At 33.1% G+C, this 52,658-nt stretch overlaps 2 protein-coding genes across 10 annotated transcripts; both read right to left on the bottom strand.

The window, feature by feature from the left end:
* Positions 1-939: 939 nt before the first annotated feature.
* On the bottom strand, positions 940-37,060 carry LOC131938206 (transient receptor potential cation channel subfamily M member-like 2). Of its 9 annotated transcripts, none has more exons than XM_059296121.1 (38): positions 36,976-37,060; positions 36,161-36,248; positions 35,618-35,745; positions 35,015-35,097; positions 34,730-34,898; positions 33,873-34,053; positions 32,909-33,060; positions 32,322-32,511; positions 31,721-31,827; positions 31,404-31,501; positions 29,505-29,707; positions 29,030-29,130; positions 28,757-28,891; positions 28,099-28,152; positions 27,755-27,772; positions 26,749-26,908; positions 25,850-25,950; positions 25,638-25,741; positions 24,753-24,978; positions 24,220-24,318; positions 23,645-23,688; positions 23,207-23,309; positions 22,399-22,527; positions 21,795-22,049; positions 20,769-20,943; positions 18,834-18,990; positions 17,599-17,786; positions 16,570-16,705; positions 16,063-16,204; positions 15,274-15,388; positions 14,578-14,610; positions 11,463-11,620; positions 10,186-10,271; positions 9,613-9,810; positions 8,826-8,931; positions 4,202-4,333; positions 2,436-2,549; positions 940-1,246 (listed from the first exon to the last, which is right to left on the bottom strand). In XM_059296121.1, the coding sequence occupies exons 3-38, from the start codon at positions 35,705-35,707 to the stop codon at positions 1,130-1,132; spliced, it is 4,659 nt and encodes a 1,552-aa protein (XP_059152104.1). In that variant the 5' UTR covers positions 35,708-35,745; positions 36,161-36,248; positions 36,976-37,060; the 3' UTR covers positions 940-1,129. The 9 variants fall into 9 exon arrangements, with proteins under 9 accessions (XP_059152104.1, XP_059152103.1, XP_059152107.1 ...); XM_059296120.1 differs by having other exon boundaries at positions 36,990-37,052; XM_059296124.1 differs by having other exon boundaries at positions 35,618-35,766; positions 36,990-37,052.
* Positions 37,061-39,442: 2,382 nt separating this feature from the next.
* LOC131938201 (uncharacterized) lies at positions 39,443-52,169 on the bottom strand. The gene is made up of 11 exons (XM_059296114.1): positions 51,986-52,169; positions 46,511-47,479; positions 45,899-46,092; positions 45,556-45,695; positions 45,155-45,352; positions 44,676-44,820; positions 44,147-44,293; positions 43,640-43,729; positions 41,958-42,051; positions 41,543-41,657; positions 39,443-40,120 (listed from the first exon to the last, which is right to left on the bottom strand). The coding sequence occupies exons 2-11, from the start codon at positions 47,461-47,463 to the stop codon at positions 39,827-39,829; spliced, it is 2,370 nt and encodes a 789-aa protein (XP_059152097.1). The 5' UTR covers positions 47,464-47,479; positions 51,986-52,169; the 3' UTR covers positions 39,443-39,826.
* Positions 52,170-52,658: the final 489 nt, after the last annotated feature.

A 52,658-nucleotide genomic window follows, 5' to 3' on the forward strand; every position in this document is an offset into this window, starting at 1 on the left:
AATAAATGGTTGCAATAATGTTCAAAAATCAATAAGAGCTTCAGACGTGAAGTGTAATAATATTTAAATATATTCTAAACATACTGTAATCTATAACCAATTTTTAAAAATATGTATCATGACTTATTTAAAACAAAGTAATTTTATTTCTTTAATCTTATGTAAGTGCAACAAACTTGTAGGATAGGAGTGTAATAAAGTCATCCATCGCTACTTATCGCTTCCAGTTCTGATCCTTATTAACCAGGATCACTGAAGGATGACTGTAAGTCTCATAGTACATTCACCAAAAATATTTCACATTCTTCTCCAGCATTTACAGGTTGTGTGAGATGTCGCGTTATATTTAGGTATTTGTTACATATCTTTGGTTATAAGTATAAAAGTTAAAAATGTATAGATGTAACAATAATTATGTGGTTTTAGCATATGAGTGTGACTGTAGCAATAGTCATTAGTTTTATCAGAAGGAGATAACAAAGTTTCTCAATTTTATAATAAAGTATAATAATAGTTAGATCTACTGGGTTTAACAAAATATAACAAAAAGTTACTACGTGTAAAAACTATAAAAATTGTAATAACTTGAACAAAAAAAGTGGAACAGTTACTAGGTTTAACAAAAAGGGTAACAAAAGTTACCTTGAGTAACAAAAGTTACTATATTTAACAAAAAGCGTAACAACAGTTAGCAGTGGTAACAAGACTTTAAAGTTTGGATTTTTGGATGCAAGATGCAGGTCTAAATAAGTCTAGGTAAATTAACTAGGTGAAATAGACGTGGTATAATGTCAGAGTAAAGAGTCAATGTGAAATTGCCAGGTGACATGTCCAGGAAAAAGTTATGGTGACATGTCCAGGTAAAAAGTTATGGTGACATGTCCAGGTAAAAAGTTATGGTGACATGTCCAGGTAAAAAGTTATGGTGACATGTCCAGGTAAAAAGTTATGGTGACATGTCCAGGTAAAAAGTTATGGTGACATGTCCAGGTAAAAAGTTATGGTGACATGTCCAGGTAAAAAGTTATGGTGACATGTCCAGGTAAACAGTCTAAGTAAAATGTCCAGGTAAAAAGTCCAGACAAAATATCCAGATAAATGTCCAGCCAAAAGTCCATGTCCAACCAGTTTAGAATGCGGCGCCATGTCTGTCAGCCACCAGCTTGAGAAAGTAGGCGTGTGCTCCGTGCAGGGTCAGACTGCTGGACACTGTCTGCCATGTCACAGCATGGACGGCCTCACGTGCCTGGCAAAACAAAAAATACATTTTTTTTATTCTCGTCTGTTGTATACCTAGACTTTAAGATGTCCCAGGAAATTTTGATCAGACCCATCAACTATGTTTTACAAATTGAATGAAAAACTCACAATTACAATCATCTTGTATATATATATATATATATATATATATATATATATATATATATATATATATATATATATATATATATATATATATATATATATATATATATATATATATATATATATATATATATATATATATATATATATATATATATATATATATATATATATATATGTTACGGTCAAAGCCAATCCGCGCATTGGCCGGCTCTCTTGGCCAAAGCCCGAAGAACTTAGCACTAAGATCGTATTTTGTACATTGGCCGGCCAATGCGCGCACTGGCTGGGACATACTGGCCAAAGTCTGAAGCACTTAAACTTGACAGCATATTTTGTACATTGGCCGGCCAATGCGCGCACTGGCCAATATGTTCTATCTAGACTAAGTTGTGATAGCAATTTCATTATTCTGAGTGCGTTTTCATTGAGAGTAACGTATTGTTTAGCTCTTGTTTGTATAGCATTCTATATGCAAGGCGACATGGATCAAAAGGGCCGTCAGACCATGAGACAGACATAGCAGATGACTGTCAAAAGAAAAAAATGTAAATCCATGTTAGTTTCCATATGTGACAGCCTTCAAATCTACCAAGAAAGGCTCTCGATAAAATAGTTACTGAGGAAGATCTTGAGAACATTGAACAAGTAATGGAGGTTGCCATATATATATGGCCATATATATGTCCATATATATGGCCATATATATATATATATATATATATATATATATATATATATATATATATATATATATATATATATATATATATATATATAGGCCTATATATATATATATATATATATATAGGCCTATATATATATATATATATATATATATATATATAGGCCTATATATATATATATATATATATATATATATATATATATATATATATATATATATATATATATATATATATATATAAAATTTGTAAATCATAGAAGACAAACCCCAACTTCTCCATTCATCACTGCCACAAGCACACAGAGCCACAGCATATATTCACAGCTTCTAACCCTGGTTGGGAAAGAAAACTGCAAACGCTCAGACAAAGCTTGAAACTAACCTTAAGAATGACATGCTGTAAAACTTTTCCATCCTTGTCGTGGTAGTTGACCACCCGTGTCTCAATCCATGCGTTGTCTGTGTTACGTGGGTCATCGGCATAACCCCTGTACACCTGTGGTAAAGGTATGTTCATGTACACAGTGGTAAAGGTATGTTCATGTACACAGTGGTAAAGGTATGTTCATGTACACAGTGGTAAAGGTATGTTCATGTACACAGTGGTAAAGGTATGTTCATGTACACAGTGGTAAAGGTATGTTCATGTACACAGTGGTAAAGGTATGTTCATGTACACAGTGGTAAAGGTATGTTCATGTACACAGTGGTAAAGGTATGTTCATGTACACAGTGGTAAAGGTATGTTCATGTACAGTGGTAAAGGTATGTTCATGTACACAGTGGTAAAGGTATGTTCATGTACACAGTGGTAAAGGTATGTTCATGTACACAGTGGTAAAGGTATGTTCATGTACACAGTGGTAAAGGTATGTTCAAGTACACATATAACACTAGTAGTGGATGCTAGGGGAGTCACTGAGCCCACTCAGCTATAAGTAGTACCTGGCTATTCAGGATTAGTAAAAACCCTAATTATTGAATGGATGATACAATCCATATGAATGCAAAGTCACAGAAACAAGTAAAATTTACTTTATCTGCATTAATAAACATTAGATCAAAAAAGTATACTTGAAGAGCTATAGAAAAAATCTACTATTTATTTTCAAAGAATAGTTAAGTTACATATAAACCTGTCATTTATTAATCTAGTTGAAGTTCCACTTTGACATAATCTTTTGGATATGTTCAGGGTGAGCAGAATAATGAGCAACAAATGGATTAGTAAAAACCCTAATTATTGAATGGATAATACTTTGACATAATCCTTTGTTCAGTGTGAGCAGAATAATAAGCAACACATGGATTAGTAAAAACCCTAATTATTGAATGGATAATACTTTGACATAATCCTTTGTTCAGTGTGAGCAGAATAATAAGCAACACATGGATTAGTAAAAACCCTAATTATTGAATGGATAATACTTTGACATAATCCTTTGTTCAGTGTGAGCAGAATAATAAGCAACAAATGGATTAGTAAAAACCTAATTATTGAATGGATAATACTTTGACATAATCCTTTGTTCAGTGTGAGCAGAATAATAAGCAACACATGGATTAGTAAAAACCCTAATTATTGAATGGATAATACTTTGACATAATCCTTTGTTCAGTGTGAGCAGAATAATAAGCAACACATGGATATTTGGACTCAGAAAAGTGTGCATGGGAATTTTATTTTTTTATTTTGGTTATTTAAAGTATGATCACGTGTAAAATACACCATAATAAAACATATGTCCATGAAATATGACCAAATAAAACTGTAAATGAGTGCATTTGCCCATTTTTCTATATGCACAATTTTCACTTGCACATTTATCTGAAACGCTTTTATATTTTTAGACAACCATGTTAAGTCCGACTATCGTCAGGACACTTGTATTATTCATAGCTTTATATCAATATCTGATATCACAGATTAGGCTATATATTAGGTGTGTTAAATACCGTGTTTCTTCCAGACTTTTTTCTCCGAGGGGGGGGGGGGGGGGGCGGCACTTGATATATTTTCTATATAAATATTCCATTTTGACCGGGGGGGGGGTAGACTTTATTCAAAGAGATGCCTGGAAGGAACTCTGTTTACATAACAGGCTCCTTATCTGGTATGATAAGTGAAAAATCCGGTGACGTTGTTACCTCAACACCACTTTGTGACAGATCTGCTAGTCCCTTCTCTATCTCTTCTTTGTTAACAGGAGAGTTCTCGCTGCTTTCTTTGAAATCTGTCTTCAAAACAGACCATGGGCTCACATCTGGCTCACATATACCCTGGGAACAAATTCATACGTGAGTTAAATTTTTAGAGTCATGTATGGGGGGTGGAGTGGCCTAGCAGTAGAGAGCTAGGCTGCTAACTCGAAAGTCTTGAGTTCGAATCCGGGTTCAAGTCAGTAGAACATCCTTGAGTACACCCAGCTCTGATGGGTTTTTAACTCACATTATGGAAAGCAAATGTCGAGGTTCCTGAAACAGATGAACTCTACTTCATCTGCCCCATGTGACTTGGGCACGAACGGGAAAAGATGACGATGAGGGTGATGATGATGATGATGATGATGATGATAATGATGATGATGATGATGATGATGACGATGATGATGATTAACATGTATGAGACTACATCACACAAGGTGTCATCCAGATATATAGCACAAAAATTACCTATAAAGTGATATAACATTACCATCAATCACAACCGGTCATATTAAGCAATACATGTGGGGAAGTCAGCTTATTTATTCAGCCAGCCATTTTTTTTTGCCATTTTTTTTAATGTAAAAAACAGGAACAAAACAAAAATTGTGTTGGAGGGAATCCCTCCTAACACTAAAATCAAGAAGAAAATGGAAGAAGAAAAAACAAAGACAGCCTTATATAGAGCCTAACACTGTGCTATACAACCACCCTGGTAAAGGATATAATACACTATAACAAAATGAATGACAGAAGGTGGAAAACAGACTGCATCACACACTACACCTACCTTACCCTTAGCCTCACCTCAGACAACCCCTTATCCCAAACTAAGCCACGCCTCAGACAACCCATTATCCCAAACTAAGCCACATCTCAGACAACCCCCTTATCCCAAACCAAGCCACACCTCAGGCAACCCCCTTATCCCAAACCAAGCCACACCTCAGAACCCCACCCCACACTAAACCTACTCCACATCATACCCCACATCACATCTGACAACCCCAACCCCTGACAACCCCAACCCCACGATCCACATCCAACTACTTCCCACACCATAACACACAAACCACACTAACACACTCAAACCATATAACTCACACACACCACATACTTACACAACACGTAGTGGAATTTAGTACAGTATATCGAAGCACTGAACAGAACAGCAGAGTGGGGCACAGTATGGTAGGGTAGTATAGAAAGAGGAAGGTTAAATACATTAGAATAGAATGTAAAACAATGTAGTGTCATAGAGCAGAACAGAGTAGAATAGAACACATTAACATTAATAAATTAACAATCCACCAATAATCTTAGATGTCTGAACTGTGATTGCAATGATAATTTTATTTTTCTATTTTATTGTCATTTTTGGAAACAGTTTCTTTTTTAACACAATCATCTACTTGAAAGTCAACATTATTTCTGCATTTGTTATAGATCTACTTATTAAATAAATTTCCCATTCATTTTATGTAATTTTTAAAAAATTATTAAAGTAAGAGAAATAATATAAGGGAAATAATCAAAGTCATTAATGTAAATCAGAATACTTCATAAATTATATCTTTCTCATTATCTTAAATAAAACATTTTTCTTTCGGAAATTAAACATATAATAATTATCTATAAACAGAGCTTAAAATCTTTTTTGTGGCACTAAACTGAAATATACTATTATAAAATAACTTAAAACATCAAGCCATAAGTAAAGTTTAGATTTTTGGGAATATGTATGTAGGAAAGTAACTTCATTCAATACCTTAGACACAACTAAACCAGGATGATCTCCCCTAACTTTCTCGAATATTCTTATATATAGCGGCACCATAGCCAATGAGGTTTTACCGAGGGGCACTTTCTCTGCCTTCTAATCTTATCAAATCTACTCTGGTATAATATGGTCTTATAGCAGAGATAAAATAAAACCATTTAGCTAAGATCGATAACCTATCCGCACCATCCAATGATGTCATCCTCAAACAGAATGACTTACGCAAATATCGTCAACGTCAACAAAGGGGTTGCGCCCTTGGATGTTCCCCCTGGGTCGAGAGACTTGGGGAGGAGCCACCCCGACTACGGTTCGGGTGGCTTAATGAAATCCTGGGCCCAACCCTTTTCAGCAAATTCAACTACGTACCTGAATCTACCCAGAACTGTACCCAGTCGACACACCGACTATCCAAGTTCGAATCTCCTCAAAAGGCCTCCCCAACCTACGCGGACATGTCTTACGACAACTCATAAGTAATGAACAAATCCTGCTCCTCAACTACGGCAGAGCAGATACTTGGTTCTTCTCCTCTACAGCATTCGACGTCACCACGATGCACAATACACACAAAATACACGGCCCTTACACACTACACTTCACACTACACGAAAAAAATAGAATCAACATAACCCTTAGGTGGGTACCCCCACACTCAACGATCTCACACTCATACAAGCACTACAGCAACAAAGAACCAACCATAACCACAATTCCTCACACCAGTAACAGCAGCTTCTCCATACACACTGACAACCCAACAAACATCCCTCATTACATTCAAATTAATTACAAAAACAAATCCCTCAACATCCTAGTCGCCATAAATGGAAGGAAACAAGCCTGCCAGTTCTGCTCTGCAACCTCGCACTGGACCAATCAATGCCCAGCATCAAATGCACACCTCACAGCATCACAGGATCCAGCTACACCTGCACAGCTGCCATCAACAGAACCTCCTACGCCGGTAAACCCACAAGTCACCCCAATTGCGACTGCGCAGATCTCAACTCAGCACCCTTCAACAAATATCCCTGTGCAGCAACAAACAACAGGACCTCCTAAATCTACGAACATGCAAGCCACCCCCACTACGACTGCACCGATCTCACCCAAAACTCAATTCAGGAAACCAACTAGTCCAGCCAAACCGCCAAGCAAGCCAATAACCCCTAGTACGAGCACAGCGAAAACATCAACCGTTAAACCATCTGCATCAACAACTCTCAAATCGAATTCTCCTCTACCATCCTCGCTCTACCCAGTCAATTTTACGTTTACTTTGAAACCAACTCTCGAACATAACAAGCCCAGCACAGATACAGATATGCCCGAATATACAAGTCCAAAAAGGAAAAAGGAAGACGGCCCCACTGACACAAAACAAACAGCAAAAAATAAAAAAAACTACAAAATCAGTATTCGACGACAAAAAGTGCAGATTTTGCACCCAGCGATGCAAATCAGTTGAGGAAGCTAAAATACACGAACGCCATGAACACTGGGACTTCTTACTTTGTTAAATTTGTATTGACAAGATTCCGCACACAGATTGGACTTGGTACCTAGACATATACGGGCATTATATAAAAAACCATCCTGAAGTAACGATGTACTCCTGTCACTCTTGTAACCTATGCCTCCCTTTAGAAAGTATAAAGGCTCACACAGAGAGCCACCACCCGCCACCCAAATAATACGCTTCGAAGGAACAATGTTTTAATTAAAGCAAACTTAGACGTCTTGTATAAGAAAAATTAAAAAATGTATGACATGTTTAAAATAAAATTAAAATAAAAAAAAAAAACAACTTTCTCGACTATTCTTATATATTAAAAACAGGGGATGGGAACTCAGGGATATAGACATGAATTTTAATCCATTTTCAAAAACTTAAACTTTTTAAAATAGAATAAAATCTCGTAGAAAAAAGAATTGCACACAAGTGAACGCCAAATAAAATGTGCATAATACTATTATTAATAGTGCGGAATATTATATTTATAAATTTACATTAGTTTTTGAGAAATCAGAAATAGCGTAAATTGGTACTTCCGGTCAACAGAAATTACTCAAAATTTTACAGAAGGTAGTGAATTAGATCTTTTACTTACATGTGAAATTTCATTTATCTATCTGAAATAGTATTCAAGTTATAGGCTTTTGAAAAATTGAAAGCAAAAAAAGTACCACTTCCGGTTAACAGAAATCGCTCAAAAGTTGATACGGATCTACGATTTTGATAAAATACTTATAAATGAAATTTGATCAACCTAGCTGTAACGGTACTCAAGTTATCGTCTTTACAGACACACAGACATACGGACAAGATTGCAAAATTATATTTTTTTGCAAAAATTTAGATTTTTTTATTTTTTGCACGATTACAAGACTTTCTCTTTACTTCGTATATATGAGAAAGTAAAAATTGCGTTAAAACTGAATATGGAATATTATACTTAGAATTTATTTTGAAATCACAGCAATGTATTTAATCCTTATATTGTACAAATGTATAGCTTTTACACATATAAAATATTGTAAATTGAAGTATGGGTGGGTAGGCTGTAGTGGGGTCACTTTGTAGGGAAGGGGGTAAAAATCATTTTTAAAAAAAACTTGATATCATTTATGGATGATCCCTTAAGTGGTGTCATCAAGAATTAGAACTTGTTTAAAGACCTATCAAGGTATAACTTAGTTTTTCAGAAAATACACCAATAATATAAGTACACAAAACCAAATACATGAATTAAATGAATAGGGATAAAAACAAATAAAAATTACCCCTGGCAGGGCCCACAAGTTATTGTCCAATCGTTGTACAGCCACAAATTCCAAGACAGGTTTGCCATTGGTCTTGGCACAAGTACCATTTTCTAGGAGCTTCCATCTGAGTTTTTGAAAGGAAAAAAGTTTTCTGGCATCAAAGATTGATATTTATTCCAAACAAAAAGAAATGAATTTAAAAAATTGGAAGTTATTAAACAATTTGTTTATAAGGGGTCATCCATAATTGAAGGCATCCTTTTTTAATGCACTTTACCTCCACACCTTCCCTCCCTCACACATCATCACAAAATGCCAGACCCCCCCCCCCCCCCAAAACAAAATGATGTCACACCTCAGCCTACAAGCCCCATCAAAATAGCAGATTAATTTTTTGTAAACATTGTTTTTTTCTCTAAAATATTGATTAAGATGGTTCAACATAGAGTATTTTAATCAATTTCTATTTCAATTTAATACAAGAGTTTTCTAGAAAAATGATGATGTCTAAAATTCAGTTTCTAACTTTACTTTTTAAAAATTAACTCTCCCCCTCCTCACACATTGTCACAAAATTATGGAACCACCCCCCCCCCCCCCCACACCCCTAAGAGTGTGATGTCATTAATGGACGACCCCTATGGAGAAAAATACTATGGAAAAACAAGTGAAAAAAACGTGAGTTTGTATTTTACATCAGTTCAAAATTATGTTTTCATATTTCCATAAACAGTTGCTCTTCCAAACTTGTATTAAAACTGTGTCCAATTTTAAAGTTTTAAAATCTTAAATGGTTTCAACTGACCTGGTAACCACAGGATCTCCTGCATGATTGGGCCCCCATCTTCCGAGCGACCCCCGACCTTTCAACCCTGTGCGGCCTACAGGGTTCAATGGCAGACCGTCCACAACCTTGTAAGGTTTAAGCAAGCTTTGTCGAGAAACCTTGCACTGTTTGTCGTACTCATTGAAATCTATTTTTACTTTCTTCCTCACCGGCGTCCTGATATCAACAAAAAATTAAATTTCCAGGTTTTATAGAAACATAGGTCTAGTGTTAGCTTAGCCAGTAAATACAATAATTTTGTGTTTGTGTTAGGGATTAGGCCTAGGCTTGTAATTAGGGCTAAAGATAACTTTATCTTAATGTTAAAAATAATAGTAAAAACCAAACTATATTCATTTTTCAATTACTTCTATTTTACTTGATTAATAAAATGCAGTGAAAATAGCTTAGAATGTTAAAATTGATTCATAATTTACCAAACATTCTTAATTTTTTTTTATTGACAGAACCAAGAGCTATGGGCCATTGATTTACTTTCTAAATAAATATAAATTTTAAAAAAGTAAAAATTTTACAATAAAAAAAACTTACGACAATAGATCATCATCAGCAAATGAAGGTTTTCTGAGAATTTCAGAGGAGGTGTAGGCTGGGGGGTTGTAATCTGGGTAGTCAATCTGAGAAAAAGAACTGAACATCACCACATCACAGAACATCACCACATCACAGAACATCACCACAAAACTGAACATCACCACAAAACTGAACATCACCACAAAACTGAACATCATCACAAAACTGAACATCACCACAAAACTGAACATCACCACATCACAGAACATCACCAGATCACCACATCACCACAAAACTGAACATCATCACAAAACTGAACATCACCACAAAACTGAACATCACAAAACTGAACATCACCACAAAACTGAACATTACCACAAAACTGAACATCACCATAGAACTGAACATAATCACTCTTACAAAATATCAGCACATCACAGAACATCAGCACATCACAGAACATCACCATATCACAGAACATCACCACATCACAGAACATCACCACAAAACTGAACATCACCATAGAAGTGAACATTAACACATCACAGAATATCACTATAAAACCGAACATCTGCACCACATCACAGAACTTAACCACAAAACTGAACATCACCACAAAACTGAACATCACCACAAAACTGAATCTAACCACTCTTACAAAACATCAACACATCACAGAACATCACCACATCACAGAACATCACCACAAAACTGAACATCACCACAAAACTGAACATCACCACAAAACTGAACATCACAATAAAACTGAACATCACAATAAAACTGAACATCTGCACCACATCACAGAACATCACCACATCACAGAACATCACCACAAAACTGAACATCACCATAGAAGTGAACATTAACACATCACAGAATATCACTATAAAACTGAACATCTGCACCACATCACAGAACTTAACCACAAAACTGAACATCACCACAAAACTGAACATCACCACAAAACTGAATCTAATCACTCTTACAAAACATCAACACATCACAGAACATCACCACATCACAGAACATCACCACAAAACTGAACATCACCACATCACAGAACATCACAATAAAACTGAACATCTGCACCACATCACAGAACATCACCACAAAAATAAACGTCAGTACTAGGCTCTCACAGTGTCACGACAACGAACAGAACAACACCACAAAACAGAATCACCACTGACTCACAAAACATTACAAATTCCCAAAATATCACACCACAGAACATCACCACAAGAGCATTACCACAATATGTCAAAAGGCAGAAAAACTCCCCCACCCCTCACCTCCCACTGCACCATCTCATCCGGAACTTTCTGCCGCTGTACTGTGGTTGCTGGGTAGGGTGAAGTCCTGGACATGAAGTTGAAGTCTTTTTTCTTCTGCAACAGCTCCTGGACAACTTTCTTGTCATTCTCATCTTGGGCTTGTTTCTTCTTGAGCTCTGGGACAGGCAGAATTTATGGTCAAGTCACAGTATTGGTGGTGTCACACAGAGGGTTAAAAAATTAAACTAAGATTCTTGAAAGTTACCTTTGGTTGTAATAGATGACAAAAAATGCAATCAATTTAAACTAAGAATCTTGAATGAATGCTTATGTTCAAACTGTCATTTAATATCTTGTGAATAATAACTTACATAATGGGCTTAATATGTGATATGGTAAATAATTTAACCTGGAAATGAAGATTCAGAGTTCAAGTCCCAACTTTACCTGTGATTACACCAAGCTGTTATGAGCAGGCTACTTTGAGTGAGTTAAGATAAACACTTGTTGCGACTTACTTGATCTAGATGAGCAAGTCTAGAGAGGATACTGATACAACTTGCTTTCTATACTTGAACTATGAATGGTTGAGGGGCCATCAATATAGGCAGCCACAAGCATATGGCCAGCCACAGGAATATGGCCAGCCACAGGAATATGGCCAGCCACAAGAATATGGCCAGCCACAAGAATATGGCCAGCCACAAGAATATGGCCAGCCACAAGAATATGGCCAGCCACAAGAACATGGCCAGCCACAAGAACATGGCCAGCCACAAGAACATGGCCAGCCACAAGAATATGGCCAGCCACAAGAATATGGCCAGCCACAAGAACATGGCCAGCCACAAGAACATGGCCAGCCACAAGAACATGGCCAGCCACAAGAATATGGCCAGCCACAAGAATATGGCCAGCCACAGGAACATGGCCAGCCACAAGAACATGGCCAGCCACAAGAATATGGCCAGCCACAGGAATATGGCCAGCCACAAGAATATGGCCAGCCACAAGAATGTGGCCAGCCACAAGAATGTGGCCAGCCACAAGAATGTGGCCAGCCACAAGAATGTGGCCAGCCACAAGAATGTGGCCAGCCACCATGACATAGCCAGTCAACATGATTTGGATAGGCTAACTCCAAAGTCGCGAGTTTGATCTTGGTGTGGACTTTAAGTCTGCAGAACATCACAGAGTCCACTCAGCTCTGATGGGTACCTGACTCACATTAGGGAAAGTAAAGGCGGCTGGGCATAGTGCTGACCACACCATCCCTTATAAGCCGAGGTCAAGAAACATGAACTCTACTTTATTTGTTGATATTTTCATTGTAATACATGGTGTTATTGATTGCCTGGAAAGTGGAATTTACTTATTAATAAGTATGCTTATTATTTTAAAAATTCTAACACATTTGTCCAACTAATTCTGTTATCAAGGTATGGCAGGTATTGTGTAGTTTAAATATTAGATTAACATAAATGTGTATGTCTGCGTATTTATGTTATGAGCAAAGCTTAATGCATTACTATTTAAAAACTATAATTTAAACACACATATTAATTTCAAATATTTAAATTTAGATATGGCTAATGTACATAATTTAATTTTACAGTCAACAAAATAAAGTTGGTATTTTATTTTATTCTCAATATAATAAAAACTAGACAATGGGTCTTTTGATTCAATGAAAATTATTTATTGTTAAAGAAGGCTATATGTTTTATCTTAGTAAATTTAGAAATTACAAAGTTAAAGATAAAAATTATTTTTATAAAACATTTACTGTTTTTATGTTTTGGCATTTAAATACTAGCACTGTAATATGGGAAAGCAGATTAATATATTGATACTACGCAAAAATAAACACACATGAATAGTTCTAAATGATTTCATACAGATTTTATTACCAATTTATACTTAAGATAAATATATTTTATTTACAAAAAAAGTTGCTTTTCAAAAACACAAATTAGGTCAGTAAACTTCAATTATAAAAATAATATATGTAGGACAAATAAAAAAAATTACACCATAAAATCATAAACATGCTTAAAATGTGTAAAAGTATTGAAATCGGTTATATAATAAATGTGTAAGGGTTGAATAAGGTTATTTTCACAATGGCAAATTTTGTATAACAAAAACATGACATGCATGCGTCAATAAATAATATTTAATAAATAACGTACCGGTATCATCTTTATTATGCAATGTAACAATAACAAAAATATAATTAGTTAATTATTACAGCGTGTAAATAAAAAATTCTATACTTACAAAATGAAGTAGAAATGTGCTGTGGTGAGATTAGTTAAATACCATAGACAAATGCCCGGCAAACAAAGAGAAAAAATAAAAAATTAAAATATCACACAAAAAAATGTATCATTAGATTGACACCTACATGAGCATTAGTAAAAATTCAGCAGTACTTTTTAAGAGTATTTTACTAATTTTGAAAGCATTTTTTTGCCTGTTGACTTCAAAATATTACATTATAAATTAGTATTAGCAACTTTTAGCAAGATGAGTAAAACTTAATTGAGAATGTTTTATGATGGTATCAATCCTCTACATATCCCACAGCAATTAGAGAAATTTCTCATCAAATCCCAGATTTTAAAAAATATGCCAGATTGAAAATAAATAGTGTATATGTTTGCTGGTATAACAATTGTAAAAATGTCAAATCTGTTGTATGCTCAGCTCACATCAGTGCTCATCTGAAATGTGGGTTAAAAGTAAACAAACTTTTTACAAACAAATCTAAATTAAATGAACAAGCAGTAAAAAAAACAAATATTAAAAAACAGGAAGGGAAATATGCATGAAAAAAAATAGGAAGGGAAAAATGCATAAAACTGGGTTCTTTGAAGCTTAGTTTTAGTTAAAAGGCCAACTGATGCAATTATTGGGGTAGGTGAGTAGCTTGCTGAAGACAATACAAAAAGTATTTAGAACTAAACAGACAAAATTACATATAGCACCATACATGAAGATGGAAGATAGAAGTATCCACATACATCTTTTAGCCTGATACTTCTGTGCTCATAGAAAAATTCTTTATGTAAAGCTCTAGCTTAAGATTTAAACTGGATGAACTTAAGCATTGATAGTTGGAATTTCTTACCTTTAAGGCATATTGTAAAAATATGTGTGGCCTCTAAAACAATTATAAATCAATCAAGGCCTAATGTAATTATTAACAAAGATCAACATTTTTAAAAATTCTACCAAAAAATGAAACACTGACCCTATGGAGTTAGTTAAAAGTGTGGAATGTGATTTAAAATACAAGGCATGTGGAAGATCCCACACACACCCACATGTTATAGCTTATTTGACTCCCTCACAGCCCCCACATGTGGTAGCTTATTCGACTCCCACACACCCTCCACAGCCCCCACATGTGGCATTGTACTATCAAGTTTAAATTCTGCTGCAGAGTGTAGTGCCTGTGGCTTTACCACACGGCCACACCAACTATGTGTGGGGGCTGGCATACAGGAGGGTGTGGTGATATCCTCCCATATTCCTACTCTTTAGATTATTCATTAAAAACTCTTGCAAGAACGTAAAGCTAGTCTATATTAGAACACCAAAAAATGTTTTGACTTGATTTTAGACTTACAACAAAACTACACTACTTCTAAACTAGAAAACAAAGAAAAAATTTTGTATTAAAAATTCTGTGTTTATTCATAAATAGTTAACTCTATAACACTAAAAACTAGAATAAAAAAAAAGTTAACCAATTAAAGTGAATACCGAGGCCTAGACAATGAAGTTACTAACTACAACATTCAGTCAAGACTGACAGAAATACCTTCAAGTTTAACTTTACTGTAGTCGGGCAGGGTAGGTCTCTGTGTTTTGGATGCTAGCTTGTTCTCTTGTAGGGAGGACATGATCCACTCTAAGGCTTTGGTCGTGTGAACCATCTGGCAACATAGGCAAAAATTATATTTTTAAGTCTTCATATTTTTCATAGTCTGTGCTATCTAAAACACAGGCCAAAATAATCATAGGCAAAAATTATATTTTTAAGTCTTCATATTTTTCATAGTCTGTGCTATCTAAAACACAGGCCAAAATAATATTTTTAGTCTTTATATTTTTCATAGTCTGTGCTATCTAAAACACAGGCAAAAATTATATTTAGTCTTCATATTTATCATAGACTGTGCTATCTAAAAAACACACACAAAAATTATATTTTTAAGTCTTCATATTTTTCAGTCTGTGTTATCTAAAACACAGGCAAAAATTATATTTTAAGTCTTTATTTTTGTTCATAGTTTGTGCTATGTGACAACACAGGCAAAAATTATACATAGTTACAGAAAATTTTATCAGATTTCAGTAGTCTATAGAATGAATTCTAATTAAAAAGTAAAATGTTATTTATTGAACTTTTTTTTGTCACCACAAAACTTTTAGGATGATGTATGCTGACATATTAATATGTCACTAATCTAGAATAAAAGATTTAGTTAAAATAAAGGTAGACAACAGCAAAGTGGAAGTGAAAGTATTTAGAAATAGAGAGTAAAATCAAGTGAATGTAAGATGATAAGGGCAACATCGAACTAGGGGTAAGGGGCACGTGACTCACCTGATTTTCTAATGCTGCCATTTTCTTCTCAATCTGGGCTGTTGACTGAGTCTGTGTTTCCATGGGAACAGGTGGACCTAATCCTAGGGCAGCTGTCTGGTTGTCATGGAGATCATCAATTCTACTGAGCACAACTTCCAACCTGCATCATACACAATGTGTTAATCAAGCTACCATAATGTGGCACCATAACATTAACAGGTCTTCTTCATGTAAGTTTACCATCATATGACAGCCAACACCTCAACTAATGACTGGGGCATAGTGTTAACCACACTATCCTTTCATATGCCAAGGTCATTGAAACAGGTTAACTCTACTTCATCTGCGACATGTGTCATGAGCAAGAACAGGAAAAGATGATGAACACCTCAAAATTTCAGACAATTTTTTTTCTACCTTGCAAAGTAAACCCACCTCAGTATTGAAAACTTAAACTGTATACTGTAAAATCACAACACAACATGAAGCCAAGATGGTTGCTTCTTGTGACCTTGACATACTGACCTTTCCAATGATGCTTTGACCCTGCCCTCCAAACTGTTCCGTTCTGTTTTTTCTCTGATGCTGAGAAAGTTATCAGCTATGATGTCTTCCCACTGCATCAACTTTTTCTCAAAATCTTTGTTCTTAAAAACTTTCCCTGGGGTAGCATGGAATAATGTGTTCTTGATAAGTCAAATCATTAGTGGTTCAGTAATTAATTGACTTAAAAAGTATTTAGTTTTTAGCCATTGTGGTCAGTTGTGTCTTGGACATGAAATTGCCAACTCAGTACCCTGTCAGTAGATGCTTTTTTCTTCTTTTTTCCCTCACATCCCACTCTATTAATAGATGTTATGATGTGCTCTTCAGTTATTGAAGGTAAGAAAAGTTATGGACCCAATTCCCCCTCACCATCCCCCAAATTATCATATAAATTGATTTAGAAATACACTTGATCTCAACACATAACTGCTATGTCAGAATGGCTTCCTAAATTTATGGGATTTGTACTTATGAACTAATTACCAACTAAATTCACTGGACTAATGTCTTAATGACCTACAAAATTCACTGGACTAATGTCCCAATGACCTACAAAATTCACTGGACTAATGTCCCAATGACCTACAAAATTCACTGCCCTAATGACCTACTAAATTCACTGAGCTAAAAACCTAATGGCATACTAAATTTACTAGACTAATGACCTAATGACCTACTAAATTCACTGGACTAATGTCCCAATGACCTACAAAATTCACTGCCCTAATGACCTACTTAATTCACTGAGCTAAAAACCTAATGGCATACTAAATTTACTAGACTAATGACCTAATGACCTACTAAATTCACTGGACTAATGACCTACTAAATTCACTAGACTAATGACATAATGACTTATTTAATTCACTGAATTAATGACCTACTAAACTCACTAGACTAATGACCTACTAAATTCACTAGACTAATGGCCTAATGACCTACTAAATTCCCTAGACTAATGACCCAATGACCTACTAAATTCCCTAGACTAATGACCTAATGACCTACTAAATTCACTGGACTCTGCCTGCTGGTCAGGTGACCTGCGGCAGCAGTACTGAAACACGAGGTAGATGTGGGAGAGGATGATCATAGGAGGGGGCAGCACTGGCCTCTCTGTGTACTCCAGGACCAGGTTGAACCTCTGGAAACACCAGTGCATGTCCGTGTTGTCCTGGATTTGTTGGAAGGTGAAGCTGGAAATAAAAAGGGATTTAAAATTGTATCCCAACTTGGAGGAATTGCCCAAGGAATTGTGGTTGCACCCCTATGCTCTATAAGGCATAACGGGTCCACAGGAATGATGATGATGAAGAATTTAGTTGGATAAACAAATACTAATGCAAAGGTAGGCTACTTAGGCCAAATCATCTATAATCTAATTATTTATAAAGTTTGTTTTAAGTAATATCTCTAAACTAAAATCCTCTTCTTCTTTCATAATTGTAATGATGGAAGGAATTTCCACCAACACAATTTAAGTCTTCTTTTTTTTGTGGATTTGCTTTCATAGTCTTTATCCAACTACAAGGCGGCAATTGTTTAATTTTGGAGTTGTCTCTCCTAGATGAGTTGCTTCCCCCAACTATCCAACATCTTCTGTCCAGGGGTTTGAACTCAGGAACTCCATGAGTTTTTCCAACCCTACCAAAATAACCCCTAATCTGAGATGGTAATCAATGTTATAAAATGTCAAAATAAAAAAGAAGATATAGAAATGTTACAAAAAATGTTGTTGACAAGCGATTTTAGTTCAACAATATCTCAAATATTGTTTTAGTTTTTAAATTTACCTGTTGCATAACTGACCATCCAAGTTGGAATGAGTCACTGTAGTGAGCAACACTGCACCTCTGGCTATTTTAAACTAGAGCTGAATATATGATGTGGGCTAGGATTTCATGTTTTGTCATTTTACTTATATCTAATTATTTGTTCATCTGTGCAAACATCTTTCATGGAATTTTTATATCTAAGTTTTAACATATCAAAATTCTTTTTTAAAGTCTGATATATAGAAGCCATTTAGTAAATTTGCTTTTGCTATTAAAATCTGTGCTAAAAAAGCTTTAAAACTGAAAAAATTCTAAATTAGCCAAAGGGGTTTAGTGAATCCAAAAGTCACGGGCAGTAAACAAAAAAAAAAAAGAAAATACAATTTAATCAGTTGAAACGTATAATAAAATAAATTACTTTTAAAATTAATTAAGTGATGTAAGACAGTCGTGAATTCTAAAGCTTACCTAAACATGGCAATGAGAAGATTGAGCAGCAGGACATTGGTCATCAAAATGTACAGACCAAGTAGAATGGGGACAAAATATTTTCCCACCGGGGACGGACACCTGAGCACATCGTAGTCTGAGTACTGCGTGGGGTCATCTGTACACGTGCTTGACCCTGGACATAGAGGTGCTGGGGTTACAATCGGGTTGCTCAAATTTATAAGCACTCACAATCTATTGCTCAAATTTATAAACACTCACAATCTATTGCTCAAATTTATAAACACTCACAATCTATTGCTCAAATTTATAAACACTCACAATCTATTGCTCAAATTTACAAACACTCACAATCTATTGTTCAAATTTATAAACACTCACAATCTATTGCTCAAATTTATAAACACTCACAATCTATTGCTCAAATTTACAAACACTCACAATCTATTGCTCAAATTTATAAACACTCACAATCTATTGCTCAAATTTACAAACACTCACAATCTATTGCTCAAATTTACAAACACTCACAATCTATTGCTCAAATTTACAAACACTCACAATCTATTGCTCAAATTTACAAACACAATCTATTGCTCAAATTTACAAACACTCACAATCTATTGCTCAAATTTAAAAACACTCACAATCTATTGCTCAAATTTACAAACACTCACAATCTATTGCTCAAATTTACAAACACTCACAATCTATTGCTTAAATTTACAAACACTCACAATCTATTGCTGAAATTTATAAACACTCACAATCTATTGCTCAAATTTATAAACACTCACAATCTATTGCTCAAGTTTATAAACACTCACAATCTATTGCTCAAGTTTATAAACACTCACAATCTATTGCTCAAATTTACAAACACTCACAATCTATTGTTCAAATTTACAAACACTCACTATCTATTGCTCAAATTTATAAACACTCACAATCTATTGCTCAAATTTACAAACACTCACAATCTATTGCTCAAATTTACAAACACTCACAATCTATTGCTCAAATTTACAAACACAATCTATTGCTCAAATTTACAAACACTCACAATCTATTGCTCAAATTTAAAAACACTCACAATCTATTGCTCAAATTTACAAACACTCACAATCTATTGCTCAAATTTACAAACACTCACAATCTATTGCTTAAATTTACAAACACTCACAATCTATTGCTGAAATTTATAAACACTCACAATCTATTGCTCAAATTTATAAACACTCACAATCTATTGCTCAAGTTTATAAACACTCACAATCTATTGCTCAAGTTTATAAACACTCACAATCTATTGCTCAAATTTATAAACACTCACAATCTATTGTTCAAATTTACAAACACTCACTATCTATTGCTCAAATTTATAAACACTCACAATCTATTGCTCAAATTTACAAACACTCACAATCTACTTGATTCAATGTTTTTGAAATAAATTATTCTTATACTTATAGGAAAACATAATCTTACAATACATACGTTTAAAACATTTTCAATCTTCTTGCGAAACCAATTTCAAGACACTATGTTTTTCATTATATTTTAATTAATTGTATATTAGATAGCACCACTAAAAATTACTGATATAAATGTATTCATAATTTTTATTATATACTCATTTATAAGCTGATTTTTTTTTTACAAATTTTAAAAGGAACAGTGTGTTGGATAAAAATGAAAAAATGTTATTTTATAATTTCAATAAGCATTTAAAAAAATTACAGGCTCTCAAAAAATAAGACTAATAGACATTTCTTTGGATTTTTAGCTCCAGATTAGGTGACGAGAGATGGTTTCAAATGAGTACATAGTCATATAGTAATCAGAACTTTGAGTAAATTAGAAATCTTTTAAAAATTGTATTAAAACTACTCCTGACATTTGGTAAGATGTACTGAGTTATCTTCTCCAATGAAAAATCAGAAAAAAAAATACCTTCAATGTCATCTAAAAAGAGTTCCCCATAAATATGCCAGTAAGCTTTTCTGGGAAAGTAGTAAAGCAGCTTCCAGCTGAGTTCAGAGTTAGGATACAGCACGGCTTCTGATGCCACAGCATAGGCCATGATAAACACTAGCAGTATAACAACAAACCACTTCAAATCTTGGATCTGATGAGAAATGAAACAAATTTTGTATTAACTTTTCCATAGAGCCACAGCATAGGCCATGATAAAACCAGCAGTATAACAACAAACCACTTCAAATCTTGGATCTGATGAGAAATGAAACAAATTTTGTCGTAAACTTTTCCATAAAACCACAGCATAGGCCATGATAAAACCAGCAGTATAACAACAAACCACTTCAATATTAAATTTTTAAAAATTCCTTTTATAGTAACTTGTGGTTTTCAAATTTTAATATTTTGAAGTTAACAAAATAAGTTGAATTGGTATTTAGTCAAGATAAATAGCCACCGATAGAAAAGTTATCCACAAACAGGGGGTTTAAATCCAATCCTGTCCAACCTCAAATGAGACAACTTTGTAGAGTGGTAGAACAAACTACTGATAAGTTTTACCAGAGTGACTTAGAACACACTACTGATAAGTTTTACCAGAATGACCTAAAACAAACTACTGATAACTTTAGCTTGAATGGCTTAGAACACACTACTGATAACTTTAGCTTGAATGGCTTAGAACACACTTCTGTTAACTTTAGCCAGAATGACTTAGACTTCTCGGAGTTCACCCAGCAATTGTTAGAAAAAGTAAAGTCTACAATTCCTAGAACTGACCTCACAATTTCATACTGAGATTACAATCATATTAGTTTAGGTTAGGTTAAGTAGCTTGTTGCCCCTCCTAGAACATAGGCCAATGACAAGAGCTTTTATAGGTTATAAATTACTGAGGAATTAATTATATCTCTTTCATATTATATGAAAGAGTTGTTGAAAACAGCCGTATGAAACATTTATAATGAAGACAACCAAAACAGTAACAAAACACCTCACCATTCTGTTGATCATCACAAGCTTGGGCCCAAGTTCCTGGTTGATGGAGAAAATGTGAAGTATGCGGGAGAAAAACGTGATGAGGTTTATGCTGAGGATGACTCTAGCTGCGCTCAGGGTGTCGTCGTTGGGTATGGCTCGGAGAATCATTCCCACAATGAAGAGAAATATTGAGAACATATCCAGCCAGTTCCACTTGTCACTGAAGTAAGATTCTATTTGTGACTTGAGGGAATGCCCAGCTCCTGTAAAAAACTGTTAACCAAATTTGTAATTGTTTCATGAAAAAAATAGATGTAGTTTTTTTTAAAAAACCAAATTAGAGGATAAAAAAAATGTGCTTTAATTAATTTTTCAATCAAATTTTAGAGCGATTTATTAAATATTAATCTCTATTTATATTTAACATAGCTTTTTAGATGAAAACAATCAACTTTTATAAATAACTGTTTAAATTTATTCATTGTAATTTTGATTCAGAAATCATTTTACAATGTTGTTAACAAAACAAAACAAAAAGATTATTCTTGTGGTAAATTTATATAACTGTCTATGAATTATTGTCAAAATATTAGTAAACAGATGTTAATTAGTTGTATATTACCTGTCGCAGTTCTTCAGTGAAAATAGTAGCGACCCACACGATGAGAATACCTTCCTGATAGACAAACTCACTGGTCAGTTTAACAACCAAAACATAGCTGTACAACATCAGGAAGACCAGGTAAAATACCTGTGAGGGAAAGAACATTATGTACTATTTTATGTGATATACGGCAAATTGTATATATTATAAGTGATAAATAGAGAATGGTATAAAATTTCTCAAAGTGTATGTAAATAACCTGTTTATATTAAATTTGCTTAGCCTTATGGTATAGCAAATCATGTTAGCTTTAATATATATGGTTTATACCTGACTTATGTATAGCCTACTTAATTATCAAACACTAAAGGAACCCAGTAAAAAACAGAAACTCTTCAGCGATGCATGTGCAACATAAATTGTGAGCAAAAAAACTGAATGTTGAAATTCTCTCATTTTGTATCTATTTGTTTTTATGCTAAATGTACCGTAGTGTGCTAAGGAAGACCTATGGCTTAGATATTATTTGTAATATAAATTACCCCTAAATTGCATTTTTACAATTTAACACATTCTTTAATAAACAAAGTTGAATTTATCACTTAGCTACTTTTGTAATGTTACATAATTTTAAACTTTAAAAAAAATCCAGGCATCAAGTTAGCAATCAAACAACTTTTTACTAAGAAACTCAGGAAAACTTTGTTACTTTAATAAATATAGAAAAATTGTTAATTGCATTCATTGACTCCCCTATTCACAGAAAAAAAATTTCTAAAGGTAGACAATTCAATAGAGAAACTAACAAAGGGCAGATGAGACTTACAACATTGGTGATGAATTTAACAATTGGAGAACTGTAAAAATAAGCCCATTTCTGTATGGTGTCATTCAGGTTAAACTTGGCAGGTTTTTCAAGCACTTGAGGTCTAAACAAAAATTTAATTAGGCCTATAGTTTTTAGCAGTATAATTTTTTTTTTGTAAGAATGATTACAATGAGTAATGGAATAAAATTTGAAACAAAATAACTAAAAACACAAAATGTTTACACAGTAAGTGTGGTGAATACTAAGCTCAACAGCCTTTACTTTACCAGATTTAGCTATTATTTAGATGCTATTGGACTCAAGGTCTCTCTATATGAATTGATTCTGAGACTTTGGGATTGCAGTCATGTACTGTACCACTCAACCATTTCATCCTATAGGAGCTACTGAACAAGTAAGCCAATAAACAAATATGAAAATAAAAACAAAACTTACTGCAAGCTATACACAGTCTGCTGTCTTTTCAAATCTTTTTCTTTCTGCAAAAAATTTAAAAAAAAAAAAAATATCATTAAGTTATTTTTAAAAAGTAACAGAATTATAAAGTTACATGTTTTCCTGTTTGCTTATAAAGTAATAAATTCATGAAACCTAGATAGTTACTTCTACAGGAGCTTGTATCTGATAGAATTTAGAACAACAAAAAATTTACTGACTTCATTTATAAAATTGGGCAGATTTTTAACATCTTGAATTATTTATTAGAGTCTCTGCTGGTACTTTCCTAAAGCATGGGTTTTAGTGATTTCTTACAGATCTATATAATAAGTTAATTTACTCTGTTTTCTATTCCATGTTTTTATAGGGTCAATTCCTTTTTTTTTTTTTAATTTCAAACCTAAAAGTATTAACTTTTTGAAAGCCATTTTTTAAATTTCAAAGGCTTCAAATGTGCTTAAAATGCACCCTACAATTATACTGGCTTTTTTTTAAAACAATCATTAAAAAAATAAAGTTTAAAGCATGACAATTTTATATTTATAGGCTGCATGGTGTAAGTTTCCACTCACCCCTGAAGCAAAATCAGCAGACAATTCTTTTGGTTTATTTTTCTTTTGGAAGTCAATCAAAACTTGGATCAATGGTGGCATAACAATAGCGGGAACAATCTGTTAAAAAACAAGAAATCAGTGCTTTTAAAACAGCATATTGTAGATGAATTATATATGGGATGTACGTGTGGGTGGTGTGGGTTGTGTGCAGACATGCATGCATGTGAGGATTGGTGTGTGCTTTTGTTGTTACTGTTGTTAGATTAATAACTAAGGGATTAGGGAAGTGATACCAGAAAATAATCCTACTATAAAACCTAAAAGCACATCCATAAGTAGGCCCTACCTAAATACACACTGACAAAATGGACAACGTTTATACTACATTTACACTTGCACTTGCAGCATGTATACTATACATGTCTTGAAAATGTTTTGCCATAAGTGAGTAGGTCCCTCTATACATGTTCTAATAAAATTAACTTATTGTCAGGTTTTTTTTTCTAGATGTGTATAGCATACGTCGCAAGTGTAGACTCTGTGTTACATACAGACAAAAGACTATTGTATTTCGTCATTTTTCCCATCCACAATTTGTTGAGCAGTGACTGGCAAGCTGTCTGGGCGATGAACTCCTTGTTGTCTGCCTTAATGGCCATCAGGACACAGGTGGTCCAGCCCCACTGGGGCATGACGTACACAAGCAGCTTGTGGGTCCGCTTCTCGTCGGAGCTGTAGCAGTTGTTGATGACCCCAATAGCCAGCTGACCATAGTCACTGAGAATAGAATTTGTTTTTTTTTTTTACCTAGTCTAGTATATTTCAATTTTTTTTTTTAAATGGGTTTTATGGATTTTACTAACCCATAATGGGGGCACCCTTAAATGATGTTATGCTATTTTGATGATTCTTAAATTACCTTCTCCTCAACATCACAAAAAGTTAGACATCCCCCCCCCCCCCCACACACACACATGAATGCCTTTACACTTCATTCTAAACCACCCACCCCCCAAGCGTTTTAAGCAAGATTTTTGTTTTAAAATATTCAAGATTAAATACAAGAAAAATTTCATTACAATTTAAATAAAACATTTTAAAATGGGAAAATAATTGTTCTCAAAAATTACTTTTTAAAATGCAAAACTATACTTCCTGAACCCCCTTTCCTTCAATCACACAAGCCTGAATTCCCCCCCCCCCCCCCCCTCTTTCTCTCATTTATGGATGACCTGCAACTGCAGTTATGTCTTTGTTAAATTTGGTTAATTTAGTAAGAAAATAAAAATTCTGTTGTTGTTTTTTTATGAATTAATGAAAGGCCAATTATATTTAAAGATAAATAGTTAATGAAAACTAAGGAATCAACATAAACAGATGTTAAATAAAAGTTGCAAATCTAAATAAAAAGTTATAAAAAAAAGTGTTCTCATTACTCTGCTGCCATTTGAAATTTGGCCTTGACCTGAGCATCAAAAGTGTGAGCTTGGAGTGAGTTTAAAATGCTGTTAGCAAACAGACAAGCAGCAGTGGAGCACTCCTGGGAGTTAAAAGTTAGCAGACAATAGTTTAGCTCAAGACAAAATTCAACTACGGTTACATTATATAATTAAAAAAAAAAAACTATGTTATAAAATGTTAGAGTTACCTTTCCTTCAACCCAAAACAGTTTTGATAATTTGTGATTGTTCATAAGCACTGACCATATAAACAGTTCTTGAGCAGGGTTAGGGAAGTAATATCTGCCACCTTAAACAAACATAAAGCATGAGTTAATACATAATTACAGAATCATTATTGGTACAAGCACCACTAAACAAACAGTAAAATTTCACAATCTACCAAATACCTGATCTTACAAACAAACAAAAAAAACAAAAAAATTAAATTAAAACTGCTAAAGCTAATAACTCATAAGAAAATTTCATATTTTAAGGTTTCAGTTAAGTAATACGCATAATTAAGCAAGAAAGTAAAGGTTTCATTAAAAAAAAATGTAATGTATGAAACATTTCATCTGTAGTAAACAAGACCTTTATTAAAAGAATAAGCTAGTATGGTCATTATAGTTATAATACTGGGCATAACCAGACCTAATTAAAAGAATAAGCTAGTATGGTCATTATAGTTATAATACTGGGCATAACCAGACCTAATTAAAAGAATAAGCTAGTATGGTCATTATAGTTATAATACTGGGCATAACCAGACCTAATTAAAAGGATAAGCTAGTATGGTCATTATAGTTATAATACTGGGCATAACCAGACCTAATTAAAAGAATAAGCTAGTATGGTCATTATAGTTATAATACTGGGCATAACCAAATCTAATTAAAAGAATAAGCTAGTATGGTCATTATAGTTATAATACTGGGCATAACCAGATCTAATTAAAAGATTCAGCTTGTTTGGTCATTTAAGGCCCACTGAGTACCATTGTTAGGCCTATAGGTTTAAATAAAGCGAATGAATTACATCCTCTTTTACTTCATATGCCTACGTAGCGGTGTAGTTTTTAAACAGAAATAACCTAGACTTAACTTACCCAAGTGGTCACTATTATGGTTCATGTCATTATTCTTGAGACCACTGACAGAGTGGTCAGCTGTTTCATGCAGTTTTCTGTTTGTCAGATAAGTTGGCACGTAGAAGTCACCTAAAAGTTCTTGGATCAAATAGCCAACATCAGCTAGAGTAAAGTTGCTCTGAAAGTATGTATGTATGTGCTTCATTTTAAAATTATATATATATATATATATATATATATATATATATATATATATATATATATATATATATATATATATATATATATATATATATATATATATATATATATATATATATATATATATATATATATATATATATATATATATATATATATATATACACACAATGAGTGGCCTACTTCAATTTGAAAGTACGACCAAGATAAACATTAAATTTGCAAGGAGATGTTCGCTAATTAATGTGACTGAAATATAGGATTTATTTTAAATTTGGACAGTTATTGGATCCAAAACATCATTTATGTATATTAAGTTTAATATTGACTTAGTCTTTACTTTCATGGAAAGCTTTCTGTCAGTAACACTTCACTAATTCAGATTTTTTTTTAAGTTATATGCTCCAAGTAATCTAAAGTTGGGCTAACTTTGCTAAGCTTCATTTTTTAAATTTTACCATATTATGTTCAATTTTTTGTTATATTTAAACAAATAATTCAAGTGGAAAAGAAACTAGAACTCATAAACTGAATCAATAATTTTTAAATAATTTTTTTTTTAATTTTCAAGTAAGTATCTACTACAACAACAAAAAAATACCAAAAAATAACCGTTTAACATGAAAGTAAATTAATCATTTATAAGAAATTACCTTTATTTAAAAAGTAAACTTGCTGAAATTGTTTAACATTTTAAAAATAAAAAATAAAACTCAAGTTATCTATAGGCAATGAAAGAGGGTTTATTTACAAATAGGCTATAACTTTCAATTATAATTTAAATAGGTATTTATAATTTAAAAGATATCTATGCTAATTTTACCTTATGTTCTGCTTTTTCCTTTAAAAATAGGAGAAAAATAATAATATAAATATATAATATAAACATTATGCAACAACAATTTCTCTTGGTAGCTTATTGAAACAAAGTAATAAATGATATAAATTTATCAAGATAGTAATAACATAAAAAAACATGCAAATAACTTCAATTACTGATAGTAATTAAATTTTAAAAAATTAATGTGTCATTTCCAAAATACTTTTTATGTTATAAATAACACTAAAGTCAGAATGTACAAAAATTTACATTTATATCTTCATGAGCTGTTGTTCTTTTTAATTATAATAAATATATTAACATTAAAAATAAAACAATTTTCTTACTCTTTGTTTCTTCCGACTTCTTAATAAAGTATACAACAGACAGTTCTGTGGAATCTAAAACAAAAAAAAACATTTAATTAAAACTCTATATACAAAAAAGACTAGGCTTAGGTAACACAAAAAAGCAGGACATTATAGTTTAACCATATTGGGAATTGGTGTTGAATGAATTTCACAAAAAAATGATATTCCTCATCCCTTCACTATTATTATTTCAGAATCCTTGTGAATTCACATAGTAGAAATGTAATTGGCTAAAATATTTAAGACTAAACTCACTTTTCAACCTTTACAAATTGGATGAATATGTACAAAGTCAGTTAGGAAAACTTAAAACCAAATTGTATTTGCAAAATTACCATGATATAAATACTTTTTAAAAAGAGAAAAAAGACTGCGAAAAATTACTAACAATATGGTGATAGTTTATTGATTATAAAAATAAATTCGGAAATTCGTGAACAAATATAACTAATTAAGCAAGATAATAGATGCTCATTTAAAAATTAGATGTATATATTAATTAGTCATAGTAAGGTATAAAGATGTGATAATAAATAAAAATGTTACTAAAAATCAAATACAAGCTGCATCATTTAAAAATACAATTTTAGCATTAAATATGATAAGAATGTATGTCATACTGTTAGGCACTTACTGAGTTGTATAGATGTACAAGCCTTTCAACTGTAAGGAACTCTTTTAGGCTCACACCGTGGTCCAGAAACAACTCAACGAAGTCCACCCTGTTGAGTTTAATGGCCGACAGCATGACATCATCCAGCATGCCAGTCTGTACAGGTCCAGAACAGTTGAAAAAATTAGTGGGAGTACATTTAAGATTAAGTAGCAAAAGGTCATTTAATCAAGTTGTAAACCTGTGTTGAATGTAGGATGGGAGTGAGCCAGATTTAGCTTTTGTCAAACTTACAGGCCAAACTTTTTCATCAGTGAAAATTTCTGATTTTGCCACATCAATTCTGTTCCATGCCAAAGCTAATTTTAGCTGATCCATAACTTGATTTTTGTTGGCTGTTTTAAAAAAATAAGTCTATCAGCATGTATTATTATAATAGTGTGAAAATAAAATAAAAGATTTTAAAATGAATTACTTGGGGTTTCACTGCTTTTGTAAGAGAAATAATGCAGGTTGTAATATGCATATATTATAAGAGAGATAACTCAGGTTTTTGAGTGACATCTTTGATTCTAAAAGTTTTTGTAAATGTATAACATAATTAAAAGATGTTTTTTTTTATTCTTGGATACAAATCATCTAGCTTCAAACTCATATTTTCTCACTTATAAAAAATAATTTTGAAAAGTTTTCACAATAAACAGTCTTTAATTAGTAAACCCAGATAACAACTAAAAATGTATAATGTACAAGTGACTAGTATAAATACCTTTCAACAGAGCCTTTAAAATAGCTAAGTCCACATCTTTAGCAGAATTCTTGGAATCCAGCTCAAACACAGTTATGAGATCCCTCTTGCTGCAACTGTTTTTGATCCAGTCGACCCTCTTGTCCAGGTCCTGGTCCCCAAACTGGGACTTGATCATTGTCCTGATGTCTGCCATTATGTGAGGCTCTAGCATTGAGATTGTCCTACACAAATAGGGTACATTGACAATTAAAATTTGGATGGAATACATGGAACAATAATTTAAAACTTGGATGAAATATATGAAACAATTTAAAACTTGGATGGATTTCATGGAACAATTTTCTTAATGATTGTCCTGATCTCTGCCATAATGTGAAGTTCTAGCATTGAGATTGTCCTACATGATTAGAGTACATGGAACAATAAAAAACTTGGATGAAATACATGGAGCAATTAAAACTTGGATAAAATACAATAAAACAATTAAAACTCTGATGGGTTACAAGAAACAATAAAAATAATCATTAAAAAAGTTTAAAAAAACCCACGTTTTCTGATTGAACTAAAAAGTAGAAAATAAATACTATACATCACAATAATGCAAGCGATCACTCTACTATAAGCGATGAAAAACGTGGGGCGCCGAAGTAAAAGTTATATTACTATTGATTAGATAATACTATTGACTTTTATTAGGGAGCTTGTAGAGAGTCAACAGTATTAGAAACTGTAAGAAAATCACGGCGCCCCACGTTTTTCATCGCTTATAGTAGAGTGATCGCTTGCATTATTGTGATGTATAGTATTTATTTTCTACTTTTTAGTTCAATCAGAAAACGTGGTTTTTTTAAAACTTTTTTAATGATTATTATTTTCTACTTTTTAGTCTTTGTCTGTTTGTTTGCATTGAAATCTTGCTATCGATTTTATCTTTTCACTTTTTATTGGGTAAACGAAGACAACTCGTAAAAAGACAACTCGTAAAAAACGAGAGACCCTTTCTTCTTCGGTCTCAATCGCAAGTGAATGATTGTCAGAGGTTAGTTGATAGCGGTTAGGACGAGGGCTGGTTACTGACTAGAACACATAGATTTGAACCCGTGTCGAGTGGGATAGCAATCGTGTGCCCAACCACTCGACCATATCGTCTCCCCCAAACTGGCCACCAGTGGTAATAGTTACCTCCTGTAAGTTTAAAGTCGGTTCAAACTAAATTATCTGCCCCTAAGCCTGTCGCGACGTGGGATCGTTTCGCGTCACTGCGCGCGGCAAGAGAGAGGCGAGCTACGCGTCGCTCGTTTTTTTTCTAATGGCTCGCAGAGGAGAATTATATATATAGATTATATAGCGGTCTAAAATGCTCAATAAAATGTTTCCATTGATCAATTTAGTAATAATAACAATTGAATATTCTATGGTCATCCAAAAGAAAGCTTCCCTGAAAATTTCAGCGCGCTAGCTAACTGGGAAGTGCCAGAAATTTTGATCGCAAGATTTGATTGGAAAGACAAACAGAGAAAGCAAGTTAAAGAAAACGTGGGAAAAATCTGGAACTTTATCATTGTCCTGATCTCTGCCATAATGTGAGGTTCTAGCTTTGAGATTGTCCTACATAATTGGAATACATGGAACAATTTAAATAAATATTCAGTCAAAATAAATTCAACTTGGTGGGACAATGTACTCTGGTCGTGGTGAACACACGAGTCATGAGAGAGGTTTGTAGCTGGAATTTTAACACCATCCTTCAGCTGATCTAAATCTGATGTTTAACTGGCTACGTTACATCAAGTCCATCCAGCTGGATCTGGTGAGGCCCCTTTGTTCAGTCAGTGTGAAAAAAGTATTTGAACTTTAACCTAAATGAAATTTGAATCAACCAATTATGAGTGCGTTTATTGAAAGATAAATATTCACCCTTTGACTTGTAACCCATTTTGATCAGACTTTGTAATTTCTTCCTCCTTAGAATTTTGATAAGCGTATGCCAGGATGTCTGCTGTCTTACCAGACCCCTGGAAAATATTTAAATTTTTGTTATTTTTGTCAAAATTAACTTATTAAATTTAACCATCATAAAAGTCACATGTAACATTTTTAAAAAGTTGTATTTACTTCTCTATAAATAAATATTTAAAAATCAAAATAATTCATATAAAATTTAAAAATGTAATTTCAATTTTTACAACAAAAATATAAAAAATGAATTGCGAATAACTTTTAGTAGAATTTACCTTGATTATAATGGTAGGTGTATTGCTAGAAATTGCTGAATTGACCGTCTCCAGTGTGCCAGGCCCACCTTCTAGCACAAGCAGACAAACTGGCACAGAAACAGCATCTAACGGAAGTCAGTAATCATGTTGTAAATATTACTAAAGTAAAGTAGAAGTGGAGTTCATATGTTTCTTGACCTCGGCATATAAAGGGATAATGTGGTCAGCACTATGCCCAACCGCCTTTACTATCCCTAATGTTAGTTAGGTACCCATTAGAGTTGGGTGGACTCAGGGACGTTCCACTAACTTGAACCCGGATTCCAACTTGAAACTAATGGGTTAGCAGTCTAGCTCTCCACTGCTAGGCTACGCATTTCGCTAAAGTTATTATGGGAGTATAGGTCACTTTTTCATTTGCTGAAGTCCACAATTCACTGTAGCTGGGAACTTAAAAACTAGCAAGTGAAGATGGACACATAACTGGCCATATCAATCTTACAATTTAATGTTCCCCCCTTTCTACTGGAAAGAGGATTATTATTTTTTTCTATAACCTGAAACTTTTATTCTAAATCTTAAGAAACAGAAAAAGTATAAATAAATTTAAAAAACTAACCTGTCCCTGTGTCAGTTTTTTGATTGCCAATTTTTTCCTCCAGTTTTGCCCTGAATGGGATCTCCACAGTGAACTGCTGCTGAGTTCCATTATCCACCAAAATAAAATGGGAGTGGTTTGGATCTAGGAACGACTGTTTGGGTTTGGCTTCGTTCTCTATTCTGTAATAGGCTGGCCACTGCCCCTCTTTCTGGAAATGGGAATACAAAGTTTGTTAAAGCTTTTAGATTTTCATAATGCCTTAGGAGGTAAGAACTTAAGTTTAAGAGTTCTCTAGGTATGGGGCTACAACATCTGAAAGGATAATGTTGCAAACAGAATGGTGAATTTACTTAACTTTCTCTGATTTAATGAGGGGGGTGGGGGAAGGCTGGTGGGTCTAGGGACAATTGATACAACATAAAATATAAATTTTTAAGGTGAAAGCAACCAATAATGCATATAATTATACAGTTATATTTTAAAAGTTTTAAAATTTTACGTTGACAAGAAAGGACAATCGATGCAACATAACACTTATGAAATTATATGGTGAAAGAAACTAAAAATGTAAATACAGTTATATTTTTTAAACTTTGTAATTTTACATTGATAAGAAGTTCTTTATTTTGTACACATCCCCATGGTGCGATGCCAATTGTCGTTACTTTCCGTTCGCTGGTCAAACCAAAATCTCTCACGGCCTCCCCAACATGCTTCATGACGCCAGCGTTAGTTCCCCCTGTGACTATCCAGGCACCTGAGACATACAGCACAAAAAGTGAAACCATGAGAAATGTTACTCATAATTTTAGCTAGTAAGCTAAAACAGTATTCTTTTTTAACTTTTAACATCTAGCCTTAACCATAAAATTAGTTTATTATAAAGGAATTCAACAAGAGAAATTCTGAACTAGGTTACAGGAATTAAAGCTTATAAGATTTGACATAAAAATAAGTTTAAATTGATTAAGTTGATTTAAATTAGGCTTCTTAACAGGTGTGAATTTAAACGTTTCACTGGTCCTACTATTTAGCAGATGTAGACTCACATTTTTCAGTGAGATGTTTTTCATCTACATTGTATTCTGTGCAGCTTTAATGAGGCCCCACCTAAAGACAACCTGGACTTACCTGTGCTATGTGCAGCTATAATTAATGTACTTATATGTACACTGTGCATCTTTAATGAGGCCCCACCTAACATTTTTTTAAACCTGTACCTACCTGTACTTTGAGCAGCTTTAATGAGGCCCCGTCTAAAGACATCTCTCAACCTGTACTTACCTGTACTTTGTGCAGCTTTAATGAGGCCCGCCCTGTCTAAAGACATCTCTCAACCTGTACTTACCTGTACTTTGTGCAGCTTTAATGAGGCCTGCCTAAAGACAACCTGGACTTACCTGTACTTTGAGCAGCTTTAATGAGGCAACGCCTAAAGACAACCTGGACTTACCTGTACTTTGAGCAGCTTTAATGAGGCCCCGCCTAAAGACATCTCTCAACCTGGACTTACCTGTACTTTGAGCAGCTTTAATGAGGCCCCACCTAAAGACATCAACCTGTATTTACCTGTACTTTGAGCAGCTTTAATGAGGCCCCGCCTAAAGACATCTCTCAACCTGGACTTCATAGTGAAGTTTTTAGCGCCACCAGTGACTGAAATAAGCAAGTTGGGCTTCTCCATCCCCCAGGCTTGTTGTAAAAGATTTAACATAGTGTCCATCTTAGTCTCCACATCAACTCGAACAAACTAACAAAATATGATATCATGTATTCAATTATGGAGTAATTAAATGATTTTATAATACAATTAAATTAGTACCTGAAACTTTTAACCCATGGCCTAATAAAAATAAAAAAACATTTTGAAAAATACTTTACTAACTTTGTTTAATTATACTAAACAAACATAAACAGCATTAATGAAAGAAATAAAAAAAACGAGCTACTGCTAATCAAATATATTCTTTTCTTTAGCCCAGTTGGTAAATCATTAGAAGTTGTTCTCAATTACTTGAAAGCAGGGATTCTCAAAGTGTTGAGATAACTGTTTTTTCTGTTTCAAGGTTACTTACATTGTTACTTCCCTTTTCAAAACCTGTTGGTCCATGGGGCAAGTGAAGTAGAGTTCCCCTGTTTCTGTGACCTCAGTATATAAAGGTATAGTGTGGTCAGCACTATGCCCAGCAACCTATATTTTCCCTAAGGTGAGTTAGGTGCCCATCAATGGGATGTTCTACTGACTTCAACCCAAATTCGAACTCAATACTTGCAGGTTAGCAGTCTAGCTTACACTCTTACAGCTAATAATTTACAATTTACTCTCAAGAGCAATCTTATTACTTGGGCTATAAGCATACATTTATTATTTTAAATAACTAACAGCAATTTTTTTTTTAGAATGTTAAGATAATCAGGTAGTTTACCTTAGCATGATTATCACCATAGCCAACAAATTCTATCTCTCCAAAAGCGTTGGTGGGTATGGGCCTAGCATGGGTGATGTGAGACCACTTGGAATCTTTGATTGATTTGTTTACACCCAAGTGCTGTGCCTTGGTATAGTTGCAATAACACAGCTTCTCTGCGTCATTTCTTATTTATTTTCAAAGAAAACAAATTTTATAAGTATTGCTACAGACTAATATTTAGACATGCCATAACCATTGTGTTAATACTGAGCAGCATAAAAATAAATAAAAATTACTTACATATTCTGCTGATCTGGTCTTTCTGTGAAACTCTCACATTCCCTACATCTTATATGGTTCAACATAAAGCGAGTTTCTGGATTCTGAAATATATATTCTGAAATATATACTAACTTTTTATTTACATCTAAATCCTTAATGAATTTGTTTCCAGTCCTTTAACATCCATTAATTTTTTTAAAAGTATTTAATATTTTATAGATTTTTTTAGAGATGTGGTCCATATCATTTTAATTTTTAAATCATCCCTTAAATATTTTTCATAGGATATTACAATTATAACAATCTGCAAATATTTTGTTAAGACTGCTATATATAGGAAGAGGTAGGCAAGAAAAGAAAGGAATCAAAACTCAAATTATATACAAAATACTCATTTCATGTATACAGAAAAGCTCAACTTTGCAGCTCTGTTAAATCTTACAATAAACTTTACCATTTACAACTCTAATAGTAATACTCACCTTAATTATAACAGCATTAATAGTATCGTTTAAAAATGGGAAAAAATCTGTTTTCCCCCCACAAGAGAACATAAAAATGCTAAATAAAACAAATTAAATATTTTCTATTTTCTTTAATTTTGTAACAAAATATTTTTACCTCATTGACTGGATTAATTTCATCTCCCAAACTTTTCTTCTTTGCATTGTTTTCCATTTTAACAGTAGTTATGGGGGTAATTTTAGACATTCTTCTCCAACTTCACTATCATCTGCATCTATTGTAATCTAAAGAATACAGTAATTGTCCTAAAATAAGTCCTAAACATGCCAAATCACCAGGATCGGAATATTAGAAAGAGTTAAAGGAGATGTGGGCATAAACTAGAAACTTATATAATTTCCCACTAAGCACACTAATGAAAAAATACTCACTAAACTGACCAATAAAAAGTTGTTTTGTCTTTGGGAGACCTATAGGCTATAATACTATTTTCTATATAATATATAATATATAGGCCTACTAGGCCTAATTGAAATTTAAAAGCATAGGGCCGAATAAAAAAAATTAATTTTAAATTTTAAACTATAATAGGGCTATAATAAAAACACAACTCTTAATAGTTTTAAAATTAAAAACTTATTTTATAGGCCTAGACCTAGATTTAGACTAGTAATTTTATTTTTTAAAACTTCAACTCACTCATAGTCACAGTGTTGTTTAGTAGAACAGTGCTGTCATTGGTAGCTAATTCATGTACAACGTACTAGCAGGTAGGGGCCTATGTAAACTAGAAAGAAGAAAGAAATAGATCTAAAATCTAGACATCTTAGAGCTAGACGAATCTAATTAGTAATTATTCTGTAAGTCAAAAGTCTAGTTAGTTACTAAGTAGTAGGTCTATAATCATAATGAGCTATAGTACTCTGGTTAACTCTATTAGTATTATAGTAATCAATCATCAATGTAGTTGGGAAAGGCCTATTATTTGATATTATATTATCATAATATAATAATCATATCATATTAGTATTTATGAATTTATTACTATCATTGCCTCTACTTGCTACTATTTACTAACTCTACACGGTTACTTACTATACTTATTACTATTTAGATATAGATCTAGAGTCTAGATCTAGACTTTGTCTTGTTTCTGCAGTTCATAAACTACACACACTTTATTAATAATATTAAATTAATATTATAGTTGTAACAACTTATAACTTCTTTTCAATCTATTGTTTGTCACCAGGACCAACGAATAACTTCTTTTGAAAAGTTTTTAGTGCCAGCGCCGCAAGTCGCTCCCTTTTTTTCAGCAGTCGACGAGCGCTGATCGGATTGATTTTGATTCCTGAGTAATCAGTTTCAGTCAAAAATTTCAAAATTGCATTCAAATTGGTTGGTTGGATGGTTAGCCTTGGCTTGTAATGTTAGATCTAACCGACTGGATATAAATCTAACCGACACTAAAAACAATGTTTAAATAATTTTTATTAAGAAAAGAACTGTACCCAATGTTAATTACATTTGAAACAGGGTCTGGGATTACCAGTGTTGTGGTTTTGTGTTGGTTTGAGTGGATACGCCATATTGGTTGCTGTGCGAAAACAAACACAACGAGGTTATTTATAGTAACATTTTCGTTCTTTTAATATAGGACCAAAGTCCAATCATTATTATAGATCTAGATCTAAAATCTATATATCTATTATCTAGGTCTAGATTTTAGTAGGTTTTTTTTTTTTATTTTATTTATGCTTAAATTCAATAATAAATTGGCAGGGCTAGATCTAACTGCTCTCATTGAATAGTATCCAGAATTTACTGCATGATAAAACTATTTTTATAATAAAGTATTAAGTATTGATTGATGACTAGGGTGTTTTATTTATTTTAGTAGGCCTGATTCCAGCATATTATAGATTTAGAAGTTAAGACCTAGAAGTAGATTCTATTCAAATAATTTAATAATGTCTTTCTGTACTCTTTAAAGTGTAAACGTACAGTTCCCTTAATTTAAATATAATAATAGGCTTTATAATTTCATTTTGCCTTGGACTTTATATTGACTGTTTTTGTAAGCATAGTCACCTAACCCTTAAAAAGTTCATTAAATATTAATTTTATCATTAACCTGACCATAAAAATACTCAATCGCCTTTATCTAAAAATGTAACAAAATTAATATAGATAGCAAACACATGGTTTTGTTATTTCACCTTATATTTTAAAAACATTTAATTTAATTTACTCCCTAAAGAACTTCTCCCTCAAATCTAAATCGATCTTATCATGCATTATCGATGATAATGAAAGAGTCAAATGGAGATAGATCTAGATATATGCTGAGAAAATAAAGGTTAATTGAATATTTTAAACAGCTGAGGTGTTTTATAATTTTGGACTACTACAGAACAGGAAAGCTGTAGATCCATAATGACACAATAATCTATACTATAATCAATAAATCAACAAATAGATTCTATATGTTGATTGATATAGATCTCTTCTGTCTCTATGGCCAATTAAGGAACCGTAGGACTAGACTAATGACCTAAGGCTAATGTGAATATTAGTATCACCAAGCAAGACCATTTATTTTTTACCACATACCCTCGGGAAGAAGACATTGCATTCCCAGTCCCCCACTTTCAGGTCAATTATCCATTAGCACCCCCCCCCCCCCCCCCCCAAAAAAAAAATCTGCAGTAGAATTTTTGCCACTGGTCTATTATCCACCAGCCATTTAGAGATAGATAAAGGATAACTTTTTGATAAGGATGTGGATAATGTTTAAAATGGGGATAAGACTAGGGATATGGATATGGTTCATTAGGTATATAGTTTGGGATAGGATTACTGGATAGGAGTGAGATGTGTTTAAAAGGTGGGAGTCTTATAGACTTACCCTCAACACCCACTCATTTATGTTTTACCACACAAGAGAGTTATTTAATATTTATAACTATTTTGTACTGTATCATGAGATATTTTACTCACATCTTAAATGTTCTTAGATGTCAACATTCATACTAATAAAAAAGCTTTAATAAAAAAAAAGACAAAATGGCATATTGTTGAAAGAATAAGGTAAAAGCGAGTTTTTCTATTTTATATATATATATATATATATATATATATATATATATATATATATATATATAGCTGCTTATTACTGTTTTTCATTTAAATTGACAAATGTAATATTTAAAATTTAAATTGTCTGTTTTTTTAGAAAGTAAAACTTGTAAACTTTGTATTTGATGCAGTCAACTTATAGACACCACTCGTTTACTTCTAATATTTAAAATATTTTCAATTTCATTATTGTATAATAATATTTTAAAATATTGTATTAATACAAAAACTAATTTTTAAACTACTTTGTCATTGTTTACATGTCATTCTTGTCATGCACTCGTTTAATACAGAAAATTTAAAATAAAATCTGTAATATCTCAAAAATCACTTATCTCTATTGTGATCCAGCCAGTCATTGCTTTGACATTCAAAAATGCCAATGGATTTATTTTGTAAACAACAATCTGTAGTAATCAATCCAGTAAAAATAATTATGGAATTTTACTTCAAGCTTGCAAAGGCCAAAAAAATAATTCAATTTTGATAGTTAAACTCAATCGTAAATACCAAACTAGGACGAGCTTTAAGCTTTTCCATCACTATATTATAAAAAATTTAATTTCCAATATAACAAGAAATTGTGTTTTAAAACTCTTTAGAGAAGCTACTTTTATTAAAAAGTGACAACAGCTGTAAAGAAGTGTGCTTGTTGCTATGTCACACTGGACAAGTACTCCTACTGTAGCCCTAAAGAGGTGTGATTGTTGCCATATTCCACACAGGACAAGTGCTATTACAGCAGCAGATACAATAACATTTCCTTGTGTTTTTCTAATTCTCCAAAACTACAAAAGCAGAAAAAGCCAACTTTCAAAAATATAAATAAAAACTGGAAACTTCTATACAAATGACTTTATTTCATATCACAATCATTACACTTGTATGTTTTAAAATCTCAAATAAACTTTTAAGTTATAAAACAATAATTGAATTCAGTCAAGTTAGAGATTTAAAGGATAACTGCTTTGCTTAATCCAGAGTGCTCTCAAGTCTATTACTATCAGTTGTGTCAAAAACAGGATATTGTTATGATGGACAACTTAAAGATCCATGTTGCCACTAACATATGCAGAAGATAACAGGGTGATGTGTGATGTATTTTATAATAATTCAATTGCAATTTAAATTGTATACAAGTAGTTACTATGAACCTTGGACTGGTGGAAACAATTATCAATAATTCTTTTTCACAATTATAATAGGTAGAACACATCTTTACTCTTATGTTTTTTTGCTTGGATCTGTCTCCTCAGGCAAGGTATTTTTACTTGTTTGTAACAGCAGAGCGATAAGATCCAAGTCTTTGGTCTCCTCCTCTACATTGAGATCAGCTTCACTGTATCCCAGCCAGTCATTGTAGAAGTCCTCTGATGGTATTGGTAGGGCTCGTTCCTTTGGGTCACAATGTAATCTTTCAACAGCATCAAAATCAATGTACTTGCACAGGTGCTGTTTTAAAACATGCCCCAGGTATTCGTCTGATCTTTTTGCAAAGGCTATTTCACTCACACGGATCTGAGAGAATTTTTAAAAACAGAAATAATACAAAAAAATCATGAGATGTAAATATCACTTCTGAAAGATGAGGTAGAGTTTACCTGTTCATGTCACCTCAGTAAATACGGGATTGTTCAGTTCTATACCCACCTGTGGTTACTTTAATTAAATTAAGTCAAGTACCAATTAGGCTGGGGTGTCTGACAGAGTTTAAATAAGAATCTGATTTGCACAGAACTATGAATTTCAGGTTGTGGGTCACAAATTCTAGCCCATAACCCCCCCATTGTTACACTAGATACTAAAAGTCCAAAAATAATGTTAACGAAAATCAACCAGGGTAGGAGTGGAGGAGGGAATATTTAGCTGGTAATAATCTATATATATAATTCTCTTCTGGGATCAGTTAGAAAACAAGCTGCAAGTGCCTCCTTGCAGTCCCCTCTCTTTTTCTCTATCACTATCACTACCACCCCCCCACCCCACCCCAACATTGTCTGGTGAGCGGTGTTCACTCTAAATGTTTACAAAGCTAAATGTTTACAAATCGAAGAGCCATACAGCCGGGTTTCTATTAGGGGCAGATAATTTATTTAGTTCGATTTTAAACTTACAGGAGGTAACTAAGAAATAACTTAGAGGAGGCTGCTTTCACGGGGGGGGGGGGGGGGGCGGGGGGGGGGGGGGGGGGGGGGGGGGGGGGTGTAGGGTCCGTGTTAGGGGAAAGTGGGGGGGGGGGGGGGGGGGGGGGAGGGGGGTTAGTGTTTTAAAGCAAATATTTTTCAGTGGCAGCATTGGTACTGTCGAATTTACAAATTATGAATTACTGAAAGGTAGAAAATAAAACAACTAAATAGCGGCGTATGATACGCTGCGGGTCGGCTCGTAAATATAAATCAGCTATAAAGTGAAATAAGTTTGACAAAAGTAATAAAATGTCAGACCTAAAACCCCTTTAAACCTGCAGTTTTTTTTTTTTTAAAACTTCAATTTCATTTCTAAAATATCTACAAAGCTCAGTCAATACTGAGTGCATTAATCAATGTGTATAACAATTTACAAAAACAGTTTTCTAAAATATGAAATGACGGCTAAAATTCAGTTTCTAACATTACTTTTTCTTAAAAGTGCGATGTCACGCTTTCTGACCCACTCATCACAGATCACAAAATTCTGAGCGTCCCCCTCATGTTTGTGCCCAAGACACATGCGGCAGATGAAGTAGAGTTCAACTGCTGCAAAGACCTCGGCATATGAAGGGATAATGTGGTCAGCACTATGCCCAGCCGTATTTGTTTTCCCTAATGTGAGTTAGTACCCACCAGAGCTGGGTGGACTCACTGGCATTCTAATGACTTGAACCTGGATTCTAACTCGAGACTTTTGGGTTAGCAGTCTAGCTCTCTACCGCTACAGTTTGAAGGAAGTGAAATCTATTACCTCAACAGGTGTAAACCCAAGGAGCTGAAGCTGTTTCAACCTTTGAACTTGACTCCCTAACAGCTGTTTTGTGTTGACAATAAAATGATCTGCACTTCTGACTATGACAGCAATCCTGTCAAATAGTGAAAAATAAATTGCGTCACATAAGCACACTGAAACATAACTGCAGTATTTCAAGATCATTTGAAGTAATTATATAGGGATCAATCAAATATATACAGAGCAAATCAACTGAGTGATCTCAGACTCTGTACTCTCAAAATACATATTTCAGTGCATTTTTTATTTACATATTTACTTGATCAAACATTAAACAATTTTTTAAAAATTAATTTTCAAAAAGTAATTTTAATTTTAAAAAATAATAATTAAAAAAAAATAGTTTCTTTGACTTAAAAAACACATTTTTCACCTGTTGCCAGCATTCAACTGAGTCTCAACAAACCCTTTGTTTGTTCTTTTCACTTCTATTGGTAATCCATCCTTGTCTATATTTAAAGCATAACCTGCAAAAATATGTATGTACTATTTCATTTTTATTGAATATTAGCATGCCTGTCTGGTGCGCGGCACTGAAAGGTGTAGTTACTCATAAAGGACAAACCCCCACACATATATAAATTCACCTAAGTTCATTTACACAATGTTAAATCTTAGATTATTTATAAACTCCATGTTGGATAAAAACAATAATCAGAATGGTAGTACAACTATGAAAAGACAACTAGGTATTGAAAGTATGTAACTAAGCTACAAATGAGCAGTAGTACAAAGGCAAACAGTAGATGAATCATGTTTTTTACACAAGGATTTACCAACAGGATCAAGTGAAAGTCTCTAGTGGTGCTTCTAGTTGATAGTTCAGACAAATTCTTATACAAACAGGTTAGTTTTGACATGTCATGGCAATGTCCATATTTGTATATGTAGGCTACAGTCTATGTATATTAAATGGGTTCCGTCTTTACAGGATAATTCTTGTGAATGTCATGATATGCCACTGATTGTTCGGCAAGCCTATGATTTGTTTTAGAAAACATGACATTACTATTCCTCATTACAATGCCTAATTAATCATAAGTCTTGTAAGCATACACATTTTCTTAAAAAAAAAAATTATTTTTCACTTATTACAAGAAGATATTTGAAAAAGGTAGTCTTTAAATGGAAAAAAAAAACCTAATATATGAATGCACTGCTCTATCTATGTTTGACTATCACACTGTCATCATCATTCAAGTGAGAAATGTGTTGTGCAAATGAAGGTTGCCCTACAATGTGTATAACTTAATATAAATACTTATGCAGAGAAAAATGCTCTATAATATAATCTCAAGGACGTTAATAAAAATAGACATTCTAATCTAAACACACATGATAAAAATCAGAAAGGAGTACTTTCCCTTTAGTTTTTCAAATAAACCATGGCATCCAAAATGAACTAAATTCCGGAATTGAAATTTCAATGCCTTGCAATGCTTTATTTACTTTCCGCTACAGCTTTTATGATATAATCATTTTTTATTTCAATTCAGTTCCAACATTATCAATTATCAATAGGATATACTTTACAGATTTTCCAATTCAGGAATATGAAGAAGTTAATTATTTTATTCTCTTTTCATTTACCTATCAGGGTGCATGACTAGAGAGGATTTTTCAGCAGCCAAAAAATAGGTTAAATTAGTTAAAAACAACATACAAAGATAATCCCATTAAATAACCAGGATTTGAATAATTTAACGCACTAATCAGTTTGGGCATTTACTGTGGTGTTATGTTGACTAATAAATTATAGTTTTTTTTTTATTCATCAAGTTTATAGTCAACATGGATTTACCCTGTCTGCAAATGCAGTGTGAGTTGGAATAAGAGGTCATAAACATGGTTATGCTGCTAATTGTTTGTTAACATAAGGAGTTTCCTTGAATTTCCTTTCTTCTGAGATTTCAGAAATGCAGGACGGGTGTGCATAGTGAATGATATTGCAGATAAAAAATATAACTAACTAAATAAGAAAATTAATTTCACAAGAAACGTTACCCAGCCTCTTTCAACTGCAAAACTGATCAAAATTTAACAACCAGTACTTACAACAATGAAATGGAATCGAGTAGTAGTAGTCCGGACCAAGCACATAATCCAGAGACCTTTTTAGGGTGTAAACTATTCCTCTTATATTGTCTGTCAACAAAAATATTTTCTTAATAACTATCAAACATACAACTACAATTTGAAAACTAAATTACATTTTTTAACAGCATTTGTCATTTTTCATTTATAAGTACATTTTTCAATTATAAATACATTTTTCATATTGAAAACATGCCAGCTGTACTGGAATAAAATTACTATGGCACTTCAATTAATTTCAATGGGGAAAATTGGCTTAAGATATATGCAAGGCTATGGAATTAATTTGGTTCATATTTTCAGAACGTTTTCTTTTAATAGATTAAAAACAGTCTTAACTCAGATGTCTCTGAGTCGATGTGTACATATTTTTTTTTATCACGAAACAGAAATTGGGTAAGAATATTTATTATAATTTCGTAAATAGTAAAAGAAAAATCTTTTCATTATTTAAAAAGAGTTGCATACCATTGTAGAGTAGACTATTTCCTTTGCTTCTGCCACTGAACAACCATCTGAGGTTATTTGTAACATCGTTTGCTGAATCAACAACAATTGCATTCTTTAGTATTCGTAACCACATAAACGCATTTATTTTCTGAACCGTCTTGAGAGCTGAAAAGCAATTTTATACATTTTTAAAAATAAAGCTCTCAAAATTAATTGACTTTATTCAATACACTTAAAACTAATCGGGGATGGGGTTCGAATCCTGGTCGTCCACCCAGCAGTTATGGGCAAGCATTGCTTGACTGGCATTAGGGAAACTAAGGCGGCTAGTCATAGTGCTGACCACATTATCCATTTAAATGCTGAGGCCACAGAAACAGATAAACTCTACTTCATCTGCCCCATGTGTCTTGGGCGCTAATAAAAAAAAATGATTAAAAACAAACTACTGCATAATTTTTTATTTGATGAGCATAGATTAAATTCAAAACCTAGGAGAGAAAAGCTGATAAATCAAAAGCACAGCTTTTTTATTAAAAACTTTTACCTGCAAGCTTTGAGAAAAATTCAGCACTAGCCAACCTGGAAGAAAAATTTTTAGGTAACACATTCACAAAGGTGAATGAGCCAAGAATTTCCAACAGGAGCTCTTCATCTATATGATCAAACCTTTCCCACAGACATGCCTCTGTCTACAAGAAAAAAAAAATTAAAAAATTAAAATTTTCCTGTTAACAGAATTTGATGGAAATTACCCAAAAGAATGCAACAAAAACTTAATGAATGTCTGGTCAATATTTTTAACATTGAATAATCATGAAAATTCCAGTATTTGGTATTCTGTAACATGTTTAGTTTTACTTTTTATAAATCAATTTTTAAATTTAAAATTTTAAAATGGAAACATATAATAGATATAACTTTGATGACTGTAATGTATTTTTTAAGAAAACTGAAAATTCTACTACAAGTAAGTATCAAACAGACATTTTTATATGTTTGTAAAATCTGAAAATGAATCAAAACCTGTTTTAAAAATGCAGCGGAATTAGTAGGCAAATAGTTGAGATGTCCAAACACTCTTAACACAGCAAAGAGTTGGAGTGGTTCATAAGACATTCCATGTTGAGTGAAGTGGTCAGCTGCAGTGTCCATCACAATGGGGGAAAGATACTTGGTAGTGCGGCAGTATTCTACACACATTGCCACCACATTTGTATCAGCCTGAAATTGTAAAGTATTCATTCAGCCACACAGCATATAATGGTGAACTGTTAGTTAAAGAAATGTACAGGCAATGATAGATTAACTTGAAATTGTATAGAGTTTCAAACTTATGATTAAGGCTTGAAGAATAGACAGATTAATTTCTAAGCAAAGAATATATGAAAATTTAAAACAATAATTTTTAAAAGAAATGTAAATACCTGTAATCCTTTCAGTTGCAGACATCGCTCCATTACTTTGATAAAGTTTTCATCAAAGAAACCAAAATGTAGAAATGTGTGGACAAATGACATCATTAAACTAGGAGTCATCAAATGAATATTTACATAGGACCACCTTGCTGAAAAAATATATCACAATACGATGTACAATTAATTTTCTACAACCAATATATCTTAACTGTAATAACAGCAAATACCGAATAACAGTATAAAGTTTTTATAAAAGAAGAATAGAAAATGAAAAAGGTGTCAATTAAAATGAAAAATGGCTTTTTACTTAAAATGTGATGAAAAAACAAAACAACCTACTAAATACACTCACCTAGGTAAGTCAAAAATGCTTTGTTGTGGACACGCAGTCGGATAAGTGCTTTTAAACAGATATCAACATTCTCTGCAGAAAGGTTTGCCCAAAATGATGACAACGGCTTCTGAAGAATAAGGATCAGGTATTTGTTGCTGGATGTTAGGGCTTGCAATGTAGGTGGTAATGTTTCAGCATTTAGCTCAGAATACCTGCAGAGATACAAAAGATACTGAATATTTTATTTTACAAAACAGCTTACAAGAACATTTATGGTAGGACCTATTCAAGACAAACATCTGACCAACTGGTCATCATGTGATTAGGCAACAAGAAACAGTTAACCTATTCTCATTATGTAATTGTTCTAACCCAGAGGTTTTCAAGGGTAGAAAAAGATATGGATGAACTTCATCAAAAGAAAAGAAAATTTTATTAACTAATACTAAACTTAAATTATGTTTTCAACATTAGCATTATAGTAAGTAAATTCACCACCTGATCAGAGACTCCATTAACAGTTTTACTCCCCCCTTACGCTATGAACATTTACTTTATTAAGCAAGTTTTAAATTGTTTTTTTCTTCTTAAAATTAAAATGCAGGCCATTGGCAACATATTTAACATTACCTTGAGAACAAGTGAACCCAAAGGTTGTTTAAAATCTCAGAACAATGTGTTTTGATTTTCTCTTTAAACTGTGGACTGGCACTAGCACAGTACTTGTCAAAATGCTCAGTTTTGGATGGCTCATTATCATCACTCGTCAGAAACCTGGACGAATTCTCCGAAACAATGCTCATGGATAGAGACTTTGGCTTCACAATCACTGGCGAAGGTTTTCTATTGTTGTCCGTGCCCATCTTGAGTACATTGGACAGGGTAAGAAGTTCTTCAATAGAGAAAGTGCCATCACCGAGTCTACATTGGATTGCACTATTAATGGCATTAAAACAAGAAGAACTGAAACCATCTGCTGACAAATAACATTCCACAAGAGATATTAGAGTTCCATTGGATAACAAACTCACATCTTTTTCAACAGTGTCATACAATTCACGCATAACTGCTGAACGAATAAAAGAATGAATTTGGTTCCAATCACTATTGAGGTATTTCAGGACATGAAGCCTTTGAAGTGCAAAAGCTGCAGAATAGCCTCTCACTTTATCCGAAGGAACCTCCAACAGCTTAAAAACATCATTCACAGAAGTGCAGCTTTGAAGTACCTGTCTAAAACTGTTATCAAATTCAGATTCATCCATGATTTTTTCACCAGAATAACAGTACGTTGATGATGGAAAAGAGCTATGTGTTACACGTCTTATTAATACAGGAAGTTCCTCTATATTAATACCATCCTGCACAAACATAGTTGACTGACTAAGAATATTTTGTGAGCTTTCAAATGTTGAATATAATCGTGAATGTGTATTTATACTTCTGCAATTTTTCAGAAACTGATTTGCTGATTTGATTTTACAGTCTGAAAAGGGTATCATGTGACAGCATGAAGGTCTGAATGAATTTACTGTTCTCATGGTATGTTGGAATTTGTGACACACTCTCTTAATTGAAGCCATGATTGAAGAATGCAGTCTGAAAAACAAAGGAGCTAAAATTACTAATGTAGACTTTTAAGTGCTTTAATAAATTATCATTAATACATGGATTATCATGGGAATGGGTAAAAGGCATAAGAAAAAGCCACAAGAAATTATTCCGGAAATAAAGTTACAAAAAAGTAACACAAAATTATAATAATTATTGATTTTTTTTTGAGATATGTACAAGCTGGCGCATTAACAAAAATGGGTGGTGTATTTTTTTTAAAAATAATGTTTCATAAATGTTAAAGGCATAATGACTCAGATCTACATAAAAATGAAAGAAGTATATATTTGTTACTGCACAACACCACATGAGTGTATATGGCAGACATGTCTAACCCTGAATACTATCAGCTTACATTTTTTTTAAAGTTAACCAGTAACCTGAGACCACCCCCCCCCCCCCCCCCCCCCCCAAAATAAAAACCATAGCTTTGACATAACATTAACATTATTGATTTGATTATTCCTGCCTTGCTATGTTCTAGCCTATAAGAACAACAAATGCTGAAGGCTTCATATGTAATATAAAATGTAAGTGAAGAGTTAAGACCTAGATCTACCTAGTGAAAGTCCTAGATCTAGTAGTTACTTCTTACTAAGTTCTTAGTCTTAGTAGTTACAAGATAGATTTGTTACGTATCTAGATCTAGTTTAGGTAATTTAAGTTACTTAGTAGTACTAGATTCTAATTCTAGTACTATCTACTCTAGATTCTAGAGCTAGAAATTAGCATGTTGGTCATGATTTTATATTTTTATCCCTACATGTTATTTAAGGCATAATTTAAAACTACCATTCAATTGCAAATACCCAAAAAAAACGTTCAGAAGCTAGATTATTCACATTTTCTATTAGTAGCAAAAAATTTCAAAACATTTCGGAGACTCACGCAATACCGCGTGGAAAAAAATTGGAGTAAATTCATGACAAAATAGCCTTTTTGTTAGTCGGAAAATATAAACTTCACAGATAATTTATTCCTAGAACTAATTCCAGACTCTAATAACTCCAGCCCGAAAACTAGAGATTTTCCAGACTTTTTAAAGTATGAAATTAATTTTTCTAAATTCAAGACTTTTTCCAGACTGTGTACAAACCCTGTGTATTAGCAATCTACATTGTGGATTATTTACGTTTTCCATCAATGTCAGTCTTTGGACTGAATAGGCTTTTTCTTAGCGTACATACATATTACTATATATTTACTTGTGGGGAATAAATGTGGTTGAAATATTTTTGAGATAAGTTGGGGACAGCAAATCATATTAAATTTTATTCCCAAGTTCTGCATATAATGTCTTATAATAAGTTACATAAGAGCTTTATTAAACTTTAGGCCAACTTCTAGTGTTGGTAGAAAAGTAAGATTAAAATACAGTGTTTAGGCCCACTTAAAGCTGGCATATAATAATTATTACTTTATTAGCTTTAGGGTAACTTTAGAGCTATGATGGTAGGTGGATAATTTGTGACTATTTAGTTTAGTTTTAAGGCCTACTACAATCTCATTGTTGGATACTACACTGAGAATTTATAGCATTTTCAGTACTGACAGTAGATAAAATTTTATCGTATTTTATGCGGTGCTTCACGTTCACCTCCAGTTGAGTGTATTTTTTTATTATAAACACAACCAAAACACACAAAGACATTTGGAAAACACTTGGCCTATTTATTTATTTATGTTTTATATTTTGATAATTTACTTTTTAAACAATTAGGGCCTAAACATGATTATTTTTTATTTATTCATTTGGCCTAAAAAAAATATAGACAATAAGTTACAAAACCAAGATAGAGGAGTATCCTTTTGATTATGTTTGCAGCATACCTCCACTTCCCCTCCCCACACTTGATTCTTACAAACCTCCTAGTCGCCTAGGTTGTTTTCAGATCTCCAAATGTTTGTCACGGAAAAACATGTCCAAGCTATTAATCATATTTAATGTAATAATGTAAGGCACCAATAATTAAAATCCTGTATCTTAGCTTTAGCCCCTGCCCTAATGAATGAATTAGATCTAGATCTAGAATCAACTTTAGTGCCTGGTTGGTTAGAATAGATAATAAATTAATAATTAATATTTAATATAGATAGGGCCTAGTACTGCTAGTACGCTAAGTACTAAGTAGGCCTAATCATAATAATTGCATTAATTGATTCATTAATAGAATAGATCTCTAGTAATAGTATTATTTTATTAAGATGTAGGGAATTGGGTAAAACTCCATTTTAGCGTATTTTATTCTCCGTTGCTTGTTTACCTCCAGTTGAGCGTATTTTATTATAATAACCGAAACACACCAAAACATTAGAAAAACACGATTTATTTATTTGTATTGTATTTTTGTTTTCACAAATGAATAAAATGAATGTTTAAAAAACACGACTTATTTATTTGTATTGTATTTTTGTTTTAACAAATGAATAAAAAACAGCAAAGAGACTGGCTGGAGTGCTTTGTTTGTTGTTTACAAAAATAGAGATGCACACTTTGTACAATTAATTGTTCCAATTTCAACTAAACTGAATAAAAGTATTAAAAGGCACAATAATGCAGCCGAAAGTGGGCCGGGGGGGGGGGGGGGGGGGGGGTGGAATTTGGTGAGGGATGGCTTGGAGTGTTAGAGAAAGTGTGACAACCCACGTTGTCATTTAAAAAAAAAATAATGTTAGAGGTCGTCCATAAATGATGTCACACTCGTAGGGGGAGGGGGGGGTCCGTAATTTTGTGACGGTGTGTGATGAGGAGAGGGGGGGGGTTCAAATGGTGCTACGTCATTTTGGGGGGGGGGTCTTGCTTTTTGTGACGACACGCTTTTTTTTACGATTTTTACCTCCCCCTCCCCTCCGTTACACGTCGTCACAAAAAGCCAGACCCCCCCCCCTAAAATGACGTCACACCTCAGCCAACACCCCCCCCCCCCCCCCCCCTCAAAATTACCGTTGAAATTTTCTTAAAACATCTTTATTTTTATAAAATCTTGTCTGAACTCAGAGTATTTTGATAATTCATATTACAATTTATTAAAACCGTTTTCTAAAACGCGAAATAACGGCTAAAACTCGTTTTTCTAACATTGCTTTTTTATAATGCAAAAAAGTGACGACACACCATCTGAAACCCCCCCCCCCCCTCATCACACACCGTACACAAAATTGCGGACCCCCCTCTCCCTTACAAGTGTGACGTCATTTATGGATGACCCCACATCAATTTTTTTTAAAAGTCAGAAATTTACTCATACAAAAATCATACTTGATACATATATCAAAATATTGGGAAGGATGGTAGATTTACTATGAATTTAAATAACATACAACTCTATAGTAAAATTTTTTTTTCAGTTTTGGCAAAACTGTCAAATTAAAAAACAGAGTTTGTACCATTGTACATTTATTGCATAAATACAAAAAATATAAAACAGAATAATTAACAGTGTATCAGTTTCACCATGAGACAAATGCCTTTTAAAAAAAATACAATACACATAAACAAGTCGTGTTTTTAAAATATTCATTTTTATTCATTTGCTAAAACAAAAATACAATACATTTCAATACAAAAAATAAATCGTGTTTTCCTAATGTTTTGGTGTGTTTCGGTTGTTATAATAAAATACGCTCAACTGGAGGTAAACAAGCAACGGAGAATAAAATACGCTAAAATGGAGTTTTACCGGGAATTGATCAAATTATTTTTCTCTTTGATATTAAATAGAATCTAGGGTAATCTATCGTTTTGGGTACGTAAAATCGCCCGCGGCTATTAATGTACGAAAACGTTACCTCATTGTCAAGGCTGTAATAGAAGTATATTGTGATATGTTTGTGTCAAATATTATAGATAAATGAACAATAAACCTTAATTAATCAATGGCTAAATATATCAATATAGGCCAGAAATTAACTTTAAACAGCAGTGTCTGCAAGCAAGATTTGCTATATAAACAGCAGCCATTTGTAAAATAGAGTGACTTCCGCCTGAATCTTGCGCTATATGTCTATAAAAATAAAACTTTAACAAGATGGCTGCTATAGTAAATGAGCATGGTTGCATCTGTTGGAAACATCGCTGGTGTTCATTTATTACTGAAAAGTTTTGTTTCAATTGTTTAAAAACAGGTACATAAATGAAACAAGGAAACATTTTTGTATTTTTCAAAACATAAATCCTCCTCAAAATCAGAAATAATTATTAAAATGTAAGGAGTCACCTGTTTTTCCACATTACTAGTCGCGGGCGATTTTACGTACCTAAAGCGATAGATTACCGAATCTAGATCTAGATCTATATAAAAAGGGCCTAAAGCCCTAAAGGCTAAAGGAAATGAATGGAACGTCGAAACGATGATTGACCTAATTCTTATTTTTAGTCACGTACACCACCAGTGAGTGTGTGTGTGTGTATACACGCTGTGACGCTGAACTTTTTACATTTCCCCGTTACAAGACTAACAACAGTGACAAGAGGAATCGTGATTGATCTACCTAGATCTAAGTAGCTTTAAATGAGATCTAGCTACTTGTCTACAGCACTACAATAGGAAAATTCATTCGTAAACAGCATCATTCAATGAACATCAGCTTCTTCGATGCAGAGATATATTTTAGATTCTATTAATAACCAAGCACAGCTAACATTGGACTGTCACTACACTCAAATGCTATCATAACAGTCGAGTTTCTAGTGGAAAAAAGTGTAGAGCGCTCAAGCACATTTTTGTATTATGTTGACTAGGCTAATGAAACAAATATTTTTAAAAAAAAAAAAAAAACACCTTTCTTATGATTATAATATAAAAACCTCTTTTAAATGCTCTAAAAATAAATAAAACAAAACGAGGCTAAGAATTAAAAGTCGGTCAAAATTGACACACGATATTTAGAACAAAAAGACACAATCTCACATGCAGTCATTGTAAACTGCACTGTAAACTAAAGTAAATATTTAAGTTATAATTCGACCTAGATCTAGATCTCGATCAATAAGTCTGAAAAATTAAAATAAAACAAACTTGCTTTCTTAAAAAAAATACACCTGTTGCTAAAATGAGTAAGAGATTTCATTAGCCGATAATATTTTAATTCATGGGGTGAAATTACGGACATAAATTGGGGCTATAAGTTTTTTATTTTTAAATTTCGTAGGGGGAAAAGGGGG

This window comes from Physella acuta, unplaced genomic scaffold (assembly GCF_028476545.2).
Source record: "Physella acuta isolate Inbredline_101_S28 unplaced genomic scaffold, ASM2847654v3 ptg000237l, whole genome shotgun sequence".
Classification (NCBI taxonomy): Eukaryota; Metazoa; Mollusca; class Gastropoda; family Physidae; genus Physella; species Physella acuta.

Coding starts and splice junctions, on each gene's coding strand:
- LOC131938206 (XM_059296123.1), bottom strand. CDS start 35,707: ATGTCTAAAATTACCCCCATAACTACTGTTAAAATGGAAAACAATGCA. Junction 24,979..25,637: donor AAATTTCAAATGGCAGCAGA/GTAATGAGAACA, acceptor TTCTATTCTCAG/TGACTATGGTCAGCTGGCTA. Junction 23,689..24,219: donor CTGCTGATTTTGCTTCAGGG/GTGAGTGGAAAC, acceptor AATTTTTTGCAG/AAAGAAAAAGATTTGAAAAG.
- LOC131938201 (XM_059296114.1), bottom strand. CDS start 47,463: ATGGCTTCAATTAAGAGAGTGTGTCACAAATTCCAACATACCATGAGA. Junction 46,093..46,510: donor TGGGTTCACTTGTTCTCAAG/GTAATGTTAAAT, acceptor GTATCTCTGCAG/GTATTCTGAGCTAAATGCTG. Junction 42,052..43,639: donor CTCGATTCCATTTCATTGTT/GTAAGTACTGGT, acceptor ATATTTTTGCAG/GTTATGCTTTAAATATAGAC.